This window comes from Pelobates fuscus, chromosome 6, assembly GCF_036172605.1.
Source record: "Pelobates fuscus isolate aPelFus1 chromosome 6, aPelFus1.pri, whole genome shotgun sequence".
Lineage (NCBI taxonomy): Eukaryota > Metazoa > Chordata > Amphibia > Anura > Pelobatidae > Pelobates > Pelobates fuscus.
The window spans coordinates 296,725,932-296,784,340 of NC_086322.1; the positions used below are offsets into that span (position 1 = coordinate 296,725,932).

The 58,409-nt window shown below is 44.4% G+C and overlaps 2 protein-coding genes across 2 annotated transcripts; one reads left to right on the forward strand and one right to left on the reverse strand.

The window, feature by feature from the left end:
• Positions 1-539: 539 nt before the first annotated feature.
• CSTF1 (cleavage stimulation factor subunit 1) lies at positions 540-21,910 on the reverse strand. Its single transcript, XM_063459551.1, has 6 exons — positions 21,888-21,910; positions 14,448-14,646; positions 13,892-14,169; positions 12,381-12,578; positions 9,465-9,855; positions 540-1,835 (listed from the first exon to the last, which is right to left on the reverse strand). The coding sequence occupies exons 2-6, from the start codon at positions 14,614-14,616 to the stop codon at positions 1,576-1,578; spliced, it is 1,296 nt and encodes a 431-aa protein (XP_063315621.1). The 5' UTR covers positions 14,617-14,646; positions 21,888-21,910; the 3' UTR covers positions 540-1,575.
• A 162-nt stretch (positions 21,911-22,072) lies between these two features.
• AURKA (aurora kinase A) lies at positions 22,073-48,165 on the forward strand. Its single transcript, XM_063425655.1, has 9 exons — positions 22,073-22,176; positions 36,851-36,910; positions 39,104-39,380; positions 42,579-42,642; positions 43,209-43,400; positions 44,735-44,873; positions 45,104-45,252; positions 46,249-46,423; positions 47,150-48,165. The coding sequence occupies exons 2-9, from the start codon at positions 36,857-36,859 to the stop codon at positions 47,333-47,335; spliced, it is 1,236 nt and encodes a 411-aa protein (XP_063281725.1). The 5' UTR covers positions 22,073-22,176; positions 36,851-36,856; the 3' UTR covers positions 47,336-48,165.
• Positions 48,166-58,409: the final 10,244 nt, after the last annotated feature.

The window sequence follows — 58,409 nt, forward strand, 5'->3', positions numbered from 1 at the left end:
CTTGCCTTAAGCCCTGCAGCGCCGAGGACAGACAGACAGACAGACAGACAGACATCACTACGAATAGGTGTGCACCTTTTCCTTCTGTCAATGCTGACAAAGTGCATTTCGGCTACCGACTTGGGCACACTTATCCCCCTATGTAAATGTAAAGCCGTGGCACTCTACCATTTGTATTGCACAGCTCTGCTGAATGTTGGGTGCTTTATAAATCACACTAATAAATAAGTGTAAACACTCTATAGCTGATTCTTGGTAAACAGCCCTTAATGTGGCTTGTGGCTTGATGTGGACACTTTTGAAAGAAAGGATGATTGAGATGTTTGTTTGGAGGAAGTGGTGAGAGACATAGGTATGAGGTTTACATCTTTTTACAATGTTAGAAATTGTTTAAATTCAGTGCATCCGGCCTGTAATATACCCGAAACAGATACAGCAGCTTAAAAATGTTCACAGTTTAATTCCCAAATATCTAAAGATTACAAAAAATAATGCCAAATCTGACAGAAAAAAAAAAGCACACAAAATTGGAACAAACAGTATGTTGTACAAATCTTAGTGTTTGTGTTTGTGTACACCAAAAGATCAGTATCTCACTGTAATGTAACACGTTATGGGCGCCGTCTTTAAAGAACGAGTTAAATAACCAGTCTGTGGTGTTAACTAGCAACTGAAATAAACAAAAAAGGCATTTTTATTCCAAGTTAAAATAAACAATGTACAAATTTTGGCTCGTGTGACAAAGGTTATGTATTTTACAAAACTGGAAAAAGATCGACTAAATGGCGTGAGGGGAATTTGAGAGACCAATCTGTTCTCGAATATGAAATAACCGAATATCTGTCTTCTTGTCAAAGAAACACATTGAATTCTAGAAGTACACTATATTTTAGTTAGTCATTTTAAGCGTAATGTGGCAGTGATTTTGGAAACGACATTCAATATGTAAAATGGAACACGGGAAATGTAAAACGTGTGTAAGCGTTGTGTGATCTGCACTGGCTTTTACGGTTGTAAAAAACAAACCAATGTTTATGTATGTATTTCCATCTAATCAGAATGCACCTACATTGCCAAGCGTGGTCAGCGACCCTCAAATGTAGACTAATAAAGTAATGGCGGCCCAGTGTGTGCAATGAACTGCAGAATTATTGGGGCTAAACAAGTAAAATTAAACAGGAAGTATAATGATTACAAATATGTGTGAACTTCTGAAAAGCAAATTTTAAAACATTTCCAATTAGGTTTAGTTATGCCCGTCCCACCAGGACAGGCCAAAAAAAGATATACTTTTGGTAGAGCGATGACAGTAAACAAGGCCGGCTGACGTGGGCCCAAACTTATTTCTACTCTGTAGGAGAAACTAGACTGAATTTTATGGGGTATTCAGGATAAATGCTCATGAAACAGAAAGTCATTACCCCTTGTACACAGCGGAGCTAAAGTAATGACTGGTTTTACACTGGTATGTTTGACAAGTATAACCGGTGCTTATTTCACAGTCTACAGCTGGCGTCTTCTTACTTGCTTACTCTTCTGTGAGCAGAACCTTTGAGTTAATTACATGAAAGGCTATCAGTCTGTAGTTGACCGTCGATACCAGAACCTGGCTCTGAAGTCATCGCTGCAAGTCATAAAACCAGGGTTTGTGGGGGAGTGTACAATGCAGCGAACTATGTTGTTGTGACCAAGCGAAAGGAGGTTCCGGCGTTCGGCAGTCCTGGAGTCCCAGCAGCAGAGGCTGATGGTCCGCTCATCTGGAAGCAATACATAATCCTCTGTGTGGTTAAACACAGCCTGGGTTCGGTGCACCTGTCTTCCGCTCAGCCCCGCACCTGTAAGGAGAGACCCGAGATCCATTAAAATGTGCCTCTTACAGCGTTTCACTTTTAGTATTACTAGAGTATAATCAAACTTTTTAATTGTCAAATGCATGAGATGCGATTTTGGACACAGTTTTTCCTAAAGGATATTACTAACGTGGAAGAAGTGCAGAGAAAGGCTTCACAATTATGGGAAATGGGAGATCATGGTTGTGAGGAAAGGATTGGAAAGTTGCAAGTATTTACTTTAGAGATAAAGAGACATTATACAAATATAGGACCAGTACAAACATATCTCTGACATCTGGTTCATGAACAGGAGTGTGCAATGGCAATCAGGGCATCCATTCAAAGTGAAGGAAGAGAGCGCTACAGAGGAAAGAATTGTTTAACGTAAGAACAATAAAGATATGCTAACCTCCACCTAGAAAAGGTGCATTCTCAATAAATCCCAGGATATTCAGGGCTGTAATAGTATAGTTAGCAATAAAGATTGGTTGATCCGATGTGAAATCTGATTGCCCACTTTGTCCACCTTTGTGGTACAGCTAGAAATTACTTTAGATTGACTTGTTAATTTTTTGTTAAGTTTCCACTTTTTTGCACCAACAGAAGTAAAAGGAGATCTGTGAAAGGTATTAACTAAATACACAGCAAAGGCAGAATAACTGACTGCTAACCTTGGCATTCCAGGTTTGAACTACACTTCCCATGATGCTCAGCTAGAAAGGGCAACCATAAACAGTGTCTCTAGTTTTTATGGCAGTCAGTAATTTACTGAAAATGCTATGCATTTCTTCAAAAACTCCACTTCCTCTTACTCAAAGTTTCCTATAAATGTCTAAGAATGCTGCAACATAAGGGGGCAGAGATTGTATGTTCACCTTTATTACTCCACTGAATGCCTTAAAGGGGACCAGTAACTTCTCTGACAATCACTATTACCATTATCAGCATTTATAAAGCAGCAAGTAGTTAACATACGGAATATAACAGAGGTAAAGAAGGCCTTGCTCAAACAGCTTACAATCTATTTATTAAATATCACCCATAACTTGTTTTACCTTTTTTTCATGTGATGCTCAGTTTTATTTTAGAAGAACACTATAGTCATATAGATCCAAATTTATCTTAATGAAGCAGCATTTATACAATACAATTTCATCTTAATGAAGCAGTTTTGCTCTAAAGATCACGCCCCTGCAGTCTCACTGCTTAATTCTTTGCCATTTAGGAGTTAAATCACTGTTTATACAGCCCTAGTCACACCTCCCAGCATGTGACATACACAGCCTTCCTAAACAACACTTCCTGTAAAGAGTCATCTAATATTTGCACTTCCTTTATTGCACGGTCTGTTTACTTTAGAATGTATCTCCTGCTCTAATAATAGCTTGCTAGACCCTGCAGTTGCCCCCCATGCGTGATTAAAGTTTAATTTACTGAACTTACTGAACAGAGGATACAAACTTTTAAAGTAAGTTAACATCTCATTGAAACTGAAACCATGTTTTTTTCATGCAGGTTGTATCAGTAACAGCCAAGGGAGGTTTGGCTAAGGCTGCATAAACAGAAACAAAAGTGATAGAACTCCTTTATAAAAGGCTCAGAGAGGAGCCGAAACGTTGTCTCCACTTCCTTGTTTCAAATAAAAAGACTGCCTTTTAGAAGAAGCCACAGGTGTGCCTGGATATTGATTTATTTTTTTGTTCCATTAAAACTTTCTAAATCCAGATCTGTTAATATATGCTACAAGTATCGCAGTTAATATGATCAGAAGAGTACTGCTCTTATGCCCATCGCTTTGTATTACACGGTGTGAACTGTTAATTCATTTTCTGCAATAATGACGAGTGTAAATAAAAACAATCTGAGGTCATCTAGGAAAAAAAGACAGGCACTTAATAAACTGAGAGGTAACTTTGCATGGCTTGGTTTTATTCAATCCTGTGTGACCTTAAAGCCAGCTAGTCTATTAATCCGTATTTTGTCCTGTGGTTTAGGTCACACAGAAAATACCAGATGTTAAAAAGAGGAAGCATTAGATGCATCAAATCTGACACATGGGCAGTTATATATAGAGCATCTATCAGAGACGGGTAGAAGTGACCCTTGTGTACTGCTTAAGTCTGGTTGTTTAATCGTCCCCCTCCTCCAGATGATTATAAAGCGCCAACAAATCCCATGGCACTGTACAATAGGTGGAGTAACAGACAAGTATTTGCAGCAACACAAGTTGGATGCACAGGTTTGTTGAAGGATCTGCTCACATGAGCTTACATTCTAGAGGGAGATATAGCTGAACGTTAATTCACATAATTTACTGCAAGATTATAGCTGCCTGAGAATGAGGAGAGTGAAAGTCTAAAACCATGGGGAAAGGGGAATGTTTTACAGAGTGACCCGCGTAATCTAAAATGACAGGCTGGGTTTCTAGACATCAAACAGTGGCAACTCCTTGATGAGCATTCTCTGCCCAATCTACCCACTACATGATCACACAGCAAACTGCATCTGATGTCATGTTAGAAAACAGTGTGTCCTCTTTGAACGGTTTATTCCAAATTTGCAGAATGTGGGGGCGGTGGCACGAATGACCCAGGACATTCTACCCCTGGACAAAAGCAATCTAGAAAGGTTTCTTTATAAGGGCCTCGGGGCACCACTATCCCAGAGACACCCTCTAATCATCCTGTCTGACACATCCAAACACACACAGAAGGAGAATTAAGATTTCACACACATTAGATGTCATGGCCGGTAATTCAGTCTCGTGTCATTACAGATAAACAAACAAGCTTACTGAGTATTTCACACCGCTAGCTCATGGCTGCAATTACATATAAACAGAGATAATGCACCACGCTACATAGAATTACTAATATTTTATACAAAACCCACCGATGCACATTGTTGGTAATTATCTGATGCATTAAGAGGTGGGGAGTAGGAGGAGGATAGTATGGGTACAGAGTGGCAGGGCTAAGAGTTGAGGGGATTGAAAGAGACAGAATAGGCCGTTACGAGATCTAACCGGGATACAGAACTGTGAAGTAGGTAGAACATCCTATGGGGGGTACAACCATCAGGAATGAGACTTAAGAGGGCAGCAGAGATGTTGGGGACTTTAAAAGATTTCTTGCAAGTGACGCAGTTACAGGAGCAATATAGAGGACATGGCTGTATCAAGTGAGGCCATCGGGACTCTTACATAATGCATTTAGTTTGTGCATTCACAATACAAGACAGAATTCAGGAAACCTTAACAAAGCTGCTAAATATGGCTCGCAGTTCTACCTGGCAGCCATGCTCACTCGGCTGAGGCCCAGGGCACGCTAGCAAAGGAATGGAAAGAATCCACATCAAAGTCAGTATTTTACAAACTACACCCTGTGATTTCTCAGCATTATCTATCCCCTCCTGGAAAAAAAAAATGCTCATTTTATCTCCAGATTCCTCAAACCTGGGGATTTTCCTTAGCAGTGATTTAATGATGTCAACGTTGCATACTCCAATGATGAGTAGGAATTCCGTTTACACTGCATTTGATGGTTTAAACCATCAGCAGTTTAACGTGTCTTGGGGTCACACTCTAACTGCTTCTGTTTTGCCTTTGTAAATAGGGCTGGATGTCATTTTTTGTCACTAGTCATGGTGACATGATTGGTGTTTGCCAAGCTAGAAACGGGGGATAAGTGGCGAGCAAATAGCAAACTCGCAACAACAAAAAAAAATCTACTGCAACACAATTTCTCCAGCACGGACACTTTAGACTAAAATGTACAATAACATGTAAATTCTCCCCCATTACTGGTTTGGTGAATTAACACCTTAGTATAATGTTATGTATTTTTGTAGGAAGTTAATATACTACTAATTTCATACGTCATGTATGTGAACAGAAACACTACTTTTTATGCTTTTCAGGTCAACATTACAACGAAATTCAGGAGTAGGGGATACGTAGACAGACCTAACTGAACTCACATCATACTTTATAGCAAGCATGTCAAACTTGCGACCCACCTGCCCTGGGGCCACTTTGCGTTGTGGTTGCAACCAGCCATAAGACAGGAAAGAGGGGCTTAGGGGACCTTCCCGTGTAGTGTGTTAAATTGGGGAGGTGGAAAGTATTAATTTGGGGGAGGGAGGGGGCCAATGTATTAAATTGGTGGAGAGAGGGGAGTGTATTAATTTGGGGGGAGGGAGGGGGCCAATGTATTAAATTGGTGGAGAGAGGGGAGTGTATTAATTTGGGGGGAGGGAGGAGGCCAATGTATTAAATTGGGGAGTGTATTAATTTGGGGGGAGGGAGGCAGTGTATTAAATTGGGGAGGGACTGGGCATTGTATTAATTTTAGGGAAGGGGCACTGTATCAATATGGGGGAGGTAGGGGGTCAATGTATTAAATTGGGGAGAGGGGACAGTATTAAATTGGGTGAGGGAGCGAGGCAGTGTATTAAATTGAGGGAGTGAGTGGGGCAGTGTATTAGACAGTTGGGAGCAGGAGACAGTGTATTAGAGTGGTGGGAGAAGGGAGCAGTGTATTAGAATGGGCGGAGGGAGCAGTGTATTGGATTGGGTTTGCATGGAGGCGTTGAACGCTCCCCATGGAGATGCTGATTGGCCGTGCAGCTTTTTGCCACACACGCACAATAGCCTGCCAATGCTTTAATATGGGAAAGCATTGGATTGGCGGAGATCATCAGCCAAAGTGAAGAACACACTCATAGGACTTCAATATCAACAAGGTTTTGTTTTGTTTTTTACAGCTGTGCAACAGCATACATTCACCATTTCAGTCCCATTGCCAAACTTTTCTTAATATGTCAAGTTAGTTGGACTGAAACATTGGTTATATACATATGTACATCTCCTTAAAATAAATTTGCTCTTTTGTTTATTGTGAAGCCCTACGGGCGTAAGGACGTCCAGTGTCAGGCAACATTTTTATATCGTACTTTTCTGAAGTTTGTGTTTTTTTGCGGCCCACATGAACTTAAACCTTGTTTATTTGGCACGTGTTGGCCTTTGAGGTTGACATGCTTGCTTTATAGTGCTGTAAAAAGTCTTTAAAAACTTGCGTTCATTTTTAAATGCCGTTCACCTGCCTCGCTATTTTACATCTGATAAACTTGCACTGCCACCTTCTGGCCTAAAGTGGTAATAACCTGGTATAACTATTAACTGTAACAAAAAGATCAAGTTATATAGCAGGGATAGGCAACCTTCGGCACTCCAGATGTTGTAGACTACATCCACCATAATGCTCTTACACCCATAATGCTAGCAGAGCATCATTGGAGGTGTAGTCCAAAACATCTGGAGTGCCGAAGGTTGCCTATGCCTGTTATATAGCAAGATTTAGATTAGCACATCAAAGGGTTACTCCAAACAGCATGACAATGTCAGTGTCTTGAAGTAGTCATGGTTTTAAGAGTACCTATGTGCAGTGTGCATGTGCCAGCACGGGTTAGTAAAACCAAAAGAAGTGTTTTACGTTGGAGTAACCCTTTAATTGAGGAAGCAAAGAAGAGGCTTTGGTTGGATTTGTATCATTTGCCCACTATAAAGGCACGGCTGGGCCCTCAATACCAATTTACTCACATTCTGCAAGTTATGCATCACTATCCAGCAAAGTCCCACCACGTTTCACAGAGAGAACCACAACACTGACTTGATTTTGCCACATACCAATTTGCTATATTATTCAACCCAGACTAATTTTCTCTTTGTTCCTTTCCTGTCATTCTTTAACGTGGGCCAGTGTCACACAACCTCCTCTGACTGGTGAATGTTGAACGATCTTCCAGCAGCATTTAGCTGACCTTGTAAAATTCTTTGATTCTGAGGTCAATCAAGAGCGTTTGGTCTTCACCAGTGACCTTCAAATAGTGACAGAATTTGCAACAGCGGCTACGGACATCTGGTAATTAGATACTTAAAGCAGAGGGCCTCTATAAACCTTTTAGTTTTTTTTATATAGCAGTTACTGAAGAATCCATATCTACCACAGCAAGGAATGGGAATGTATGAGAGAACAAGCACTAAGTCTATCAAAGTGCACACAAAGTAATGGCTGGTACTTTATGTAAATCGGAAATAAATGCTGGCTAAGAACATTAGAAATACCATATCGCACAAGCAAATAAACGACATATCAAAAGAAGTAAAGGACAAAAGAGGAGAGCTGAAACCAGCAATGTCAATGAAACACAGAGATAATCTTCAGTAAGATACCCAATAGCGCCTGCACTCCAGGTCAACCTTTACCATGGCAGCACCACAACTTGTCTCTAGTACGGAGAGAGGGGAGGTGTGCGCATGCACAGTCTGCAGCCAAGCCGATTGCTGCAGTCATGTTCACTAAACAACAAACATGAGAATCCGCAGTATAGCTGTGATGCACATTTGACACAGTTCCACTCATCCTAAGAGTGAGACTGGCAAAACTTAAAGGACCACTATAGTGCCAGAAAACAAACTTGTTTTCCTAGCACTATAGTGTCTTTAGATCCCCCCACCCTCAGGGTCCCACTCCCGCTGGGCTGAAGGTGTTAAACACTTACCTTTCTCCAGCTCCAGGCAACTCTCCCTCTGCCGACGTCAGATCCGAATGCGCAGCATTGAAACAGTCCATAGGAAAGCATTTCTCAATGCTTTCCTATGGACGTCCAGCGTCTTCTCACTGTGATTTTTCAGTGAGAAGCGCAGAAACACCTCTAGCGGCCGTCAGTGAGACAGCCACCAGAGGCTGGATTAACCCTAAGGTAAACATAGCAGTTTTTCGGAAACTGCTATGTTTACAGCTGCAGGGTTAACCCTAGATGGACCTGGCACCCAGACCACTTCATTGAGCTGAAGTGGTCTGGGTGCCTATAGTGGTCCTTTAAAGTTAAAATGGTGGATCCGGAAAATGTCTGAGTTGTTCCTTACGGTGCAGGGAGAATTCATTACTATTATGCAATTCAAACACTACATTCCTCCCTCCCTGCACAGTGAGTCAATCAGCTCAAACATGGAAATAGCCATCACATGCTGTAAGAGATATATTTACACAGTCAGATTTCCTATCAGCAGTAATTAGCTACACGTCCTGTATTAGGGGAGGATCAAAAAAAAAAAAAAAATGATCTGCTGGGAATATTTATTTTCTTGAGTCCGAGTAATTTTGAATGGAAACGGTTACCCCTTACTGCCGCGATCTCCTTACTTAGGTGTGTGTTCCAATTCTGTAACACCCACCTCCAATATGCCCGCGCTCCTGCTTAGCTCCTTTTTCCCCAAGCAGGGCAAACCTCTTCCAAGACGCAGACACGCTGGCTGTGTTGCCAGCACGCCGGTATAAACAGAGTAACGTTATACTCCTTAGCCAGCGCTAGCAGCGTCAGCTAGGTAGTAACCATAGCAACTACAGCACATGCTCTGTGGTTGCTTTGGGCGAAGAGCTCTCCCTTTTTCTTGGGTTCCCCCGACATTGAGAGACAGATGGGAGAAAACCAAAACAAACAAAAATACTAACAAAACTGGTTTTGAATGGGTTTTTCTCCCAATCTATACATTTGCTAGCAAAAGGTATAATAGAATTTCAAGCAGACATGAGAGTTTACTTTAAAGTGCAATTAATTTTCAGAATGTACCTGTGTATTGGACCAGCATCCTTCCAGTAGAGATCTCCCAAAGCTTGGCCACAGAGTCTTTGCCGCTGGACAGAATGTACTTGGAATTCTTGGAGAAAATGGCTGAGCACACCTCGGCTCCATCATGAGCTTTCTCGTAGGTGGTGATACATCGGTTTGAAACACCATCCCATAGTTTGATGCTGCCATCCTTGCTGCAGGTAACGTATGTGTTGGCACTGCTGTTATAATTAACGGAACAAATAGCGTCGGTGTGCTGGTCCTGCGGGTTACAGGACACAAAGCACTGGAAGGTGTTGATGTCATAGAGTCGGAGAGTTGGATGTTGTGTCCCGACAATAATGAAATCGCCAGACGGGTGGAATGAAATTGAACGTAACATTTCTGCTTCCTGGAGAATGGGACAAAATCATAATCATTTTAATTATAAAGAAATGATGGCGGTTACAACATTAACTACCTATCTACTTGCATAGGAAAAAAAAAACTAGAAGCAACTGGAGAAAGCAACAACCAACACGAGTTTATAAATGGAATCTGATTAGTTTCAGAATTTGTGTTGCTATTAACGAAGTAAAAACAGAACGGAGACAATAAAAATAGATTAAAAAGATCACAACGGGAGAAAACCATTTGCATTTGTCATCGCTTTTGTTCTAATGTACAAACACAGAAATACTACGATAACATTTGGCAATAACGCCGCTATGTATAGAGCATTACAGAAAACATATTTCATGATTTCACCGATGGACATTTGCAATTACTGTTAGTATAATTCAGCTTTCACACCAACAGGAGCCCTTACTGGACAAACAAAAATAAAAAGCAATTGTGAAACTCGGAATGAAGGTTCTATAGCCAGTTAGTATTTGCTTCATTTACAAAAGCAGTATATCAGCTAGCTGCCGAGACAAATATACAAGAAAAGTAAACCTCCCAAAAATCATTCTAAACAGAGTGTGTGCTATTCTAATTATATGTGGAAAAGGTTTATGTTACTCCTTCTCTTTAATAAAGCAGGTGATTAATTCATATTTCAGCAATGTCTACAATAGGCAAGCCAAGATGAAATGAGTTACTGGAAATCAATAGACAAAATGAGCAAATAAACCGGACTAGTAGCCACTTTGAGTAGAGAACAAGCTCTTGAGCTTCCCAAATACCCCTCAATCGGCTACATCTCTCCTCAGATCTCGTTCTGAGATAGACTCGTTTTCACATGCTGTGAAGGTCTTGTACAACGAAGTGCAAAGTCAATCCCTAGTTGCACATATTAGAATTAGTGCAGGGAGACTGGCCTCTTGCGTCAAAATAAACCAGTCAACCACACATGTCTGCATGTCCAGGCTCTGGTTTGAAAGGGCAATTCAAGAGGTGCTAACTGAGGTGCCAAGATCAGATTTTTCTGCAGGTTACACTGTCAATCTTCCCGAATCTCTTCAGATTGCTTTGTACAGCTGACATAGTCAGGATAGGGTCTTGTCTAGATCGGTGCGGAGGGTATGCATTGAGCATTGGCGGACCTCTACTACCATGTACACAAAACGGGCAGGAAAACCAGACATTATAAAAAGCTTGCGCAGCCTATGCCATTTCTTTCCTTCATGAAAAAACTTGAAAAAAAAATAATAAAAAAGAAGGGCAGTTGCTATTAGCTTAAAATTATTATTATAGGCATTTATATAGCGCTAACATATTCTGCTATAAAGTTAGAAACAGAACAAAGACAAAGCCAAGGGTACTGTCGGCTGTGTGTGTAGGGGAGTTAGTCCACTGTGTATGAGGAGGTCATAGATAGAAATAGAGAGACTATTGAATTGTTCAGAGGTAAGGGAAGGAATATCAGAGGGGACAGAGGCAAGGGAGCCAAGCAGAAAAATTATCAAGAAAGAGCAGAGAAGAAGGGGGACAGTAGATAATGACAATATTGGCTGAGAGAGGACTGAAGAGACGGATGAAGTGGACTTCAACAGGAGAGAGAAGGACGAGGGAGCAAAGGTTGGAATGAGCAATGAGGGGAGAACAAAAAGCCGACACCACCACCACTCCAATCATAACAGTGGGATACGTAGAATCCACCATAAGATATGGAGGCAGGACTAGCCGTGTCAGAGAGAGAAATTTCAGTCACTGCCAAGAGGTTTAATAAGCGAGAGATGAGGAGACTGGAACGTGATGTAGTGGAATGACATTGTATATGTACGAGATTCTATGTTATCCCGGTAGAACCCACACTCCACATGGTTGCTGATTAGATGCATTGATTCAATGCATCTCTATGAGGAGATGAGGATTGGCGCATCTAGCCATGCATGTGTAATAGCCTCCCAATGCTTTCCTAAGGGAAAGCATTGGATTGGCTGAGATCATAAAGACTGATAATCTCAGCAATAGAGGCAGAGCCAGCCATGGCGAGACCGGCACAGCGAGGGAACAGGAAGAGTAAAATTACCTTTTCACTGCAATCTGAGGGAGCCCTGTACCGAAACTGCCCCTCCAGGCTTACGGTGTTAGGAATACATTTTTATATTCCTAACATTGTAGTGTTCCTTGAAATAATTAGGGAGAATATATATATATTTAAACAGGATATAGAAGTGCGTAGGAATGAAGAATGTGTGGTTACTTGCTTACATGTGAGAGACTGATGCTGTATAACAAAAACAAGAAATTAGAGTGTTTTATAGATGCACTTTGGAAAAGGGCATGAATTGGGAACTAACGGACCACGGAGTTGGCACAGAAGAGAAATAGGCCTGACTACACAGATATTATGGCTGAAACATTCAGTCTTCAAGCTAAACATACAGCATAGTATTATAGTACTAAAAACATAAACCAAATGCTACATCGGAAAAAAAAAAGAGCAAACAGCATATAGGTGGGTTGATGAGTGTTCGATGGGACTCTAACCTGGATGTATTTAAAGGCTCTTTTGGCTGACGGCTTTGAGTAGTCAAATAGCTTCAGGGTGTAGTCTTTAGAGCCGGAGGCCAGGATCTGTTCTGTTGGGTGGAAAGCCAGACAGGTGACCTCATCAACGTGATCGTAGAGAGTGCGGATGACAGGATGATTCTCCATGTTCTGCTGGGCAGTCTCATTCATCATGACCTAATGACAGATTGAAAGAGGTTTTTAGACAACTGCGCTTCAATTAGCAAAAATGAAGGAGCTGGGGGACAGTCCTGAGGTACGATAAGCACAGCAGCATACAGCAGTGATGTAACCGTCTGAGCTCACACAAAACATACAACACGATCAAGGTTAGTGACAGCAAAGCTTGGCACAGCACCTATAAGGAAGGGAATTCTAGCAACTTGGACTTTTTAACAAAGTTGATTTTGTACAATTCATAGTAGATACGTTCAAACAGACAAAACTGATTTGCATGTGTCACACTATCATGTCAAATCTACAATATTTGTATTTTCTAATCCTCTCAACAATATAACCAAAATAATAGGTTCAACTGTTAGATATAGATATATACGGTACATATCTATCTATCTCAAAGGACAGCTTCCATAATCTGCGTCTATTTTAGGAGAATACAATACCAGTGGTTAAGATTGAGTTTGATTGTAGGGTGAAAATGATTAAATCCAGTTCCGTGAAACTAATTATTTTCCATCACAAACTGTTTCTTACTAATGTTATTTGTCTGTATTTTTTATTTTTTCCTAGGTCTGAGCTTTATCCAACAAACATGCCTTAATGTTCTGAAAGGTTTCAAAATAAGGATCTTTTGTTAGCCAATAAATGTATTGTGATGGCTTTGTATTTATTCTCATTTAGTTACCTTTCTAACACTATAAGCGTGTCGGAGAAAGCAGTCCCTCAGAACTGGCTGACAGAAGACTTTTTTCTCTAATAAAAATGAGTTTATAATCCACCAATGTTGAGCTACTTCGACATAGTGGTGGGCTTAACTTGCTATGGCCACATCGTGCAAACAAACCCTAATCTCTGAGTAAAGTGATTTTATGTAGCCTGTAAAAATTTCAAACTGTTTATTTTTTTACATTTTGAGCTGTAAGTGATCTGAAGATTGTGAACTCAACTAAGTCATCTTGCAGCTGAAGAGTTGCAAGATTTAAATGGCGCTTCCTCTCCAAACAGTCTGTGTTCCTTTAAAAGGAAACTTAACACAAATAAATTCTCAGGCACTTGACGAGTGGAGCATTCTACATTTGCTCACTTGGAATTGGGGAACACTGCCCTTAGGATTCTGGAAAGAGACACGTTTTCCTGGGAGCAACATTGGGAGTTTTTATAAAATAACAAAAATAAAATTTATGAGGTAGGGGGAATTTATCTATTCATTTGCTGCCAACATACAGACAAAATGTGAATCACACCATATCATTTTTGCATGACTGGTATGACAGACAGAATTAGGTTCTCTCTAAAACTTTGCCTTTTACCTCAATTGGCATAGCACTTTTAGCCAACATGCGCTCGGTGTCAAGGATCTTTATAGAAGCATCTGCCGAGCCGGTTGCAATGAGTTGCCCGTCTCTGCTGTAAGTAGCCACCCGGCATGGCCCTTTATGGGAGGTGACATAGCAAGTTTCGTATTCAGAAGCCTCAGGAGACATGGTCTGCACGTCTGCATCAAATTCAAGGTCAATGCCGGTGCCAGGAGCCACAGTGTCCGAGCGACCAATGGCGTATTGAACAGCGCTGTCATCATTCTCCATACCTGACATAAAATCAAACAGATTAGCATATAGCCCTGTTACAAAGCTGTTCATTAAGTTGCACTCAATAACACGGGCACTACAGCAATCTCTGAAAACTAACAAAAACACTCAAATATCTTTTAAACAATGTGTTCGGAGTAGTGACAGTTCCACTTTAAACAATAATGTTATAATCAGAAAAGTGCCTTTTAGGTATCTGTTCTACTGGTTAACAAGGTCCGATTCTTGATACACAAACTAGAAGAAGCAAATTGCACTCTATGCATTTGACCCTTACCAACTTTAATGAGGTGAAGTAACTGCTCGGAAGGTGCACACACGGAATGGAGCTTCATCTCATTTATGAGTCCATTGGCAATGTTGATATATCCATCATACAGCAACTGGCTGCAGATCAGCTTATACAGCTGTTGACGGTCCTTTAGTGTGATCTTATATCTGTACATTTTAGGTTCTGGGAAAAAAAACGCTGAAATCTGCAAAAGATCATTGAAAAATTATATTTAACAGTGTTAGTGGCAGAGAATTTTAAACACAGCGAAAAGACTGCTTCTAAAACAGAAACGATCATCTCCGGGTTACTCACTAAACTGTGGATTGTCAGGAATTCACAGGGAATTGAACAAAAAACAAACAGGCCAGCTAGGTTTCTAATTAAGCTATTTTAGCAACAAAAAAAAATACACTTTGCAATTATTACAATTTACACTTTAGTGAGTAGGCCGGTCTAGTATAAGGAACATACAATTGTATCCCCATTACTAACCCCTTCATACAAATGAAATAAAACCAAAATGGATGGACTAACACAGGTTTTATTGTGTCATTGTATAATGCATATCTATCATTATAAAAGAGCAGAATATAAACAAAACAATAGACAGGAAATCACTTGAGAATGACGTTACTGAAGACATAGACATTGCACATGTTTTCTATGGGTAAGATTCAGCGCCTCCATGCAGAGCACTGACACAGGACTCTCTAGTGGCCATCTGAGTGACTGTCACTAGAGGTCTTAGTAAGCAGCAATGTAAACACTGTCTTTTCTCTGAAAAAAAACTACAAGGACAGGCTATAGGCACCAGAACAACTACATTAATGTAGTGGTTCTGGTGACTATAGTGTCCCTTTTAAAAAACAAAAAAACAGCTGGCTCCTAAGTTTTTAGCTGGTTTTTAGATTACAAATGTGTCAAGCCGTGTTCTAGTATACAGGTAATACTCAAACAATTTGGATATCGTGCAAAAGTTAATTTATTTCAGTAATGCAACGTAAAAGGGGAAACTAATATATGAGAAAGACGCATTACATGCAAAGCAAGATAGTTCAAGCCGTGATTTGTCATAAGTGCGATGATTATGGCTTACAGCTCATGAGAACCCCAAATCCACAATCTCAGTAAATTAGAATATTGTGAAAAGGTGCCATATTCTAGGCTCACAGTGTCCCACTCTAATCAGCTAAGTAAGCCATAACACCTGCAAAGGGTTTCTGAGCCTTTAAATGGTCTCTCAGTCTGGTTCAGTATGAATCACAATCATGGGGAAGACTGCTGACCTGACAGTTGTGCAGAAAACCATCATTGACACCCTCCATAAGGAGGGAAAGCCTCAAAAGGTAATTGCGAAGGAAGTTGGATGTTCCCAAAGTGCTGTATCAAAGCACATTAAGAGAATGTTGTGTGGAAGAAAAAGGTGCACAAGCAGCAGGGATGACTGCAGCCTGGAGAGGATTGTCAGGAAAAGGCCATTCAAAAGTGTTGTGGACTTTCACAAGGAGTGGACTGAGGCTGGAGTCAGTGCATCAAGAGCCACCACACACAGACGGATCCTGGACATGGGCTTCAGATGTCGTATTCCTCTTGTCAAGCCGCTCTTGAACAACAAACAACGTCAGAAGCGTCTTACCTGGGCTAAAGAAAAACAGACCTGGTCTGTTGCTCAGTGGTCCAAAGTCCTCTTTTCTGATGAGAGCAACTTTTGCATCTCATTTGGAAACCAAGGAGGTTTCCACAGTCTGTGTTGATTTGGGGAGCCATGTCATCTGCTGGTGTTGGTCCACTGTGCTTCATTAAGTCCAGGGTCAACACAGCCGTCTACCAGGAGATTTTGGAGCACTTCATGCTTCCTTCCGATGGCGAGCTTTATGGGGATGCTGACTTCATTTTCCTGCAGGACTTGGCACCTGCCCACACTGCCAAAAGCACGAAAGCCTGGTTCAATGGCCGTGGGATTACTGTGCTTGATAGGCCACCAAACTCGCCTGACCTGAACCCCATAGAGAATCTATGGGGCATTGCCAAGAGAAAGATGAGAGACATGAGACCGAACAATGCAGAAGAGCTGAAGGCCGCTATTGAAGCATCCTGGTCTTCCAGTGCCACAGGCTGATAGCTTCCATGCCATGCCGCATTGAGGCAGTAATTGCTGCAAAATGGGCCCAAACCAAGTACTGAGTCCATATGCATGCTTATACTTTTCAGAGGTCCGATATTGTTCTATGTACACTCCTTGTTTTATTGATTGCATGTATTATTCTAATTTACTAAGATTGTGGATTTGACTTTTCATGAGCTGTAAGCCATAATCATCGCACTTATGCCAAATCACGGCTTGAACTATCTTGCTTTGCATGTAATGCATCTATCTTATATATCAGTTTCCCCTTTTACGTTGCATTACTGAAATAAATTAACTTTTGCACGATATCCAAATTGTTTGAGTATTACCTGTATACTAGAACACGGCTTGACACATTTGTAATCTAAAAACCAGCTAAAAACTTAGGAGCCAGCTGTTTTTTTGTTTTTTAAAAGGGACACTATAGTCACCAGAACCACTACATTAATGTAGTGGTTCTGGTGCCTATAGCCTGTCCTTGTAGTTTTTTTTCAGAGAAAAGACAGTGTTTACATTGCTGCTTACTAAGACCTCTAGTGACAGTCACTCAGATGGCCACTAGAGAGTCCTGTGTCAGTGCTCTGCATGGAGGCGCTGAATCTTACCCATAGAAAACATGTGCAATGTCCTCCCAATGCTTTCCTATGGGAAAGCATTGGTTTAGCGGAGATCATAAAGATTGATGATCTCAACTATGGAGGCGAGACAAGCCGCGGCAAAACCGGCACAGCGTTGGAAAAAAGGTAAGTAAAAACACTTCTCATGTGATCGGAGGAGGGCAGGTACTTAAACAGACACACACTGAAAGAGGCAAACATACACGAACACACACACACACATTTTTTATTTTAATCCACCCAGCCTCCCTACTTTTGGGATTCAGTGGGGCTGTGTTTGAGGGAGCAGTAATCTACCTGCAGCTCCTCTCTGCTCCCTCGCACTGTCTGTTGTGATGCCGGGGCCGGAATGACATCATATTCCGGCTCCCGGCATCACTATACAGCGCGAGGAAGTAGAGAGGAGCAGCAGTAAGATCAATGCTCGCTAGCAAAATTTCTAGTCGCCATGGCCACCTGGGATTTGTGTGGGTGGTGTTAAAGTGGAATCTTTATCATTATGTTGGGTCTAGTTTAGACAGTGATTTTTAACTCTTTCACTAACTGAAGCAAGCCACATGCACATAGAGTGGTATGGGTGGATAGTGACAAATGTACCTTGTAAGCATTGAAATATGTTGAATTTTCATGGTAGACTATAGAGATTTATATCACCTGCAGTTGCTGTCTATGAGACTGCGATAATCAAAGATGGCCGAGATCTATATGCTCAGCACCTTGGCTAACCATTATGTGTAACAAAAACAAATACAGTTACTGGACTAGCAGGTTTTCATCACGTTCACTGAGGACAAAACACGTGTCCTGGGTGCATGCTACTTTATTTCGAGAAAAACAGGTAAAACTTCAGTTCATTCCTCTGCAAATCTGGAATTCAACATTATGAGGTTTTACTGTGAGAGATATTTAATTTCAGAGTTACTGTAGAACAGTGTTTTACAAACCCCCTCCCCCAACAAGGTTTTTTTTACCTACATTTAACAACTTAGTTTTCATTTCACCATAATTCGCGGTTTAGTGAGTAAACTTTTCTGTCTTCCTCTTTGATAAGTTGAATTTGGGAACATAAATTATAATTTTCTTCTTTTTTTAATATTAGTGATCAGCACCCAAGCACCCTGAACTAACCAAATGCCCTCTGTTAAACCACCTTAACTACTAATCTTCCATCTACATTACGTCTTTCTAATGATGAGTTTTGTACTGCATTCTGAAATTATTTTAGAATGATATTTAGGAATGTTACAATTATTTACCCTTGTGTATGCGTGTACCCTTCCTCCTGCTTTAATTTTAAAACAAAATCTTGTTTTAAAGGACCACTCTAGGCACCCAGACCACTTCAGCTTAATGAAGTGGTCTGGGTGCCAGGTCCAGCTAGAGTTAGCCCATTTTTTTTTTTATAAACATAGCAGTTTCAGAGTGTGTCTGTCTGTGTGTGTGTGTCTGTCTGTGTGTCTGTGTGTGTGTGTCTGTCTGTGTGTCTGTCTGTCTGTGTGTCTGTCTGTGTGTGTGTCTGTCTGTGTGTGTGTCTGTCTGTGTGTGTCTGTCTGTGTGTGTGTCTGTCTGTCTGTGTGTGTCTGTCTGTCTGTGTGTGTGTCTGTCTGTCTGTGTGTGTCTGTCTGTGTGTGTGTCTGTCTGTGTGTGTCTGTCTGTGTCTGTCTGTCTGTGTGTGTCTGTCTGTGTGTGTCTGTCTGTCTGTGTCTGTCTGTCTGTGTCTGTCTGTCTGTGTCTGTCTGTCTGTGTCTGTCTGTGTCTGTCTGTCTGTGTCTGTCTGTGTCTGTCTGTGTCTGTCTGTGTCTGTGTCTGTCTGTCTGTGTCTGTCTGTGTCTGTCTGTGTCTGTCTGTGTCTGTGTCTGTCTGTCTGTGTCTGTCTGTGTCTGTCTGTGTCTGTCTGTGTCTGTCTGTGTCTGTCTGTGTCTGTCTGTGTCTGTCTGTGTCTGTCTGTGTCTGTCTGTCTGTCTGTGTCTGTCTGTCTGTGTCTGTCTGTCTGTCTGTGTCTGTCTGTCTGTGTCTGTCTGTGTCTGTCTGTGTCTGTCTGTGTCTGTCTGTGTCTGTCTGTGTCTGTCTGTGTCTGTCTGTGTCTGTCTGTGTCTGTCTGTCTGTCTGTGTCTGTCTGTGTCTGTCTGTCTGTCTGTCTGTGTCTGTCTGTCTGTGTCTGTCTGTCTGTGTCTGTCTGTCTGTCTGTCTGTGTCTGTCTGTGTCTGTCTGTCTGTCTGTCTGTCTGTGTCTGTCTGTGTCTGTGTCTGTCTCTGTGTCTGTCTCTGTGTCTGTCTGTCTGTGTCTGTCTGTGTCTGTCTGTCTCTGTGTCTGTCTGTCTCTGTGTCTGTCTGTCTCTGTGTCTGTCTGTCTCTGTGTCTGTCTGTCTCTGTGTCTGTCTGTCTCTGTGTCTGTCTGTCTCTGTGTCTGTCTGTCTCTGTGTCTGTCTGTCTCTGTGTCTGTCTCTGTGTCTGTCTCTGTGTCTGTCTCTGTGTCTGTCTCTGTGTCTGTCTCTGTGTCTGTCTCTGTGTCTGTCTCTGTGTCTGTCTCTGTGTCTGTCTCTGTGTCTGTGTCTGTCTCTGTGTCTGTCTCTGTGTCTGTCTCTGTCTCTGTGTCTGTGTCTGTGTCTGTCTCTGTCTCTGTCTCTGTCTCTGTCTCTGTCTCTGTCTCTGTCTCTGTCTCTGTCTCTGTGTCTGTCTCTGTGTCTGTCTCTGTGTCTGTCTGTCTCTGTGTCTGTCTGTCTCTGTCTGTCTCTGTGTCTGTCTGTCTCTGTGTCTGTCTGTCTCTGTGTCTGTCTGTCTCTGTGTCTGTCTGTCTCTGTGTCTGTCTGTCTCTGTGTCTGTCTGTCTCTGTGTCTGTCTGTCTCTGTGTCTGTCTGTCTCTGTGTCTGTCTGTCTCTGTGTCTGTCTGTCTCTGTGTCTGTCTGTCTCTGTGTCTGTCTGTCTCTGTGTCTGTCTGTCTCTGTGTCTGTCTGTCTCTGTGTCTGTCTGTCTCTGTGTCTGTCTGTCTCTGTGTCTGTCTGTCTCTGTGTCTGTCTGTCTCTGTGTCTGTCTGTCTCTGTGTCTGTCTGTCTCTGTGTCTGTCTGTCTCTGTGTCTGTCTGTCTCTGTGTCTGTCTGTCTCTGTGTCTGTCTGTCTCTGTGTCTGTCTGTCTCTGTGTCTGTCTGTCTCTGTGTCTGTCTCTGTGTCTGTCTGTCTCTGTGTCTGTCTGTCTCTGTGTCTGTCTGTCTCTGTGTCTGTCTGTCTCTGTGTCTGTCTGTCTCTGTGTCTGTCTGTCTCTGTGTCTGTCTGTCTCTGTGTCTGTCTGTCTCTGTGTCTGTCTGTCTCTGTGTCTGTCTGTCTCTGTGTCTGTCTGTCTCTGTGTCTGTCTGTCTCTGTGTCTGTCTGTCTCTGTGTCTGTCTGTATGGGGTGGCGGGCCACATTGCTCAGTTTCGCACTGGGTCCCACGGACTGTGTGTGGGTCTGTCTCTGTGTCTGTCTGTCTGTGTCTATTATTATTATTATTCTGTGTCTCTGTGTCTGTCTCTGTGTATAGGGTGGCGGGCCACATTGCTCAGTTTCGCACTGGGGTCCCACGGACTGTGTCTCTGTGTCTGTCTCTGTGTATGGGGTGGCGGGCCACATTGCTCAGTTTCGCACTGGGGTCCCACGGACTGTGTGTGGGTCTGTGTCTGTCTGTGTGTGTCTATTATTATTCTGTGTCTGTGGTGGCGGGCCACATTGCTCAGTTCCGCACTAAGGTCCCACGGACTGTGTCTCTGTGTCTGTCTCTCTGTGTATGTGGTGGCGGGCCACATTGCTCAGTTTCGCACTGGGGTCCCACAGACTGTGTCTGTCTCTGCCTGTGTGTCTGTCTCTCTGTCTGTCTCTGTGTATGTGGTGGCGGGCCACATTGCTCAGTTTCGCACTGGGGTCCCACGGACTGTGTCTCTGTCTGTCTCTGTGCATGGGGTGGCGGGCCACATTGCTCAGTTTCGCACTGGGGTCCCACGGACTGTGTCTCTGTGTTTGTCTCTGTCTGTGTGTCTCTCTGTCTGTCTCTGTGTATGGGGTGGCGGGCCACATTGCTCAGTTTCGCACTGGGGTCCCACGGACTGTGTGTGGGTCTGTCTCTGTGTCTGTCTGTCTGTGTCTATTATTATTCTGTGTCTCTGTGTCTGTCTCTGTGTATGTGGTGGCGGGCCACATTGCTCAGTTTCGCACTAGGGTCCCACGGACTGTGTCTCTGTGTATGTGGTGGCGGGCCACATTGCTCAGTTTCGCACTGGGGTCCCACGGACTGTGTCTCTGTGTTTGTCTCTGTCTGTGTGTCTCTCTGTCTGTCTCTGTGTATGGGGTGGCGGGCCACATTGCTCAGTTTCGCACTGGGGTCCCACGGACTGTGTGTGGGTCTGTCTCTGTGTCTGTCTGTCTGTGTCTATTATTATTCTGTGTCTCTGTGTCTGTCTCTGTGTATGGGGTGGCGGGCCACATTGCTCAGTTTCGCACTAGGGTCCCACGGACTGTGTCTCTGTGTATGGGGTGGCGGGCCACATTGCTCAGTTTCGCACTGGGGTCCCACGGACTGTGTGTGGGTCCCGGCTCACACTAGGAGCTCGCTGTCCGGTATTCCCGCTCTCCCCCGGTATAACCCGGAGCACACAGTGAGTATGAGCCGCTGTATATAGTGATTCCGAGTATACCCTCCGCCCCCGGGACTCACAGAGAGAGAGAACTTACACTCAATCACTGGCCTGGCTGCGACGTCATCAACGCACGACGGGCGACAAAGATCCACGTCAGGACCTCGGCGCAGCCTCGCAGACCACGCCCCCTTCCCACAGCCCCCGCCTACCCGGAGACGTCACCAGCGGGCTCGAGCCCAACGGCTTTCTCCTGTCTGTCCAATCAGAGAAAAGGAACTGCTGCTTCCTAACCAATCGGCGTCGAGAGCGCTCTAACGGCATTTAAAAGCGGGTGGTTTGAAATCGTGAGGAGAGAATCGGCTGCAAGGCCCCAACGGGGAACGGTGAGACCGGGCTGGGTCTCTTGAGAGCGGGGATAGGGGACCGGGCTGGGTATCCTGAGAGCCGGGCTGGGTATCCTGAGAGCCGGGCTGGGTATCCTGAGAGCCGGGCTGGGTATCCTGAGAGCCGGGCTGGGTATCCTGAGAGCCGGGCTGGGTATCCTGAGAGCCGGGCTGGGTATCCTGAGAGCCGGGCTGGGTATCCTGAGAGCCGGGCTGGGTATCCTGAGAGCCGGGCTGGGTATCCTGAGAGCCGGGCTGGGTATCCTGAGAGCCGGGCTGGGTATCCTGAGAGCCGGGCTGGGTATCCTGAGAGCCGGGGATAGGGGACCGGGCTGGGTATACTGAGAGCGGGGAGGGGCTGGCTGGGATAGGGTAATGGAGTACACGGTGAGGCTGTGACTGGGATAGGGTTAATGGAGTACACGGTGAGGGGCTGGCTGTGACTGGGTTAGGGTTAATGGAGTACACGGTGAGGGGCTGGCTGTGGCTGGGTTAGGGTTAATGGAGTACACGGTGAGGCTGTGACTGGGATGGGGTTAATGGAGTACACGGTGAGGGGCTGGCTGTGACTGGGATGGGGTTAATGGAGTACACGGTGAGGCTGTGACTGGGATAGGGTTAATGGAGTACACGGTGAGGGGCTGGCTGTGACTGGGTTAGGGTTAATGGAGTACACGGTGAGGCTGTGACTGGGATGGGGTTAATGGAGTACACGGTGAGGGGCTGACTGTGGCTGGGATAGGGTTAATGGAGTACACGGTGAGGGGCTGACTGTGGCTGGGATAGGGTTAATGGAGTACACGGTGAGGGGCTGGCTGGGATAGGGTTAATGGAGTACACGGTGAGGGACTGGCTGTGACTGGGATAGGGTTAATGGAGTACACGGTGAGGGACTGGCTGTGACTGGGATAGGGTTAATGGAGTACACGGTGAGGGACTGGCTGTGGCTGGGATAGGGTTAATGGAGTACACGGTGAGGGACTGGCTGTGACTGGGATAGGGTTAATGGAGTACACGGTGAGGGGCTGGCTGTGGCTGGGATAGGGTTAATGGAGTACACGGTGAGGGGCTGGCTGTGGCTGGGATAGGGTTAATGGAGTACACGGTGAGGGACTGGCTGTGACTGGGATAGGGTTAATGGAGTACACGGTGAGGGGCTGGCTGTGACTGGGATAGGGTTAATGGAGTACACGGTGAGGGGCTGACTGGGATAGGGTTAATGGAGTACACGGTGAGGGGCTGGCTGGGATAGGGTTAATGGAGTACACGGTGAGGGGCTGGCTGTGACTGGGATAGGGTTAATGGAGTACACGGTGAGGGGCGGACTGGGATAGGGTTAATGGAGTACACGGTGAGGGGCTGGCTGTGGCTAGGATAGGGTTAATGGAGTACACGGTGAGGGGCTGGCTGTGACTGGGTTAGGGTTAATGGAGTACACGGTGAGGGGCTGGCTGTGACTGGGTTAGGGTTAATGGAGTACACGGTGAGGGGCTGGCTGTGACTGGGATAGGGTTAATGGAGTACACAGTGAGGGGCTGGCTGTGACTGGGATAGGGTTAATGGAGTACACGGTGAGGGGCTGGCTGTGACTGGGTTAGGGTTAATGGAGTACACGGTGAGGGGCTGGCTGTGACTGGGATGGGGTTAATGGAGTACACGGTGAGGGGCTGGCTGTGACTGGGATGGGGTTAATGGAGTACACGGTGAGGGGCTGACTGTGGCTGGGATAGGGTTAATGGAGTACACAGTGAGGGGCTGGCTGTGACTGGGATAGGGTTAATGGAGTACACGGTGAGGGGCTGACTGGGATAGGGTTAATGGAGTACACGGTGAGGGGCTGACTGGGATAGGGTTAATGGAGTACACGGTGAGGGGCTGGCTGTGGCTAGGATAGGGTTAATGGAGTACACGGTGAGGGGCTGGCTGTGACTGGGATAGGGTTAATGGAGTACACAGTGAGGGGCTGACTGTGGCTGGGATAGGGTTAATGGAGTACACAGTGAGGGGCTGGCTGGGATGGGGTTAATGGAGTACACGGTGAGGGGCTGGCTGTGACTGGGATAGGGTTAATGGAGTACACGGTGAGGGGCTGGCTGTGGCTGGGATAGGGTTAATGGAGTACACGGTGAGGGGCTGGCTGTGGCTGGGATAGGGTTAATGGAGTACACGGTGAGGGACTGGCTGTGACTGGGATAGGGTTAATGGAGTACACGGTGAGGGGCTGGCTGTGACTGGGATAGGGTTAATGGAGTACACGGTGAGGGGCTGGCTGGGATAGGGTTAATGGAGTACACGGTGAGGGGCTGGCTGTGACTGGGTTAGGGTTAATGGAGTACACGGTGAGGGGCTGACTGGGATACACGGTGAGGGGCTGACTGGGATAGGGTTAATGGAGTACACTGTGAGGGGCTGGCTGTGACTAGGATAGGGTTAATGGAGTACACGGTGAGGGGCTGGCTGTGACTGGGATAGGGTTAATGGAGTACACGGTGAGGGACTGACTGGGATGGGGTTAATGGAGTACACAGTGAGGGGCTGGCTGTGACTGGGATGGGGTTAATGGAGTACACGGTGAGGGGCTGACTGTGGCTGGGATAGGGTTAATGGAGTACACGGTGAGGGACTGGCTGTGACTGGGATAGGGTTAATGGAGTACACGGTGAGGGGCTGGCTGTGACTGGGATAGGGTTAATGGAGTACACGGTGAGGGGCTGACTGGGATAGGGTTAATGGAGTACACGGTGAGGGTCTGGCTGTGGCTGGGATAGGGTTAATGGAGTACACGGTGAGGGGCTGGCTGTGACTGGGATAGGGTTAATGGAGTACACGGTGAGGGGCTGGCTGTGACTGGGATAGGGTTAATGGAGTACACGGTGAGGGGCTGGCTGTGACTGGGATAGGGTTAATGGAGTACACGGTGAGGGGCTGGCTGTGACTGGGATAGGGTTAATGGAGTACACGGTGAGGGGATGGCTGTGACTGGGATAGGGTTAATGGAGTACACGGTGAGGGGATGGCTGTGACTGGGATAGGGTTAATGGAGTACACGGTGAGGGGCTGGCTGTGACTGGGATATGGTTAATGGAGTACACGGTGAGGGGCTGGCTGTGACTGGGATAGGGTTAATGGAGTACACGGTGAGGGGCTGGCTGTGACTGGGTTAGGGTTAATGGAGTACACGTGAGGGGCTGGCTGTGACTGGGATGGGGTTAATGGAGTACACGGTGAGGGGCTGGCTGTTGCTGGGATAGGGTTAATGGAGTACACGGTGAGGGGCTGGCTGTGGCTGGGATGGGGTTAATGGAGTACACGGTGAGGGGCTACCTGTGACTGGGATGGGGTTAATGGAGTACACGGTGAGGGGCTACCTGTGACTGGGATAGGGTTAATGGAGTACACGGTGAGGGGCTGGCTGTGGCTGGGATAGGGTTAATGGAGTACACGGTGAGGGGCTACCTGTGACTGGGATAGGGTTAATGGAGTACACGGTGAGGGACTGGCTGTGACTGGGATAGGGTTAATGGAGTACACGGTGAGGGGCTGGCTGTGACTGGGATAGGGTTAATGGAGTACACGGTGAGGGGCTGACTGGGATAGGGTTAATGGAGTACACGGTGAGGGTCTGGCTGTGGCTGGGATAGGGTTAATGGAGTACACGGTGAGGGGCTGGCTGTGACTGGGATAGGGTTAATGGAGTACACGGTGAGGGGCTGGCTGTGACTGGGATAGGGTTAATGGAGTACACGGTGAGGGGCTGGCTGTGACTGGGATAGGGTTAATGGAGTACACGGTGAGGGGCTGGCTGTGACTGGGATAGGGTTAATGGAGTACACGGTGAGGGGATGGCTGTGACTGGGATAGGGTTAATGGAGTACACGGTGAGGGGATGGCTGTGACTGGGATAGGGTTAATGGAGTACACGGTGAGGGGCTGGCTGTGACTGGGATATGGTTAATGGAGTACACGGTGAGGGGCTGGCTGTGACTGGGATAGGGTTAATGGAGTACACGGTGAGGGGCTGGCTGTGACTGGGTTAGGGTTAATGGAGTACACGTGAGGGGCTGGCTGTGACTGGGATGGGGTTAATGGAGTACACGGTGAGGGGCTGGCTGTTGCTGGGATAGGGTTAATGGAGTACACGGTGAGGGGCTGGCTGTGGCTGGGATGGGGTTAATGGAGTACACGGTGAGGGGCTACCTGTGACTGGGATGGGGTTAATGGAGTACACGGTGAGGGGCTACCTGTGACTGGGATAGGGTTAATGGAGTACACGGTGAGGGGCTGGCTGTGGCTGGGATAGGGTTAATGGAGTACACGGTGAGGGGCTACCTGTGACTGGGATAGGGTTAATGGAGTACACGGTGAGGGGCTGGCTGTGACTGGGATGGGGTTAATGGAGTACACGGTGAGGGGCTGACTGTGGCTGGGATAGGGTTAATGGAGTACACGGTGAGGGGCTGGCTGTGACTGGGATAGGGTTAATGGAGTACACGGTGAGGGGCTGGCTGTGGCTGGGATAGGGTTAATGGAGTACACGGTGAGGGGCTGACTGTGGCTGGGATAGGGTTAATGGAGTACACGGTGAGGGGCTGGCTGTGACTGGGATAGGGTTAATGGAGTACACGGTGAGGGGCTGGCTGTGACTGGGTTAGGGTTAATGGAGTACACGGTGAGGGGCTGGCTGTGACCGGGATAGGGTTAATGGAGTACACGGTGAGGGGCTGGCTGTGACTGGGATGGGGTTAATGGAGTACACGGTGAGGGGCTGACTGTGGCTGGGATAGGGTTAATGGAGTACACAGTGAGGGGCTGGCTGTGACTGGGATAGGGTTAATGGAGTACACGGTGAGGGGCTGGCTGTGACTGGGTTAGGGTTAATGGAGTACACGGTGAGGGGCTGGCTGTGACTGGGATGGGGTTAATGGAGTACACGGTGAGGGGCTGGCTGTGACTGGGATGGGGTTAATGGAGTACACGGTGAGGGGCTGACTGTGGCTGGGATAGGGTTAATGGAGTACACAGTGAGGGGCTGGCTGTGACTGGGATAGGGTTAATGGAGTACACGGTGAGGGGCTGACTGGGATAGGGTTAATGGAGTACACGGTGAGGGGCTGACTGGGATAGGGTTAATGGAGTACACGGTGAGGGGCTGGCTGTGGCTAGGATAGGGTTAATGGAGTACACGGTGAGGGGCTGGCTGTGACTGGGATAGGGTTAATGGAGTACACAGTGAGGGGCTGACTGTGGCTGGGATAGGGTTAATGGAGTACACAGTGAGGGGCTGGCTGTGGCTGGGATAGGGTTAATGGAGTACACGGTGAGGGGCTGGCTGTGGCTGGGATAGGGTTAATGGAGTACACGGTGAGGGACTGGCTGTGGCTGGGATAGGGTTAATGGAGTACACGGTGAGGGACTGGCTGTGACTGGGATAGGGTTAATGGAGTACACGGTGAGGGACTGGCTGTGACTGGGATAGGGTTAATGGAGTACACGGTGAGGGGCTGGCTGTGACTGGGATAGGGTTAATGGAGTACACGGTGAGGGGCTGGCTGGGATAGGGTTAATGGAGTACACGGTGAGGGGCTGGCTGTGACTGGGTTAGGGTTAATGGAGTACACGGTGAGGGGCTGACTGGGATACACGGTGAGGGGCTGACTGGGATAGGGTTAATGGAGTACACTGTGAGGGGCTGGCTGTGACTAGGATAGGGTTAATGGAGTACACGGTGAGGGGCTGGCTGTGACTGGGATAGGGTTAATGGAGTACACGGTGAGGGACTGACTGGGATGGGGTTAATGGAGTACACAGTGAGGGGCTGGCTGTGACTGGGATGGGGTTAATGGAGTACACGGTGAGGGGCTGGCTGTGGCTAGGATAGGGTTAATGGAGTACACGGTGAGGGGCTGGCTGTGACTGGGATAGGGTTAATGGAGTACACAGTGAGGGGCTGACTGTGGCTGGGATAGGGTTAATGGAGTACACAGTGAGGGGCTGGCTGTGGCTGGGATAGGGTTAATGGAGTACACGGTGAGGGGCTGGCTGTGGCTGGGATAGGGTTAATGGAGTACACGGTGAGGGACTGGCTGTGGCTGGGATAGGGTTAATGGAGTACACGGTGAGGGACTGGCTGTGACTGGGATAGGGTTAATGGAGTACACGGTGAGGGGCTGGCTGTGACTGGGATAGGGTTAATGGAGTACACGGTGAGGGGCTGGCTGGGATAGGGTTAATGGAGTACACGGTGAGGGGCTGGCTGTGACTGGGTTAGGGTTAATGGAGTACACGGTGAGGGGCTGACTGGGATACACGGTGAGGGGCTGACTGGGATAGGGTTAATGGAGTACACTGTGAGGGGCTGGCTGTGACTAGGATAGGGTTAATGGAGTACACGGTGAGGGGCTGGCTGTGACTGGGATAGGGTTAATGGAGTACACGGTGAGGGACTGACTGGGATGGGGTTAATGGAGTACACAGTGAGGGGCTGGCTGTGACTGGGATGGGGTTAATGGAGTACACGGTGAGGGGCTGACTGTGGCTGGGATAGGGTTAATGGAGTACACGGTGAGGGACTGGCTGTGACTGGGATAGGGTTAATGGAGTACACGGTGAGGGGCTGGCTGTGACTGGGATAGGGTTAATGGAGTACACGGTGAGGGGCTGACTGGGATAGGGTTAATGGAGTACACGGTGAGGGTCTGGCTGTGGCTGGGATAGGGTTAATGGAGTACACGGTGAGGGGCTGGCTGTGACTGGGATAGGGTTAATGGAGTACACGGTGAGGGGCTGGCTGTGACTGGGATAGGGTTAATGGAGTACACGGTGAGGGGCTGGCTGTGACTGGGATAGGGTTAATGGAGTACACGGTGAGGGGCTGGCTGTGACTGGGATAGGGTTAATGGAGTACACGGTGAGGGGATGGCTGTGACTGGGATAGGGTTAATGGAGTACACGGTGAGGGGATGGCTGTGACTGGGATAGGGTTAATGGAGTACACGGTGAGGGGCTGGCTGTGACTGGGATATGGTTAATGGAGTACACGGTGAGGGGCTGGCTGTGACTGGGATAGGGTTAATGGAGTACACGGTGAGGGGCTGGCTGTGACTGGGTTAGGGTTAATGGAGTACACGTGAGGGGCTGGCTGTGACTGGGATGGGGTTAATGGAGTACACGGTGAGGGGCTGGCTGTTGCTGGGATAGGGTTAATGGAGTACACGGTGAGGGGCTGGCTGTGGCTGGGATGGGGTTAATGGAGTACACGGTGAGGGGCTACCTGTGACTGGGATGGGGTTAATGGAGTACACGGTGAGGGGCTACCTGTGACTGGGATAGGGTTAATGGAGTACACGGTGAGGGGCTGGCTGTGGCTGGGATAGGGTTAATGGAGTACACGGTGAGGGGCTACCTGTGACTGGGATAGGGTTAATGGAGTACACGGTGAGGGGCTGGCTGTGACTGGGATGGGGTTAATGGAGTACACGGTGAGGGGCTGACTGTGGCTGGGATAGGGTTAATGGAGTACACGGTGAGGGGCTGGCTGTGACTGGGATAGGGTTAATGGAGTACACGGTGAGGGGCTGGCTGTGGCTGGGATAGGGTTAATGGAGTACACGGTGAGGGGCTGACTGTGGCTGGGATAGGGTTAATGGAGTACACGGTGAGGGGCTGGCTGTGACTGGGATAGGGTTAATGGAGTACACGGTGAGGGGCTGGCTGTGACTGGGTTAGGGTTAATGGAGTACACGGTGAGGGGCTGGCTGTGACCGGGATAGGGTTAATGGAGTACACGTTAATGGAGTACACGTTAATGGAGTACACGTTAATGGAGTACACGTTAATGGAGTACACGTTAATGGAGTACACGTTAATGGAGTACACGTTAATGGAGTACACGTTAATGGAGTACACGTTAATGGAGTACACGTTAATGGAGTACACGTTAATGGAGTACACGTTAATGGAGTACACGTTAATGGAGTACACGTTAATGGAGTACACGTTAATGGAGTACACGTTAATGGAGTACACGTTAATGGAGTACACGTTAATGGAGTACACGTTAATGGAGTACACGTTAATGGAGTACACGTTAATGGAGTACACGTTAATGGAGTACACGTTAATGGAGTACACGTTAATGGAGTACACGTTAATGGAGTACACGTTAATGGAGTACACGTTAATGGAGTACACGTTAATGGAGTACACGTTAATGGAGTACACGTTAATGGAGTACACGTTAATGGAGTACACGTTAATGGAGTACACGTTAATGGAGTACACGTTAATGGAGTACACGTTAATGGAGTACACGTTAATGGAGTACACGTTAATGGAGTACACGTTAATGGAGTACACGTTAATGGAGTACACGTTAATGGAGTACACGTTAATGGAGTACACGTTAATGGAGTACACGTTAATGGAGTACACGTTAATGGAGTACACGTTAATGGAGTACACGTTAATGGAGTACACGTTAATGGAGTACACGTTAATGGAGTACACGTTAATGGAGTACACGTTAATGGAGTACACGTTAATGGAGTACACGTTAATGGAGTACACGTTAATGGAGTACACGTTAATGGAGTACACGTTAATGGAGTACACGTTAATGGAGTACACGTTAATGGAGTACACGTTAATGGAGTACACGTTAATGGAGTACACGTTAATGGAGTACACGTTAATGGAGTACACGTTAATGGAGTACACGTTAATGGAGTACACGTTAATGGAGTACACGTTAATGGAGTACACGTTAATGGAGTACACGTTAATGGAGTACACGTTAATGGAGTACACGTTAATGGAGTACACGTTAATGGAGTACACGTTAATGGAGTACACGTTAATGGAGTACACGTTAATGGAGTACACGTTAATGGAGTACACGTTAATGGAGTACACGTTAATGGAGTACACGTTAATGGAGTACACGTTAATGGAGTACACGTTAATGGAGTACACGTTAATGGAGTACACGTTAATGGAGTACACGTTAATGGAGTACACGTTAATGGAGTACACGTTAATGGAGTACACGTTAATGGAGTACACGTTAATGGAGTACACGTTAATGGAGTACACGTTAATGGAGTACACGTTAATGGAGTACACGTTAATGGAGTACACGTTAATGGAGTACACGTTAATGGAGTACACGTTAATGGAGTACACGTTAATGGAGTACACGTTAATGGAGTACACGTTAATGGAGTACACGTTAATGGAGTACACGTTAATGGAGTACACGTTAATGGAGTACACGTTAATGGAGTACACGTTAATGGAGTACACGTTAATGGAGTACACGTTAATGGAGTACACGTTAATGGAGTACACGTTAATGGAGTACACGTTAATGGAGTACACGTTAATGGAGTACACGTTAATGGAGTACACGTTAATGGAGTACACGTTAATGGAGTACACGTTAATGGAGTACACGTTAATGGAGTACACGTTAATGGAGTACACGTTAATGGAGTACACGTTAATGGAGTACACGTTAATGGAGTACACGTTAATGGAGTACACGTTAATGGAGTACACGTTAATGGAGTACACGTTAATGGAGTACACGTTAATGGAGTACACGTTAATGGAGTACACGTTAATGGAGTACACGTTAATGGAGTACACGTTAATGGAGTACACGTTAATGGAGTACACGTTAATGGAGTACACGTTAATGGAGTACACGTTAATGGAGTACACGTTAATGGAGTACACGTTAATGGAGTACACGTTAATGGAGTACACGTTAATGGAGTACACGTTAATGGAGTACACGTTAATGGAGTACACGTTAATGGAGTACACGTTAATGGAGTACACGTTAATGGAGTACACGTTAATGGAGTACACGTTAATGGAGTACACGTTAATGGAGTACACGTTAATGGAGTACACGTTAATGGAGTACACGTTAATGGAGTACACGTTAATGGAGTACACGTTAATGGAGTACACGTTAATGGAGTACACGTTAATGGAGTACACGTTAATGGAGTACACGTTAATGGAGTACACGTTAATGGAGTACACGTTAATGGAGTACACGTTAATGGAGTACACGTTAATGGAGTACACGTTAATGGAGTACACGTTAATGGAGTACACGTTAATGGAGTACACGTTAATGGAGTACACGTTAATGGAGTACACGTTAATGGAGTACACGTTAATGGAGTACACGTTAATGGAGTACACGTTAATGGAGTACGGTGAGGGGATGTGTGTGACTGGGATAGGGTTAACTATGTGCATGCTAAGGGAACTCTGTAAATTGTATAAGCTGAAGTGCACCATAACAACTACCGACTCCTGTTGCATTTCACTTTCTTGTTCTGTGGGTTGTGTTTATTTTTATTTTTCGGAAGAAAACTGATGGTACAGTGTGCTTGTGACACCCTCAACAAATAAATGGCGTCCAATTTTTTTTTTTTTTTTTAAATAAACTGGCATTGCCAATTTGAAAGTGTAACTGCGAGTCCAGACCACTCTTTTTATACCTGGGAACCCAACAAGGGTCACCAGAATAACAAGATATTGCTCAACACCTAGATGTTTGTACCTGACCAGGTAATTTTATTACCGACCAGACACCTTAGCGCTTATAATTACACAAAAACTTGGGTTTCATGCCCGCATCCCCAGACAAATGCCATCTCCGGAAAGCTCTCTTCTGGGCACACACCGTCTAAAAAGTTAATGGATTAGAAGTGTCTAGCCCATGTTAGCTGGCTGTCAATTTTGACTAGGCCGTGACCATCATTCGATGCAGAGTTCAACAGCGCTGGGTGGGTGGTCCTGGTGACCTAAAATTATGTCTGTTTACGCCGGTACATGAATCACCCTTAAGTCTGTAGTGGTCAATGCCTCCTCTGTCATCCCTCCAAATAGCTTCCTGTTTGACTGTAGTGACTCTGGTAATCCCATTCGGAACTCCAGAGTGTTTTTGAGCTGATCCATGAGATCCATTCAGGTCTGTGAGGACTTCTGGGCTGATGGGGCACTAAACTGCTGGCAGGCGTGGAAGGGGTGAATATTGTCGTGTTTTTTTTATTTTATTTATTTATTTTTAACATTGAATGTGCACTGGATCCTTTAGTCGGCACAACCTGCCACTATATAGGTGCTGTCACATACCTGCTCCACACCATAAACTTGGGGTCACACCATGTTTCCACAGAAAGTGCAGAAGATGTATTTCCTGGTAAAATGCTAAGTTTACCATACCAAACCTTTTTTTTTTTTATATCCAGAGAGATTTACTTATCTGAATAAGGGATCATAATATTGAATCAGGGAGGGTGAATATTCTGCAATTGTAAAATCTGGTTAGAATTATTCTTATTGTTATTGGATGAGAAGGTGGCTTATTAATGGGGTGATAGCTGCTAGATCCAAGGAGACATCTGACTGCTATCTTGAGGTCAAGAAGGAATTTTTCCTAGTTTGTTGCAAAATTTGAAACGTTACAGACTAGGTTTTTTTTTTTGCATTCTTTTGGAACAACCGCAAAAACATGTGAGGAAGGCTGAACTTGATGGACGCAAGTCTCTTTTCAGCTATGTAATGGTTAACTGAACTGCTATGAGAAATATTGTATCTGTTATTGCATATTAAAGGTCGCGCGCGCACACACACAGGCAGGCGGACACACACACACACACACTTGCTTCTTTCCATTGTGGCTGGAAGGGGGAGTGGTGCTGTGCAGCCGTTACATGGGGGGCTTCTGGTATCTAGTAGCTCCTCCACCTCACGATAAGCCACGCCCCCGCGTGTGTGTGTCCGCCCGCCCAGGTGGAGAATAATAAATCCTCCACCCGGGTACCTGTTTTGGCTCCCCTGACACTGGCCATGTGCGAGCTGTGTTGGCCACATGGCGCCCCCTGCAGCCGCACAACTCTCACACCCCCTAGGGCCAGCCCTGCCCACAACCCTATAGTTTTTATAAACTGCAATAATTACCTTGCAGGGTTAAAGGGAAACTCCAGTGCCAGGAAAACAATCTGTTTTCCAGGCATTGCAGGTCCCCACTCCCTCCCACCCCCCCAATACCCGGTTGCTGAAGGGATGAAAACCCCTTCAGTCACTTACCAGAGGCAATGGGGAATTGAGCGACGCTGGAGGTCCTCACACCTTTTCTGTGCTATGATGCAGGAAGTGCCCTCTAGTGGCTGTCTAGTAGACAGCCACTAGAGGTGGAGTTAAAGGGACACTATAGTCACCTGAACAACTTTAGCTTAATGAAGCAGTTTTGGTGTATAGAACATGCCCCTGCAGCCTCACTGCTCAATCCTCTGCCATTTAGGAGTTAAATCCCTTTGTTTATGAACCCTAGTCACACCTCCCTGCATGTGACTTGCACAGCCTTCCATAAACACTTCCCGTAAAGAGAGCCCTATTTAGGCTTTCTTTATTGCAAGTTCTGTTTAATTAAGATTTTCTTATCCCCTGCTATGTTAATAGCTTGCTAGACCCTGCAAGAGCCTCCTGTATGTGATTAAAGTTCAATTTAGAGATTGAGATACAATTATTTAAGGTAAATTACATCTGTTTGAAAGTGAAACCAGTTTGTTTTTTTTCATGCAGGCTCTGTCAATCATAGCCAGGGGAGGTGTGGCTAGGGCTGCATAAACAGAAACAGTGATTTAACTCCTAAATGACAGTGAATTGAGCAGTGAAATTGCAGGGGAATGATCTATACACTAAAACTGCTTTATTTAACTAAAGTAATTTAGGTGACTATAGTGTTCTTTTAACCCTGCAAGGTAAATATTGCAGTTTTAAAAAAAACTGCAATAATTACACTTGCAGGGTTAAGTGTAGTTGGAGTTGGCACCCAGACCACTCCAATGGGCAGAAGTGGTCTGGGTGCCTACAGTGTCCCTTCAAGTCCTCTTCTAGTGGTTCTCTGTGCTCTTAGAACACGAAAAGTGTTTTTAAACGACGCTGGACGTCCTAACGCTATGCATAAGGACCTTCAGTGTCGCTGGAATCCCCATAGGAAAGCATTGAAAAATGCTTTCCTATGGGGATGTCTAATGCACTTGTGCGCCTATTGCCGCGCATGCGCATTAGGTCTTCCCTGCTGACTGGCGTGGGTGGACCCTGACCCAACGACGAGGAATAGCGGCGCTGGATTCAGGTAAGTCACTGAAGGGGTTTTAACTAATTCAGCAGCATGGCATGGGGTGTGGGAGGGAGGGTCCAGGGTCCAGCAGTGCCAGAAAACTAGAAGTTTTTCCTGGCACTGGAGAGTCCCCTTAAGGAATTGCATAGCTGTTATCAAAGAAAGTGTCCTGTCATAAATCTGTTGAAATTTGCATATATGTGGAGATGTTTCTACTTGGCTATCTGTAATTGTCATAACTGCCATATTGTATACATGTTATACCTAAATATTCACGGATTATTGTCACACATTTTACTTATTATTGATTGTCACAATAAATTATTTTATAATTCGTTTGTGATTAATGTGTGAAATACAAATTCTCTAATAAAATGTGCTCCAGGGTCTATAGGATTTAAAATAGTGGGTAGCTCTTAGCTTTAAATTAATCAAGGGGAACAGTGACAATATATCAATTTGTGATATATTAAAATTTTATTTAATAATTATCACCCCATAAATATCCTCACAACACAAAGGTGCTGAGGATGTTGCCATTGTATTATTCTCCCTAGGGACTGACTATTGATTCACCAGGTACAAGAGGCATGTTTTCCCCTATAAATGAGTTCCTATTTACCCTTCACTAAGGCTCTGCTAGTGTTTGTGTGAGACAGCGGTACGTTCTGCAGGAAAGGGCTTAATCACTTTGGGGTTATAAGCACAATGGAAAGGGCAAGCTAGGTGGTAGTAACCCAGCTACTTGTTGGTATACACCACAATCGGGACAGGGTTAGTGGGTCGTGCCTGGGTCGCCTACAGATGCAATCCGGTAAGCCTCGTGGGTGCTTGAGTTCAAAAGGCAGATGTAAGGGGTTGTTCCCAAGCAGGACGTGGTCCGGCAGGTCTTTCATGATGACGCCTACATCCATGGTACTAAATCCTGCTTCCAAGTCTAGGTGCACTCAATCTGTGGTTGGGTAGTTGGTACACTGCTCTAGTGGTCCATCTGTTAACCAGCATGAGTTGGCGGTGGTGCTGGCAATTTGCTGCTGCTTCTTGAATGGTAATCTGCCCTATGAAAACTTTGCTTCCACAGACACCTGGTGTCGATTTTGCCGCTCACTTATACGCTGACCTCCTTCTGCCAATGATTGTGTTTTTGTATCTAAATTTGCAGAATTGACTTTGCCAGCGCAGGCTTTTTTTTTCTCCAAACTGGCTAATGATGGCTATGACACTGCCAGAGATGGACTTGCATCTCCAGCAGCACAGGTGTTAAATTCAGTATGTGCCACATACAGACTCTGGGCACCTGCCTGCTATGTTCTGTAGTATTCAGATTCTAGTAATAGTGATGCCCTGGGTTTCTGCAGTATATTATTTGCAATTGTGAAATGGCTGAAGAAACAGTTTGATCCAATATTAGGGAAATAATCTGTTTGCAATAGGAGACTGACCATGTTCATAGTCAGTCCATTTTATCCAGGTCCTTATTTGTCATCTTATTATAAAGCTCAGCAATTTTTTTTTTATCATTTCCAGGAGAGAATGGAGAAGTCTCTCAAAGAAAATCACACTGGAGTATCCACCCACCAAGTGAAGGTATGTTAGCCAGGGATTGTTTTCCATGGGGTAAATTATTGTCGTCCTGTCTGGTGTGTGTTTTGTTTGTTTTACTGTTTTTTTTTTATTGCATCTCATTGTATTCCTAATGCTATGGTGTCCTATTTTCAGATTAGATATAGGTGGCGGTCTCATAGAGGAGCATTGGAGGCTGATCAGAGGCGTGTGCATCCAAATGCTTTTCAAATAAAATAAACCGAATTCAATGCTTTCTTATGAACTGCAACCTCACATGATCAAGTTTTATTTAGTCGTTGTAAAGAAAGCACCTCTTGTGGCTCTCCAATAAAAATTTAAAGATTTACTTACCCTTCTCACCTACACTTTCTGTGATGTCACAGAAAAAATATCCAATCCAATGTTCCTCATAGAGTAGCATTGGGAGCCTGACACGCATGTGCAGTGAGCACCATGCGCACACTTAAACTTCCATGCAGGATAACATTGAATCCCTACTTTACTGCTTCCACCGTGTGTGACTCCATTTTATTTAGTGCTGCAGAAGCGCCTCTAGTGGCTCATACTGCCTGCCACTAGAGCTGAACCTGAAACGTAAATTAAAAGGAGGGGGAGGAACCCACACAACTGCAATATCTTACCATGGGTTATAAGGACAGGGACATTGAGCACTATAGAGTCACAAATACAAACTTGTTACTAAAGGAACACTAGTGTGGGAAACACAAACACGCATTGCTGACACTATAGTGCCTGTGTGGTTGTTTAGGTCCCTGGCCCCCTGGAAATTGCTTTAAAAAAAGGTTTTAAACTACTATTTTTTTTTACGTCATTGTTGACATTTGATGGGAATCTCTTAACTGACCCTCTCCACCTTCAATACATTTTATTTAAAATGTAGCAAAAATAAATCTACATTTTAAAGTTGATTAAACCGCTACACTTACACAGGCATGTATTCAACAGACAATCTCCTTCCTGGCCAGCGAAAAGCTCCACCAATCAGGAGCTTCTCGTCTAGTGTAGGGGGTCTAACTTTCACAGGAATCCCTGTCAGAGGTTTAATGGTGTTATGTACCTAATTCCCCTGGTGCAGGTCCAGTTCTCACATGATGAATGGAATTGTGCAGTTGTTTATACACTGCTTGGTTTGTTTTCTGTGCTGAGCCACTCGCTGTAGCTGGCTTCTTTTCAGAGGAGAGCTAAATGTCTAGTCTATTTATGGGTGTGCATACCAGCGATGTTGATGGAAGAACTTAGCCCAAGTACTGGGCTCTGTAACAGCCATCTCTAGTCCCTTCTAGCTGGGGAAAACTGCATTTCAGTGATTAAATCCCTTCCTTCTACACTACTTGGCACACAATATAGGGTACAACAGTTTGTCACCAAAATCACACTTATATGGACAATCACATCCCCAGACTTCACGGCGCTATAAAAAAATACAAATCATGGTTTTTGCAAAACGTATCCACACAATTTCTGCATCTCCGGGCATGTCTTGCTTCCCCAAACAATGTGTGCCCGGATCTGATGTAATTCGAGAGATTGTTGAGTGAACTTTGACTGGGCTGAGGCCTCACTCTGATCCTGCCCAGACTTCTAGGCTGCTGTGGGTAAGTGCCAATCATCGAAAATGTCCATTCCTGGCTTAAGAAAAGGAGGTCTGTGAGTGATTTCCATACCTCCCCTCCAAAAAGCGATCTCCTGGGTTGTTGAAATGTGGATTCAGCAGCTCTGGACCAGGTCGAAGTAGAGTTCCAAGAAACTGGTCCTGCTGGAGAGGCTGTGGCTGCCCCGGTCTCCTAGCGCAGTCTCAGGGTTTGGAAAATGAGTCCTCTGCACTGTATGGGTGTAGAGGGCAGGGAAAAGGGGGTTAGCTCTTTTGTAGAAGTTAGAATTTAGGAGTACTGCACCAGTTAATCCACAATCCTGGCTTGGGCTCATACAGCCATGTAGGAAGTAAACTCTCCTCACCTGTGTGAGAGCCAGGGGGCCAACTAATAGTTGTGAGAATTGCTTGGCAGGCATATAGTGTGTACTCTGCATCATTGCAAAGGGTATATGGAGCAAAGGTATGGTTCTATGGTAATGGACATCTCTTATAATATAATTTTATATAACGTTTAGATATTTGATCTTCTACTTTTATCTATGTAGGTACTTTGTACAGAACAGAAACCCATCATTTTTTCCCCTATTTTATCTATCCAGGGTTTGCACTCTACTTCTGATGGTCCCAAGCGCATTCCACTATCCCAGCAACAGAGTGCCCAAGTCAAGCCACTTGGAACTGGGACATCAGCACAACGAGTCTTATGCCCTTCAAATGGACCGCAACGTGTTCTGACTCATAAACCTGTGTTGCCGCACCAGAAAGCATTAAATCAGCCAGCAACCAATGCTGCACAGCCACGACCACCTGCTCCAGTACAAGCATGTAAAACACCATCTCCTGTTGACGGACACCAACAAACAAAAAGTACCCCCGGTACATATCTTCCTAGTTAAATGTAGATTTCTAACCGGAGAAGCAGCTGCTGACTGCAGTGTTATATCACAATGTTTGAGACTGTCTTTAAAGTGATGGAAAACGAAATTCTCCACACACAGAATTCAGGTCAATAGAAGTTTATTCAGCCACCACGACTAGGCAATGTTTTGGCACTACTGGTGCCTTTGTCAGGCTTGATTTCTTGGTCGTGGTGGCTAAATAAACTACAATTGACCTAAATTCTGTGTGCACTGAGGATTTCATTTTCCATCACTCTGATTTGGTGATCAGAAAAATAAGACTGATCTTGGCCAGTTCAATGCTTTGCTATAGGGGGGGGTTAGTGTGCTTGATCGGCCATTAAAATGTCAACATAGAGATGCATTGGCTCAGTACAGGTCTATGGGGAGCGTTCAGCGTTGCCAAGCTGACTATGGAGACCCTGAACAATCTGGCAAATAAATGACATTGTAAACACTACCTCTGTCATATTTACACTACAAATACATAACTTTCAGGCACATCTTCTGCTATTTATGACACACCACTCACCTCCCCTAACATTAGTTGTTTAAAATGTTAAACTCTGTCAGATCAGTATTGCTTCAGTCCTGGGGAAGAGGGTAAATCTTATGTTGGTCCAATAAAAAGGTAGCATTGCATACTGCAATACTCTGATGGATGTATGTCCAGTATAACAGTGCAAATTTCCTGTCCCATCAAAATAACTCAACACACAGCCATTAATGTCTAAACCAGGGGTATGCAACCTTCAGCACTCCAGATGTTGTGGACTGCATCCCCCATAATGTCTACACCAAAATGCTGGCAAAGCAACATGGGAGGTGTTGTCCAAAAACATCTGGAGTGATTAACGTTGCCTATGCCTGGTACACTCCTAAGTGGAAATGTCCACCTTGGGCCCAAGGTGTCAATATTTTGTGGCCAACATTATTTTCCAGCACTTCTGTAATCCTCATGGGCATGGAGTTCACCAGAGCTTCACAGGTTGCCACTGGAGTCCTTTTCCACTCCTCCATGACCTCACAGAGCAGGTGGATGTTGGAGACCTTGCGCTCCCCCACTTTCTGTTTGAGGATGCCCCTGAAGACATGCTCGGCCAGTCAATCACCTTTAGCTTCTTTAGCGAGGCAGTGGTCATCTTGGAGGTGTTTGAGGTCCATTATCCTGTTGGAATACTGCCCTGTGGCCCAGTCTCCGAAGGGAGGGGGATCATGCTCTGCTTCAGTATGTCACTGTGCATGTTGGCATTCATGGTTCCCTCAATGAACTGTAGCTCCCCAGTGCCAGCAGCACTCATGCAGGCCCAGACCAAGACACTCCCACCACATGCTTGACTGTTGGCAAGACACACTTGTCTTTGTACTCCTCACCTGGTTGCCGCTACACGCTTGACACTATCTTAACCAAATAAGTTTATTTTGGTCTCATCGGACCACAGGACATGATACCAGTAATCCATGTTCCTCGTCTGCTTGTCTTCAGCAAACTGTTTGCGGGCTTTCTTGTGCATCATGTTTAGAAGAGGCTTTCTTCTGGGATGACAGCCATGAAAACCGATTTGATGCAGTGTATAGTCTGAGCACTGACGGGCTGACCCTTCACCCCTTCAAACTCTGCAGCAATGCTGGCAGCACTCATGTCGATTTCCCAAAGACAACCTCTGGATATGACGCTGAGCCCGTGCGCTCAACTTCTTTGGTCGACCATGGCGAGCCTTGTCCTGTGAAACCGCTGTATGGCCTTGCCCACTGTACTGCAGCTCAGTTTCATGGTCTTGGCAATCTTCTTATAGCCTAAGCCATCTTTATGTAGAGCAACACTTATTTTTCAGATCCTCAGTTCTTTGCCATGAGGTGCCATGTTGAACTTCCAGTGACCTGAGACCTTGTAACATTGAGTCACATGACACCGGGGAGGGAAAAGGGCAAATTGGGTCCAATTTGGACATTTCCACTTAGGGGTGTAGTGACTTTTTTGCCAACATTAGACATTAATGGCTGTGTGAGTTATTTTGAGGGGACAGCAGATTTACACTGTGATACAGGCTGTACACTTACTACTTTACATTGTAGCAGGGTGTCATTTCTTCAGTGTTGTCACATGAAAAGATATAATAAAATATTTACAAAAATGTGAGGGATGTACTCACTTTTGTGAGATAGTGTGTGTGTGTGTATATTCTCTGTACAGTGGTCCTGTAATTTTATCCTTGCAATGAAAAACCTTGCAGTATCTTATAGAAATTACAATGTTTGCATTATAGGGTTCAATCTCACTTTAATCAAATTTACAACCACTAGAGGCGCTTCACTGGTGCAGAAGCTCATAGGAAAGCCGAAAAGGTCATTTCCAATGTAAAGCAAGGATACATACACCACACTAGTCGTGCGTGCACATTGGTTCCCCAGTGATTCCCTATGCGGAAAATTGAAATGGACCCTTACTTATGGAGGCCATTCGTCATGGCAGACTGAGAAGCTGGAGAAAAATGAGTAAAACATTTTTATTCACTTAAAAGTGTGGGGTAGTGGTGGCACCTGTATGTAACTAGGGACAGGGGAACTATATTGTTAATACATGTTTGTATTTAAACGGTATAGTGTTCCTTTTTAGCACACAAGGTTCTAGTCATTCTTTCTGACGTCCCATAGTGCAGCACAGGGCGTGACATCAGACACACTCCATTTTAAACAAACTGTGTTTTGACCTCTGTCTAGAATATTGGCATGCTTGGTTGAGCTAGATGTTGGATTTCAGACTTGGTTGACTTGACAGAGGAGCGATGGTAATGGAGACAATTGTTTAGGAAAATCTCGTTTTGCTTGTCTTGCCAATCGGACATCAGTCTAAACAGAAATATACAGTCTATGGGTTTGTTTTAAGATACCATATAGAGTGACACCTGGCTTTGTCAGACTAGCGGTGCTATGCGAGTGGGACTTACCTCTTTGTGCATTCATGTATCTTCCTGGGTGCAAGGATTCTTACTGTACATCAATTTAATGACTTGTTGAGGGGACATACCAGTAGTGTGACCATGTCACCAGTTCTGAAAATGGTATGTGATTTAAGAATGGATTGTGTTTTTTATAAACTCTGCAAGCTTGCCGTGATGCCATTTATGGAGAATACGGACCTCATTTCTATAACTTTTTTTATTTTATTTTTCAGCTCCAGAGAGAGCCAACTCTGAGCAAGTGAAAAATATCATGACCCAAAAGGACGAGGGTAAAAAGTACGTGAACAATGTAACTTATCTCCTTATAGCTTTTATAGTGAAAGATGATACACTTGGTAGCAATTCTGTATAAAGCCCATTTATTTTATTCTGTCTATATTTCCCTTTTATCATTTTGTCCCTTATTGAGGAGCTCACGCCAAGTAAATTATGTGGCTTGCAATCAGGAGTATTAAAGAAACGCTCCATAATAATGCACCTTCTAGTACAGGCGTAGGCAAGCTTCGGCACTCCAGATGTTGTGAACTACAATTCCCTTGATGCTCTGCCAGCATTATGGCTTTAAACAGAATTTTGGGAGATGTAGTCCACAGCATCTGGAGTACCGATAGTTGCATACCCCTGTTGTAGAAGAAACAGGCAGTGGCAAGAGACTTACTGACATGGAAAACACTGCGAATGGGAGGTGTAATTCTGTAACTGGTAGTGGGCCATATGAACACCCCTGAAGGAAACCTTCCGACTTTCTGCTTCGCAACTCCAACTTTTTATTTATATATTTTTTATTTTATTTTTTATAAACCATTTTTTTGCACTTCATGTTTGGTTTTTGGTTTTTGCAGGAAGCAGTGGTGTCTAGAAGACTTTGAAATAGGACGCCCTTTGGGTAAAGGGAAATTTGGAAATGTGTATCTTGCACGTGAAAAGCAAAGTAAATTCATCTTGGCACTGAAGGTTCTGTTTAAATCCCAGCTGGAGAAAGCCGGGGTTGAGCATCAACTGAGACGAGAGGTGGAAATTCAGTCTCATCTGAGGTAAGAGACCTCTTATCAGTCTGATCACAAATTTATCCGCCACAGACAAACGTGTGCTTAACTTTCTTTGTAGGCTAAATCTTTGTAAAGTGAGTGACCTGTGTGATCTGTTACACTAATTGTTAATATGCGGCTTCTAATTCCATCTTGTCTTAACCTCTTGGCTACAGAGCTCTTTACCTCCTTTTTTTTTTTTTTTTTTTTTTTTTTTTTAAACTTCTAAAAAATCCTATATATATTTTTATATATTGTACAGGGACCTGGCTACAACAAAGTATCAGTACTATCCCATGTCATTGCTGATTATTCTAGCTTGCAGAGTGTCCAGATTAATTGTAATGCATGTTATAAAGGGTCCAACATGTAATGCATGTTTTAAATTTGCTTATGTCTGTTCAATCTCACTAATCCTGTCAGTTGCCACTTTTCTATGGGTTGCAATATACATTTTATGCACATTCCATAGGTATTTTCAAATTCCCATCATATGCCTGACAATGCAAGAGCATACAATGTTAATTTTAACTTGACCTCCGGCTGCTAAGCCTGTGGAGCAAGGACCTACTGCAGGAGAAAGTGACATTTACACTTTTTCAGGCAAATGTATTTAAAGGGACACTGTAGGTGCCCAGACCACTTCAGCTCATTGAGGTGGTCTGGGTGCTGTGTCCCTTTTTGTTGACATTGCAGCTCTAAGTCTGTCCTCAGTGGTAGTCTGCCAGACAGCCAGTGGGGGCGCTTCCGGAATCGTAACTGACTTTTGATCTGTTATATGACCCTGGACGTCCTCACGCTATGCACGAGGACCTCCGCGTCAGATTCCCCCATACAGGGAGGTCTAATGCTTGTGCTGGAGGAGGGGGTGGAGCTTCAAACGGCGCTGCGTGACATTGGTGCTAGGATAAGGTAAGTAAAGGGTTTTTAACCCTTTATTTACTGGGTGGGAGAAGGGGAGGCAGAGGGGTCGGTAGCGCCAGGAATACAGCTTTGTATCCCTTTAAATGTACATATTTGTGATTCATCATTTCAATGTGAGGACTTGTATCTTACTAGATTTTTAGCATTCATGTCCTGTGCTAAATAAATGTTGCACTCCTCTCAATCTGCCACTGGTGAACACCAGTTCATTCATTTAGCAGGAAAATGGACTTAAATTGCGGCATTTTGCAGCCTCCATCAAACACTGAGTTAAGCCTAAAAGTGGCCCATCCGTTCAATGGGTAATCTTGTAAGATCTGGGCTGTTTTCAATCTTCCATTTAAGTACAATAATAATGGGCCCAATGCCTTTTTGTGTTCTATTTTCTCTTATTCTTGGAAAATCTTTCCTTTCAGACACCCCAACATTCTTAGATTGTATGGATATTTCCACGACGCCACCAGAGTGTACCTTATCCTGGACTATGCCCCTCGTGGAGAGCTGTACAGAGAACTCCAGCGATGCTCTAAATTTGATGATCAGAGGTCCGCTACAGTAAGTAGTCTTTAAACAATATCATTTTATTTATTGACCTTTTGTCTGAAAGGAACAGTAGACAATTGGGAATACAAACTTGGATTGGGCTTCTCTGGGTTGGTATGACAGTTAGGAGAAGTAAAATTGTTTTTAATTGCCATATAGGTTTGTTATTGAACACAAGGAGGAGAAAAAAATCTTGAAGCAAAAATAAAACCCAGTTTATGTATTTTAACCCCTTTTAACAGTACATCACTGAGCTGGCTGATGCTCTCCTGTATTGCCACTCCAAGAAAGTGATTCATCGCGACATCAAACCTGAAAACCTACTACTTGGCTCCAGTGGAGAACTTAAAATAGCTGATTTTGGTTGGTCAGTTCATGCTCCATCTTCAAGGTAAGTCGAAGTAAAACTGTCCACAAATGAGGACTCTTAAGTGGAACAGCACTCTAAATGAACCCATGTATGCTCAAGGAATCAAATGGTACATGTCATGTTCTGCTTACTTACAGAATAAAATGAATTTCCTTTTTATTTGTATTTTTTTTCAGGACTGTTTAAATCTTGGGCTGTAGTTATGTGACTCCAACAGATGGTGCTCATTGGCTGACCGTTCAGCGTTAAGTTTCTAAAGACTGATGTAGTTGTTTGCATTTGTTTCCAGCCAATTCAGATTTAAAAGGAAACTAATTCTTCTATAATGACCTCCAATGCCCCCTCGATTGCATTTCCCTTGCAGAGCATGAGGACGTCCAGCGTCAGGGGACCAAAAGTAACCTAACCACCCGGAAGTCCCTCTGGTGCAGGGGTGCCTAAATGGTAGATTACCAGATGTTTTAAAAATACAGCTTCTGTGATGCTTGATTATAAAGCATCATGGGAGTTGTAGTTCTACATAATCTGTGGATTGAACCTTTTGGGCAGCCCTGCTCTAGTGGCTGTCTGGTAGATAGCCACTACAGGTGGACTTAACCCGGGATGGTATTTATTGCAGTTTATCAATAACTGCAATAGTTACAACTGCAGGGTTATCTGGACAGGGACAGTGCACCCAGACCAGTTCAATGAGTTAAAGTGGTCTGGGTGCCTATAATGTCCCTTTAAAATGTTTTAGTGCAGCAATCTGCTCTCATGACTTGCCACCTAAATATTATGAAATACAGTCTGCTGAGCATCTATAAAAACACACTGCAGGAACTGTAGCTTCTGATCTCCCATTATTGCACAACATGAGGAACTTTTAGTATTTGGTTAGGATGACAATAACTTAAAACTGGTCACTGTTAACTACATGGAGGGGGTGGGGGGGTCCTAGGGTTATTTATTAACTTTGTGAAGGAAAAAAACACACCTAACACTTTCCTTCGTTCTTTGCCCTTCCAAATAAATCAGGAGAACCACTCTGTGTGGCACTCTGGACTACCTTCCCCCTGAGATGATTGAAGGCCGAATGCACGATGAGAAGGTGGATCTGTGGAGCCTTGGAGTGCTGTGTTATGAGTTTCTCGTTGGAAAGCCCCCATTCGAAGCAGAAACTCACCAGGAAACCTACAGACGTATCTCAAAGGTGCAATAAGAATGTCTTTATGGAAGTATGATCTAATGACACCTTTATTACACTGCAGTTAATTTCACATTTCTGAGCAGCAATGCCGGGTTAGTCCACCTCTGGTAATTCTACCTTTTTCCTTGGTGCTGGTTTTATGTAGCTGTTCATATTCCATTTACTGTTCCAAGGCACTCTGAATATATTGAGTTGGCTTACTGGCTTAATGTCTTTAGAAATGGCAAAATCAAGGCCACCAATTTTCCTGCTACTTTGCCATGTCCCCAGTGGTGTGTGGTGTGTCTGAGCTGAAAAGGAAGCATCTTGCACACTTGCTATAAAACCTTAAAGACTTGCTACAGATTCTCCATGGGGAGGAAGATCTGGAGGTGGTTAATTCACCCACTTCCTTCCTTTAGGTATCTTAATCAATCAGACACAGAACCTGGTTGGTCTGCTTCAGCAGGTGCATTCTGGGTACTTCCTCTGTGTATAACATTGATGTAATCTGCAAACTGTTATTTTTCTCCATGGTATATACAGTTTAGTTAGGCCTCTTAACATCAAACGGTTTTACTATTGTAAAGGGACACTAGTCACCAAAACAACTTTAGCTTAATGAAGCAGATTTGGTGTATAGATCATGCCCCTGCAGTCTCACTGCTCAATTCACTGCCACTTATAGTATCCCTTTAACTATAGGATTGGTGGTGACCGCTACTGATATTGTATTTTCCTGTATTTCAGATTGAGTTTCATTTCCCCCCATTTGTGTCAGAGGGGGCCAGAGATCTTATCTCCAAACTGCTGAAACACAATCCAAACCAAAGGCTTCCACTAAAAGATGTTCTGGAACATCCATGGATTGTAGAGAACTCCACCAAGCATCCAAAGAGGAAAGAGGACCCCCCGAAAAGCACTACAACTCAGTAAAGCCCCAGTGGGGGTGTTTTATTTCCAACTGTGAGAATATGCTCGATTTTGCACCTCCTGTATCCAGGCCTCAAACGTTTCAGGGATAGACAGAAAAACGGGCCCACTGTCTTTGTGCACTGGTTCTTGTGCAAAGATGCGTGTTTTTACTTTTTGTTTAAATTTAGAAAATAAATTTGATCCTCAATTTAAATGTCAAGGGACTGGCAAACTATCTTGAAGTAGATTTGTAAACTTTATAAAATGTTATACTACAATATTAGACTATTAACAGACTTGAAATCACTGTGTAGCAGTATCCAGAGTTTGCAAAAAGATAATTTGAGGCTGTTTAATATTCCGGTCAGGGCCACTGTGACCACAACCACCAGGACCACTTGACTTGACTGTTTTGCAAACCTATCTTAAACTCTTGTTAAAGGTTCAACTGCATTTAAATTGTGTAGATATTCTCTCCAATTTTTGGCTTTGAGTTGGTTCCTCAAATTGCCACACATTCTGTCTTCTCATCTTAAATTGTCTTGTCTTTTATAAATGTAAAATATTACAAATTAAAATTGTACCCCAGATGGGTGGGAATCTGCTCTGCAATTCACTTATCTCCCCACCTGCCACTCAGTGTTAGTCATTTAAAGGTAAACCTGGCCGTGTGACTTGCTGTATTAAGATATAGGATGATCTTGCCCTGTGCAATATCAATGAGGAGGCCTTGACGTTATTTATTGGGCTGCTATTGCTGTCACCACAAATGCACAGCTGCTTGAATCTCGAGTGAATGGGTGAGCGGATTTACTATGTGTAAATATATATTATGTTTCAATTTTAAATGTCATTGTGTTTCTGAAAAGTGACTTTTTAAAAATAAATGAAAAATATTTCTGTTTATATTTTGTGATCAATTTGCATTAAAACTCTCTATAAATATTCTATAAAAGTATGGAAGCATATCTCTACAATGTCTAGAATGCTAGTTTAACTGGGTTGTCCTGGCTCCCCAGCTCAGGCATGGCACTCTTATAAGCTCAATGGATATCTAACTTTGCATTAAAGAGCTTCAATGGCAGGATCTTGGCACACGGGCAGGGCCCTTTTAACATTGGTATTGGAGGAAGCCCCATTGTACAGCGCTGCGAAATATGTTGGCACTTTATAAATCCTAAATCGGCTCTCTAGTGGTGCCCTTTTCTGTTAAGGTAAAACTAACTGCATTTATTTTTTTAATTTGCTTTTTACTCTGGTCCCGTGCAGCTGCCCCACCTTCGTAGTTGACATATTGGACAGTCTGTGCTCACACGCTGTAAATCCGTGCACTGCACCAATCAGCATCTTCAGTCAGTGTATCTCTATGGGGAGATGGAAATCTCTACGGTGTCTCCTGCAATCTTTGCAGAAGAGAACCCAGGAAGTCTCTCTAGCAGCTGGTCTGACTGCCAATAGGCTGTTTGATTGCTCAGACTGCAGGGATAAGCTATTATGCCCCAGACCATTAAGCTGAACTGGTACTTGTGCCTATAGTGTTCCCACGTATGAATTACAAAATAATGCATGCTAGAAGTCATGTAATCCTATTTATTTTTGTGTTAATTTCAGGATAATAAAATGCCAATAAAAAGGATTCTCTGCATTCAGTAGCTGCAGTAAACTGAATGTGAATCAGCTTACCTTTTGTGGAAGGAGGAAGTTGCTCAGGTTCAAGCACCTTCGCATGTTGCAATTTCTTGCGAATGATTTGTGAAAGCGGCTTGGAACGCATGTGTTCCTAATGCACAAATCAGTGGTGGGTCTTGCAGAACTGGATGAGTACACCAGTGACTGCTATTGGCCGCTTCTTATAAAAAGGACGTGAATATGGCTCCTTCTGGTGAACGGTGGCAGAAGTGTTAGGTGATATGTTTGTTCCCGTGGGGGAATGGAGTGCTTAAAGTGTCTTAAAATTCAGGTGGTTCTTTATCATGTAAAGTAGAAAACGTGTGATACACTCTTATACAGTTCCACAAGGTATTGGCACAGTGTCTGGGTTAGATTGTATTAACATCTAAAGCATCGTCCTGTAATATGACAGACGGGCATGTATAAAATGGGCTGATGTGGGTGTAGCGGTTGGTCATTCAGCCGTGTTTGTGCGGTGGATGGATGTGGCCGTAGCGGTTGGTCATTCAGCCATGTCTGCGCGGTGGTTGGATGTGGACCATTCAGGCAGGTCTAGTAGGGCATCTTCTAATAAAAGATCAGTGGGAAATTGATCAGTTTAGAGGATATTTACAGCCAGTTTCTAGCCATGTGCTTTGACTTGTCCCAGATTAAGTGTTCATATCCATGGTTATTTTATTTAGAATCAGTGTTTGATGGAAGAGGCAACAAATGACTTTTGAAAAATTTGCCTTTTGTTCGCTGAAATTTTGCAAATGGCTACAATTTTTTTTTTTTTTCCCCTCTAATTGATGGAGAGATTTACCATAATGTCAATGACAACATTGAATATATAGTACCCCATGTACCTTTTAGCTTTTTTTAAACTTAAAAGCCATGGTCAACAAACTTAAAAGCCATGGTCAACATATCCCCATTGAGCCACTAAAGCAGGTAGTGGTTTCATAAGGAGATATATAGATAATCCGGTCAAGGTGTACAATAAAGTTTGAGAGCTACCAGAAGGACAAAGGCCATTGTGCGCCAAAACAGGAACTGGGAGGGCTGAAGAAAAGAGGGCAAAAATATTTATTTAGAGCTATATGAATTAACACGCCCTAATGACTAAGCGTACTTGTACCTTGATTGATGCAGCAACTGTACATACTGCCGAAACCCCTCAGGAAGATTACATCAAGCAAAAAATTTAATTCAATTTGGAAAGTTAGTTAAAATTATACTGTGACACAGTGCAGAATGTAGAAAACATGTAAAAATGCTGGCCGTAAGACAACGTATTGGCGGCTCTGTACGAGCTGCAGTAGATAAATTCTGACTCTTCCCAAGGCTTGGCCTGAAACCAATTATCACCATGCTTATTGACCTCCATCCCTCCTTTTTTTTTTTTTTTTTTTTTTTTTTTTTCCCCCCCCCCCCCTTCAGATTAGAGGGGAAAAAACAGGCAGGCAATCTCCAAAACTTTTCAAGGACCTCCCCCAATTAACCTTTGACCCTATAAATTGCTTCCTATCCAAGACATCCCCAGTTCTTTGCCTGCCTCCGGCAGAGGAGGGTGTCAGGTCAGGTTTCTCCCTAGAAGTATGGTGAGAGGGCGGAGGCTCTACTTCTTTAAATACATTTTTCAGAGATCAGCCAGGGTTAACACTCCAGACGGCTGTATCTCCCCGGTTGTATTAATTCCGTCTGTACCGAGCCAGGTGCCGGGCAGACGATGGTGCGCTTTTGGGCACTAGCTGGGAAGCCCTGGCGGTGGAACACTCGTACAGGTTGTTTCTTTCCACCGTGGAAATGTGACATGCAGGACATGCATAATGTGATTTTAAAATTCAGGCGCCAATATCTGTTTTTTTTCTCTCCGGGGTCAAGATATTGGTTTCCAGGACTTAGAGAGGCTGTTTACCCAGCAGCAACTAACTGTTGCCAGGTGCACTCAGAATCTGTTGCAAGTGTGTTCTCACCAACCTCCATCACACTCTGAGGACATTTAGGGTAAGCCTTTTTGCTTTATCTTATAAGTTAATTATCTGTGCTGCAAGGTAGATAACAAATGTTTCTAAGTAGGAGAGTTTTTAACTTCTCTTCAATTAACCCCTTAAGGACCAAACTTCTGGAATAAAAGGGAATCATGGCATGTCATACATGTCATGTGTCCTTAAGGGGTTAAGGATTATTACTAAAGTCTTAAATCATATAGCGCTTTGTAGGGGTAAGCACTTGGTTGATCGGGTCCAAAATAGATTATTCTTTGAGTAAAGCCTATAAAGGGTATTAGCATATAATTTTACATAATTCTATTGGGGAAACTTTAAGTTTCCTTTCTGGCTCAAATTAGCTGCTCCTTGGTGATTAGTTAATAGGGGTTTCAATAATCACTAATTGCTGCAACAGGGTCAGCAATTAAAGTGAAGTGTCTGGTGGAATATATTCACAAGAGCATGACCCGTATGACTGTTGGAGGATTATCCTCGGTATGTTATGCTTACGAGGCTGATATTTAAAATCTGGTTTTGGTTAAGTTAATATACTGTTGTAGCAGATGGATTCTTTAAATGCCAGGATCCTAGCTGCAGTGTTTATTTTCTTAAACATGCAGTAGGCTTTTAGCAATTGCTGTAGACAAAGCTCTGTTGCAATTGGCATTCTCACCACCTCAACTAGTTTCACCTGGTATCAGTTTCTAAAAAGGCAGTCTGTTTTTCAGCTGGGGCAGAACTTTTCCTGTGCTTCACTCCATGGTTGCACATTTTATGTTTTATCTTAAATTCCAAGTCCTATGTTGTCAGGTTTGAGCTAACTGACTGTTGGAATGGGAAATTCAAGAAAATTCTTCCTAATTTTGGTTCCTGCAGAGTTTGCATCAAACAGGTTTTAAATGCAGTTGCAGCTATTCTGTCTGCTCTAGCCTCTGTTTCCCAATTACGGCTAAGGAAAGCCTCTATCAGGTAAGGCTGTTGGTTGGAATTGCAATTTTAAGAACTACTTCTGCTATTGATTCCGGCAGAAGGCTGCATCAAACAGGTTTTGTAATGCAGTTGCAGTTATTCTGTCTGCTCTAGCCTCTGTAGCATTGAGTAGTCAACATTTAATACAAAGTAGATTGGTTCATACTCCTTGATCTTCACCCAAACGATGGTAAGAATTTGATTTTCCAGTTATGGAACTGGGACTTCTAGATCAAACAGCATGAAGTGTTTCATTGGACAAGCTTGGACAGAGCCGTAAGCTTTGGTTTCCTTTTCTTTCTTGGGAATTCCAGTCTAACCTAGAGTTTCCTCCTGGTTCCCTATTCCCCAAGATCCTATAGGATGGGAAAGGTTAGAATGATAGTCTTCCTCACTTGGTGGCAAGTAGCTGTTTCGCCGTTCATCAAAAAATTTCCGGAGGAATCTTTGGGGACCTTAACTGTAAATGATACTGGAGAAACTGACGGAAGCAAAGCACAGAGAGATGGACACAGGTTTCTTCAGGAAGGAAGAGATTCTTTATTGGATCACCGATCGGGACTCAGGGACTAGTGTCACCAAAATACAGCAAGTTCTGAGCCCCGGACAATAGTGCAGGCTCCTTATATAGGCACATAACTCCTCCCATATTAAGCTCCACCCGCACATTCTCTTGACCAATCAATACAAAATAAGAATTAACTTCCTGCTTGACCGCATGGCCTGTCCAGCACAATGGAGGAGGGGAATACTATATCCTGTATTCTTGCACATGCTCCGTACACTACTGATCGTATCTTGCCTCGTGCAACCAACTGATCGATACGTCAGCATATTCACGTACACATGCCACGTGGTAATCTCGGCCTACTAAATTTATTTTTACCGAGATTCCACCACATAAATAGGCATCCTGGAATTCTCAAGGGTACCGCTTCTCAAATTTGTTGTAGTTCAAGCTGACGACCTGGTTTATGTATACCAGATACTGAAGGAAAAAAATCTTGGAACAAGATCCATTTATAGTAAAAGAAATTGTCAATAATTTCCAAGTATGGAAGGTGTTGTTTTTTTTAAGATATTGGTTCTTAGAAAAACAGGCATCCGCTTCAAAGTTTTAACCACTTTTTTTTTTTTTTTTTTTTTTCTTCGGATGGGCTTTGCGGATGGTTTAGAGCCAGAGATCCTCAAGGTCAAATTTCGGTTATCAGTTGATTTTCAGAGGTTTGTCTCCAAATCACCAGTATCTGCTAGGCTCTTTCGTGGTTAGTTCCTATCTTCAGGGAATCTTTTTCCGCAGGGGATCTTCTTTTTGTTTTGTTTTTTTACTCTGCTGATTTGAGTCTTCAGTCTAGGTCTTTGGGAGTAGTCACCAAAATATTTTTGGGAAGGACTTCAAGTTTCTGTTTTCAGCAGGAGAAAGTGGAGTTAAGTTGGATTCTTTAATTCTTCTCAATCTTCCATCTAACATTATTTTTCTAACTTTTCCCAACAGCGTTCTAGGGTCTTGGAATTCTAATTCCACTGCCTGGGCGTTTAGTTCTCATCTACGTTACCTTAACCCCTTAAGGACCAAACTTCTGGAATAAAAGGGAATCATGACATGTCACACATGTCATGTGTCCTTAAGGGGTTAAAGGTCTGCATTCGTTTTTGCAGTGAGACTTGAGTCCCGCCCTAAGGGATTGCTTTGGGAGATCCCAGTCGTAAAGCACTGCCTCTAATCTGAAGGGAAAAACATAAATTTTTACTTACCGTAAATTTCTTTTTCCAGAAGATTAGAGGCAGTGCTCACTTCCCCCAAAATTTGTTCTTAGTCTGAGTGGTACGGTTATTCGGCTTTTGTAATTTCTTTGGATGTCTTGGATAGGAAGCAATTTATAAGGCCAAAGGTTAATTCGGGGAGGTCCTTGAAAAGTTTTGGAGATTGCCTGCCTGTTTTTTCCCTCCAGGTGATGAAATCCCAGTCGTAAAGCACTGCCTCTAATCTTCTGGAAAAATAAATTTACGGTAAGTAAAAATTTTGTATCTTGTTTTTTTTTGTTTTTCTCTCTCTCCTCACCTCCCTCTGAGCTTTCTGTGAGCCAGTTGGCGCGTCCATGCATTATACTGTATTTCTCCTTCGTATCCTAATATACTACACCAAAATGGATGGAACATAACTTTTATTATAGACAAAAAAATGAACATGGAATTTTATAACATTAGAATCTAATTTATTACTAAACACAATATTTAGTCATAGTTATATAAATTCTCCTCATTAACTTAGTATTTATCTAATAGTTACTTCCAAACTTGAAGGGACTCTCCGGTGCCAGGGAAACATTTGTTTTCCTGGCACTGCCGGTGTTCTATCAAAAAACCCTACCCCGTGAAAATTCCCTACCCTCGTCACTTCCAGTGACGCGGCCGCACCGGAAGTGACCCTCATCCAATGGAGGAGGGTGTGCGCCGCCGCGCAGGCGCACAACAACTAGGCTAGGTAGGGATTTTTCACGGGATAGGGGAAATTAACGCCACAGTGCGCACGCGCGGCAAAGTACTCCCGTCGGAGGTACAGCGCGCGTGCGCACTAGTGGCAAGGGAGCTCTTCACAAACCGCGCGTGCGCAGTATAGGGGTAGGGAATTTTGATGGCTATTAGCCCTGTGAGATCTCCCTACCCCTATACTGCGCATGCGCGAACTCTGATCGTCGGATTAAAGCCTCTCCCTGCTCCCAACACTCTCAGCCATCCAAGATTGAGGGTGAAGTATGGTGGGACGGTGGGTGTTTGAGGGTGAAGCATGTAATATAATGCACACAATCTTGGATGGCTGAGAGTGTTGGGAGCAGGGAGAGGCTTTAATCCGACGATCAGAGTTCGCGCATGCGCAGTATAGGGGTAGGGAGATCTCACAGGGCTAATAGCCATCAAAATTCCCTACCCCTATACTGCGCACGCGCGGTTTGTGAAGAGCTCCCTTGCCACTAGTGCGCACGCGCGCTGTACCTCCGACGGGAGTACTTTGCCGCGCGTGCGCACTGTGGCGTTAATTTCCCCTACCCCGTGAAAAATCCCTACCTAGCCTAGTTGTTGTGTGCCTGCGCGGCAGCGCACACCCTCCTCCTCCATTGGATGAGGGTCACTTCCGGTGCGGCCGCGTCACCGGAAGTGACGAGGGTAGGGAATTTTCACGGGGTAGGATTTTTTGATAGAACACCGGACCCTTGAGTGCCCCCCCCCCCCCATCCCATGTTGCTGAAGGGGTTTAAAACGCCTTCAGTGGCTTACCGGAATCCAGCGCTGACGTCAGCTGGCAGGGGAAACCTAATGCGCATGTGCATGGCATTGTTTAATGCTTTCCTACAGGGATTTCAGCGACGCTGGAGGTCCTCATGCATAGTGTGCTAAGAGGACTTTAACCCTGCAAGGGTGAAAACTGCAATAATTACACTTGCAGGGTTAAGGGTAGTGGGAGTTGGCATCCAGACCACTCCAATGGGCAGAAGTGTTCTGGGTGCCTAGAGTGTCCCATTAATATAAAATAAAAACAAATTGTATAAAGGGGGAAAACCTTTTATATGCTATGCACACAGGTCACCACTAAGTGGCATCATTAATCTCTTTTGTATAAAGTACAGTGTGAGAGATACAGATATTCCACAAGGTGGCGCCCAAAACCATGTGTGAACTCTTTGTCTTAAACTTGTAATATTTTCTCTCTTCTTGGGTTCTGTACCGGAGATTAGACTGGTGCGGAATCCAGAAATAATCGATTTGGACCAAACTGAAATTCAGAAGAATTTCAGAACCAAAAACGAATTCTACCAATTTAGAGATGTTTAGCAGACAGTTCCCGAAGTTGGTATACGTAAATAGTAATTCCAAATAAGGGAACCAAATTAGATACCCATCTACTAAACACCTCCCTAATGGAGCAAAATTAACAAAACAAAAGTCTTATCCTTTCTGCTATTTAGTAGAATTTGGTACCCTTATATGGAATTGACATAATTAAAGATACCAACTTAGGAACCTATCTACTAATCAACTGAAATGGCTAAATTAAGAAAATTGCCTTTTCTCACCTTTCAGGTGTTTACTAGAAAAACTCCTTAATTTTGTATCCTTGCGTGACATTGACTTAATGAGAGGTAGCAAATTAGGGACTTATCTACTAAGCATTTGGTAAAACCAGCTCCTATTGTGATAAATGACGAATATAAAATTTGAGGAAATCCTTGAATCGAGTCAGATATAAAAGGTTGGATATTGGGTGAAATGGAAAGGATATGTTGTAGAGGAAAGTTCTTGGGTACCACGTGCCGATGATCTCCATCCTGACAAACCCCAAATGTAGTCCTTGGATTGGAAGGGGGTGTTCAGAATGCCCATAAACGGGTTAACTTAGACCAATTATGTTTCTTTCTCTGTGTCTTCATTCTTTGATCCTTAGTTGGCAATTAATGCCTATATCATTATTGCCTTTTGCTCCATACTGAGTCGCCCAGGCTTTGGTCTTTTTTTATTATACAAGTCTGTTTGAACAAAACAGACTGCTTCTCGGGAAGTTCTATTGCTTTGACCACGTGATCTGCATCTTTGCAGACTTTATACGCCATACGTTAGAAGCATATCATTACCAACCCATTATTCGATTTATTACATGCATTTGCACTCTGGCACCAAATGTGTTTTCATTCTTGGGCTATTTGGAGATGAAGTCCAATTGCAGTCATCAGTCATGTGATTTCACACAACACAATGATGTCAGCTGGTTTCACTGCAGTTGAAACTGTTTAATTACAATTAATTGAAGTCCATTAAATAAAGTATATGAACCAAATATTGATCCAAGCTTTATTTTATTGTGTAATTTCCTCAGTGTATATGGTTATTATAATAGTCTTAAACACTGACATTCACACGATGTGTCCATGACTGATGTGGGATTATTTAAAATCCCTATTGTACGTGTATTCAATTATTGCACTAACTCCATTTTAACTTTATACTGTGACAATCCTCCATTTTGTCCTCCTAACCTGACTTCTTCAATCCTCCATTTTGTCCTCATAACCTAACTTGTTCATTTTAAAACTACCTTACATGACAGAATTTCCCAGCACATCTAATACAATAGACAAAGACTGTATTTTCTATAAAGACATGATTAACACAGGAATTGCTGACTTTTCCTTAGATTTGCAACATAGTATAATTTGAAGGCCATGAGAACACAGTAGTAATGAAATGTTCTATTCATAAGAGACCTTGCACCTGGCCACGAGGCCTGAGATCACCGACCGTGTAAAATGACGCTCAAGACCCCTTGTCCCCCACCCGTGTCCAGAACAATCCCACCTCTTGGTGGGTGGACACGGGACTAACCACTTAGTTTTTGAGCCAATTAATAATATTGATAGGTGGACACTAATCCCGACACTTAACAATTAATCCAATTAATGATGTTTATTTGCTGATATTCTAATAATCAATGATGACGTAAAATGTCTCTTAAAAGGGCCTGCGCGTCCGCTTTTTAATCACTTGCCAATAAATTTTCTCGAAGTTATTTTAACCTGAACCTTGTGTGTCAGACTTAATTACTTCAGCGTATATACGCAATTTAATTTTATTGATTTGGACAGGAACAGATAGACATTTAAACATTTTGGTTTACTGCTAAAAAGTACCATAACAACTTGGCGCCCAACGTGGGGCATCGGGCTATGTCCGGCCGGTGAGCCGTCCTAAGGAAGACAAGGGTGGACGGAGGAATCCAGGGGGAAGGAAAGGAGACTGATCACCTCCAGGTACACGGTAGAGACTTCTGCAGAGCCACCGGTATGTTCCGGCCCCTTTGATTGACCCGTCCACGTGTCTGTGACTGCTTCCCGGGAGGACATCAAAGACAGGTAATATCTTGCCCGGTGCCTCGTTACTCACTTGTTTACCTGCATTTTAGTCTATCTGTTGCCTGGGTGTGTTTGGATAGTTTGCCTGTTTCCCCATTTTGAGATAAAGGGGGTGGACCTGCAGGGGATTTGCCTGGGGTTCTGTCTTGCTTGTTTTCCCCTTTTTGGGATAAAGGGGGGGTGGACCTGAGGGGACTTGCCTGGGACTTGCCTGGGTCTTCAGTATATTTGTCTATCTGTTTGTATTTTGCCCCTTTTGGGATAAAGGGGGGTGGACCTGAGGGGATTTGCCTGGGTCTTCTGTTGCCTGTTTTACTCCTTTTAGGAACCACGGTGCTGTGGTTGTAGGGAAAAAGGGGGGTTGACCTGTGGATGTGTTCCTGGGGGTCATCTTTTCCTGTTTAACTCTTTTAGGAGCCTCGTGGCTGGGGCTGTAGGGAAAAAGAGGTGTGTTGGATCTGTGGAGATTGTGTAGACTCATAGTTTCCTGGGGATCCTTCTTGTGTCACTTTGATAGCCTAGCTAGCTTCTCTGTGCACGTTACTCTGCTTGCAGAGTGGTGGTACCCTCCAGCTTTGA

What these genes read in the sequence shown, in the direction of transcription:
- CSTF1 (XM_063459551.1), bottom strand. Translation starts at nt 14,616, where the DNA reads ATGTACAGATATAAGATCACACTAAAGGACCGTCAACAGCTGTATAAG. An exon ending in ACTTCACCTCATTAAAGTTG is followed by an intron (nt 14,170 to 14,447) that starts GTAAGGGTCAAA and finishes ATTTTATGTCAG; the next exon opens with GTATGGAGAATGATGACAGC. An exon ending in GATGCTGGTCCAATACACAG is followed by an intron (nt 1,836 to 9,464) that starts GTACATTCTGAA and finishes CTCTCCTTACAG; the next exon opens with GTGCGGGGCTGAGCGGAAGA.
- AURKA (XM_063425655.1), top strand. Translation starts at nt 36,857, where the DNA reads ATGGAGAAGTCTCTCAAAGAAAATCACACTGGAGTATCCACCCACCAA. An exon ending in TATCCACCCACCAAGTGAAG is followed by an intron (nt 36,911 to 39,103) that starts GTATGTTAGCCA and finishes TTATCTATCCAG; the next exon opens with GGTTTGCACTCTACTTCTGA. An exon ending in CCTACAGACGTATCTCAAAG is followed by an intron (nt 46,424 to 47,149) that starts GTGCAATAAGAA and finishes CCTGTATTTCAG; the next exon opens with ATTGAGTTTCATTTCCCCCC.